The sequence below is a fragment of the Calypte anna genome, chromosome 23 (genome assembly GCF_003957555.1).
Source record: "Calypte anna isolate BGI_N300 chromosome 23, bCalAnn1_v1.p, whole genome shotgun sequence".
Lineage (NCBI taxonomy): Eukaryota > Metazoa > Chordata > Aves > Apodiformes > Trochilidae > Calypte > Calypte anna.
The window spans coordinates 2,713,571-2,780,743 of record NC_044268.1 but is presented as its reverse complement, the minus strand read 5'-3'; the positions used below and the strand labels follow the sequence as shown (position 1 = coordinate 2,780,743).

At 50.7% G+C, this 67,173-nt stretch overlaps 6 protein-coding genes across 10 annotated transcripts; 2 read left to right on the top strand and 4 right to left on the bottom strand.

Annotated features, from left to right (window-relative positions):
- The first annotated feature begins 12,822 nt into the window (after positions 1-12,822).
- Positions 12,823-21,295, top strand: ZC3H12A (zinc finger CCCH-type containing 12A). Its single transcript, XM_030464514.1, has 6 exons — positions 12,823-12,906; positions 13,088-13,612; positions 16,514-16,653; positions 17,418-17,652; positions 18,188-18,294; positions 18,400-21,295. Exons 2-6 carry the CDS (start codon positions 13,131-13,133, stop codon positions 19,398-19,400), a joined length of 1,965 nt encoding a protein of 654 aa, XP_030320374.1. The 5' UTR covers positions 12,823-12,906; positions 13,088-13,130; the 3' UTR covers positions 19,401-21,295.
- An 8,089-nt stretch (positions 21,296-29,384) lies between these two features.
- Positions 29,385-36,694, bottom strand: MEAF6 (MYST/Esa1 associated factor 6). 3 transcript variants are annotated; one of them, XR_003988509.1, is made up of 8 exons: positions 36,558-36,694; positions 36,317-36,432; positions 36,052-36,139; positions 35,396-35,441; positions 34,590-34,782; positions 31,342-31,399; positions 30,673-30,706; positions 30,156-30,192 (listed from the first exon to the last, which is right to left on the bottom strand). XR_003988509.1 is itself a non-coding variant. In XM_030464425.1 (7 exons), the coding sequence occupies exons 1-7, from the start codon at positions 36,651-36,653 to the stop codon at positions 30,184-30,186; spliced, it is 582 nt and encodes a 193-aa protein (XP_030320285.1). In that variant the 5' UTR covers positions 36,654-36,694; the 3' UTR covers positions 30,104-30,183. The 3 variants fall into 3 exon arrangements, 2 of the variants coding, with proteins under 2 accessions (XP_030320287.1, XP_030320285.1); XM_030464425.1 differs by lacking the exon at positions 31,342-31,399 and having other exon boundaries at positions 30,104-30,192; XM_030464427.1 differs by lacking the exons at positions 30,673-30,706; positions 31,342-31,399 and having other exon boundaries at positions 29,385-30,192.
- A 481-nt stretch (positions 36,695-37,175) lies between these two features.
- On the bottom strand, positions 37,176-40,541 carry SNIP1 (Smad nuclear interacting protein 1). Its single transcript, XM_030464540.1, has 4 exons — positions 40,381-40,541; positions 40,186-40,282; positions 39,165-39,754; positions 37,176-38,606 (listed from the first exon to the last, which is right to left on the bottom strand). The coding sequence occupies exons 1-4, from the start codon at positions 40,539-40,541 to the stop codon at positions 38,342-38,344; spliced, it is 1,113 nt and encodes a 370-aa protein (XP_030320400.1). The 3' UTR covers positions 37,176-38,341.
- Positions 40,542-40,669: 128 nt separating this feature from the next.
- DNALI1 (dynein axonemal light intermediate chain 1) lies at positions 40,670-44,432 on the top strand. The gene is given in 6 exon segments (XM_030464503.1): positions 40,670-40,755; positions 40,757-40,902; positions 40,982-41,151; positions 41,841-42,019; positions 42,791-42,955; positions 44,291-44,432. Coding segments are annotated over 6 exon segments (810 nt in total). The 5' UTR covers positions 40,670-40,671; the 3' UTR covers positions 44,357-44,432.
- A 594-nt stretch (positions 44,433-45,026) lies between these two features.
- GNL2 (G protein nucleolar 2) lies at positions 45,027-53,839 on the bottom strand. 2 transcript variants are annotated; one of them, XM_008492865.2, is made up of 16 exons: positions 53,621-53,839; positions 53,457-53,541; positions 53,234-53,328; positions 52,638-52,777; positions 51,529-51,713; positions 51,160-51,226; positions 49,751-49,909; positions 49,088-49,201; positions 48,454-48,582; positions 48,066-48,170; positions 47,796-47,954; positions 47,539-47,646; positions 46,961-47,394; positions 46,276-46,355; positions 45,513-45,607; positions 45,027-45,209 (listed from the first exon to the last, which is right to left on the bottom strand). In XM_008492865.2, the coding sequence occupies exons 1-16, from the start codon at positions 53,682-53,684 to the stop codon at positions 45,060-45,062; spliced, it is 2,169 nt and encodes a 722-aa protein (XP_008491087.1). In that variant the 5' UTR covers positions 53,685-53,839; the 3' UTR covers positions 45,027-45,059. The 2 variants fall into 2 exon arrangements, with proteins under 2 accessions (XP_008491087.1, XP_030320362.1); XM_030464502.1 differs by lacking the exon at positions 49,088-49,201.
- A 6,400-nt stretch (positions 53,840-60,239) lies between these two features.
- Positions 60,240-64,672, bottom strand: RSPO1 (R-spondin 1). Of its 2 annotated transcripts, XM_008492866.2 has the most exons (5): positions 64,579-64,672; positions 63,212-63,403; positions 62,082-62,231; positions 61,532-61,720; positions 60,240-60,802 (listed from the first exon to the last, which is right to left on the bottom strand). In XM_008492866.2, the coding sequence occupies exons 1-5, from the start codon at positions 64,670-64,672 to the stop codon at positions 60,651-60,653; spliced, it is 777 nt and encodes a 258-aa protein (XP_008491088.1). In that variant the 3' UTR covers positions 60,240-60,650. The 2 variants fall into 2 exon arrangements, with proteins under 2 accessions (XP_008491088.1, XP_030320324.1); XM_030464464.1 differs by lacking the exon at positions 61,532-61,720.
- Positions 64,673-67,173: the final 2,501 nt, after the last annotated feature.

Here is a 67,173-nt window from a genome sequence, read left to right as displayed (position 1 = left end):
TTAGCTCTCTGCAGCAACCCAACCAGACTCATTGCTCTCAGCCTGCAGGCAGTGCTGTCTCCCTGGATGGACACCTCTGCCTTCCTCTCCCAACCTTGTTCTCATCCATTTTTCATCACCCTGGGAGCACTGGGCTGCAGCTCTCCCAGGGGCATGGCTGGCACCGGGTTTTCCATCCTAGTTTTTGAGCAAACAGAAGTGGGAAGGGTTTGGAGCAGCCAGACTCTGAGCAGGGAGTATTCCCTGGAGGCTCCTGTTCTGTGCCTGGGGTGAGGGGACCCAGGAACAGGCTCAGTGGCTCCCAGGGCTCCCCCAGAGCTCACATCCACTGCAGTGGGGCCAAGGACATCTGTCCCCACAACAGTACAGTAACAGGCCATTAATTATATCATATAATTAGATACCAGATATTCCTATTTCAGTAATGACTCTGCTGCTCAGTCTGCATTTAGCTCCTGGTGCTGCAGTGATGCAGCCTTTACTCCTTTGCTCACTCCTAATGAACAACCACTTAGAATTTTAAAAAGTGGAGGATATCTTTCTGAGCTAATTAGCTGGAAATTAGCTTAATCGCAGCTCATTTAAACTTATCTAAACAACAGCACGAGGAATTCAAGGAAAACTTGGGCTCAGTCTTACTCAGCTTTCAAGCCAGCAATCCCAGCTGGTGCCAGGGTCCAGCCATGCTCTGGCACTGCTGCCTGCCCTGAGCTTTAAAAAAAAATTACTGTCATATTTAACACGTGTTTTTTTCCACTTTCTTTTGCCTTGGGACCCCTTCCTCATTGGAAAGGTTGACCCCATTGTGACTCAAACCTCCCAGCTCCCCACTGAGGTAGGTGACAGCTTTGGCTGCTGTCCTCCAGCAAGCACTTAGGGTATTGGGGAGGGGAAGAACATCATTCCCCTAGCACCAAACATTATTGTCTCTTCTAGAGCTAAAAATGAAGCTGCTTTTGAGATAAAAGTTGGGCTTATGCAGCAGGCTATGCCAAGGAAGCTCCACCTGCCTTATCCAGCAGTAGGGATGCCTTGTTGGCTTGGAGGGATGCACATGGACAGCATCTGCAGTTGGATGTCATCTCAGCCCTCAAGTCCTCCCAGTTCCTCCTGTGAGCTGTTTCCACCCTTTTCTGCCCTCAGCCCCCAGCAATGAGAAGCCTGTTGCTCCTTTCCCTGTCAGATTGATTTTAATATTAATTGCATGTAACCTGTTGACTCCAGCTCATGCAGAATCCACCCCGCAATTAGTTTACTTAAACTACTCTGTCTTCTGCAATAGCTGTCAAGAATAAGGAATTAACCCTGAATTTGATCCTGAGCAGAGAAACTTCACAGTGGAACGAGTTTATTATTTCATGTGCTTTTCAGAGTTCTTGAACCTGATGTTAAGATCTCATCAACTGCACATCTGGATTTCCTGGAGGCTAAGGCAGGATCATACAATATTTACTTCAATACTCTGAGATCAAAGATGGCTACAGGTCTTGGGGAAAAAAACCTCCATGCAGAGGCAGAAAATGGAGCAGAAGGAATCAGAGCTGAAATCCACATCCTGTCCAGGCAGAGCCTGGATGGGGCAGGACACCAAGAGGGATGGGTACCCCTGTGTTCATCCCTGTGCCCTAAAACCCCACATTTCCAATCTGCTCTGAGCTTCACCCTCGAAGGGGAAGAGAGACCCTTTAACACCTTTCACCCTTTTAACACCTAAACTTTTAACACAGTTTCAGCTTGCAGAGCAAGTCCCCCAGCACTGGGGTGGGGGGAGAGGCTGGTGGCAGAGCCAGCCTGGATGCTGTGACAAATACAGAGGAGAAAGGTGAGAGCAGAAACCCTCAGAGATCTCATTAGCAGGAAGCAACCTCCAGCTGGTGCTGTGGGGTTGTTGAACCCAGGTGTGCTCAAGCATTCAACCCAAAGCACAGAGCCCTGGACCCCAGCCCCAGAGGGGAGCACAGCAGCCAGGCAATTACCTCCAGCAGCTCTGGGCTGGAGTTTTTATTCAAGCTGAGCTTAGCTGGCAGCTTGCTGTCTGTCCAGCAGAGCAGGGGCTGGGGACCTCCCTGCCCTTCAGGGTCTCCAGCTCCTTCCTCTCCCCTCCTGAGCACCACCCAAAGGTGCTCTCCCAGGCTGGGACCTCTCCCCCTGTGGCTCTGCTGCCTGAAGGGATCGTTTCCACTCTACATAACAGAACCCTTCAGGGACACTCTTCTTCCCCATCTCATGAAAAATGTAAGTGCTATTTAGAACCTGGTTTGCCATGCTCGTGGTTGTGCAGCTCTCATTAGCAAGAGGAGGGAGCATTGTGCTGCACTTGGTGTGAAAGTGACTCCTGTGTTCTGACACAGCACAGAAATGTTTCGGGGTTCCATCAGAGGAGAAAGAAACTCCAACCACTGCAATGAGATACCCTGAGCCTCTGGCTCAGTGGTTTAGGCTGCAGTTAACAACAAGGTGAATTTTAATTCCAGCCTTTTTTTTTTTTTTTTTTTTCCAGTCGTGCTGCTCTTTGTGTGTGTGCTGCTTTTCTAATAACAATGCAAGCCATATGGTGCCTCCAGCTCTGGGACTGCAGCCATGGGGTAACAGATGCAAAATGGTCCAAGACAATAGATGTTAAAGTTTGCCTTCTCACTTTTGAGGAGTTAGAAGAGCTACCAAACACAACAACATGAAATATTCAGCAAATTAAACATGGCTGGAGTACAAAAAGGCCAGAACTTCTGGAAATTATTTCTTCTGGGGACCTTTTGTAGGACACTTTGGAGGCACAGCTCCAGAAGCCAAGGCTGCAGGATATTGAGCAGAAGGGGATGCCCAAAAGCAGCTTGGAAGGTGGGATCAGGGCCCCTCATAGCTTGCCTTTGAAATAATGCCCTGGCCCCCTGCCAGCAATTAGCTGTGACAAAGAATGAGATGCCAATAGAAGGAAATAAAAGGAGCAGTTTGCTCCCCTGCTGCTCTTCCACTCCTGCAGAGCAAATCCCTCTGCCACACCAGGGCTGGCACTGGGCTGCTGGTGGATTCAGTGTGGGCAGAGCCTGAGGCTGCCAAAACAGCCCCAGTAAGGAGGCAGTAGAGCTGTAAGTAGCTTAAAAAGGTAATTAAGGCTTTAGACAACTTTCTTGTTACAGGTGGGAACTAACATGGGTAGTGTTCTTCCTGGGCTGTTCTCAGGTGAAATGAATCACTACAGAAAAGCAGATGAGCAGAGTATTTAAAAAATGCATTCTCATCATCCCTTTCATATCCATCTCCCTTCCCGGGGCACTTCCTCTCCTTCCTTCACTGATCCAATAAACAAACAGTTTGGGTTTAATTAAACAGAACAAGCAGTAAAGTCAGGAGCTGTGAGCCCAGGGAGATGGATGGGTGGGATGTTCCTCTGCACCCTGGCCTTGTGTCCCACCACAGGGTGCAGGAACAGTCTGGGCTGATTTACTTTAGATTTGAGCTGGGAGTAAATTGCAAGACATGAATCATCTTGACGCAGATGCTGCTGAGATGTACTACCTGCCCTGGCAGCCTGGTCCTCTCTTCCCATAGCTTTCTTCCTTCTCTCCTTTCAATTAAAAGGCACTTTTGGCTCTTTCAAGCACAGTAAGTGACACTCACTGCTCCATGTTTCACTCACTCTCCAGCAAGGGCAGCACCCCTGAGATAAAATGCCTGACCCCCTCCCTTGTGGGATGCTGCAGGGCAGGAGTCCCAGCCCCTGCTCTGCCCAGCAGCACTACCTTGCTAGTTCAATACCTCCAGACACTTTGCCACCTTGAATTCAGTGCTTCACCCCTTAAATGACGTGCAGAACAAGCAAATAAGCCCCATCCATCCCCACTCATCAGTGATTGCAGCAATCAGAGGCAAACTCTCCCTTGCTCCCAGGGACTGGAACTCTGGAACTCTGCAGGCACAGCCCTCAGGTTGGTAGTGAGTGATTAGCCTTGATTCCACCTCTTCCCTCCTTTATAGGAAGGTTCATCCGGAGTGCCCCATGGTGACAGTAAACATGCTGCTAATCACAGCCCCCTGCAGCATCCAAGCTCTGACTCAGGACTTCCCCAGCTCTCCGCTGAAGCTGATGCTCCCAGACATTATCCTTCCCCTTCCCCCGTAGTTCTACACTGTGGAGCTCTGGTGCCTGGCTGAGGAACGTGGAGTAGGATGCAGACTTGTTTGCATTTAGTTTGTGAAGAGCTGGTGATTTTTCAAGAGCAGCCTTGCTTCCTCTCCTCCTCTCCATCCCTTTGTCTGGCTCCCTTTGAACAAATCATTCCTTTTGCAGAGTCTCATTGTTTAATTTTGCCAAGTGCTGAGTCTCAATCTCCTGTTAATTGGTTTTTCCCGTCTTTGTGCATTCCATTAAATGAGAAAATGCCACACATAAAATTTTAGTTTTGAAAGCTGCCTTGTTTGTTTTATATTGAAATTACCCACGCTGCTCCAGCCTGCCGAAACAGACGCTTTCTCATTTCATTAAAAACTCTTTGTGAAGATAAGAAGCAGCAGAAATGAGATAAAAAGTGGTGTTCCCTTAAAGGCACATGAAAGAGAGAGAGATAAATCCCATGTATTGTTGGGGATCAAATCCAAGGCAAGGCTGCAAAGTGCAGATACTGGGGGGGATGCTGGGCTGGCAGCCCCACGCAGCCACGGCCCCTTCTCCCTGGGCAGCCAGGGCTCTGCCTGGCCCGGCCTTGGCCATGTTTATTCTGCCCAACAGGACCTGGAAATCAGCCGAAATTAACAACAAACTTCCAGCTTCACACTTGATTGCTTCACTTCTTTCTTTCTCCCCCCATCCCTTAACATCAAAGTGAATTCTTTTCTTCTTGAGTTTTGATATTCTTTACCAGCTGCTGAGCTGCTCTCCAGCTTTACTGAATATTTCCACCCATTGCCATTTAAAGGTCATTTAATTATTATAACAAAGAGCTACAGAAAGATAGAGAATTGCCTAAAAGCCTCAAGCTGCAACAGGTTATTAACGTGAATTTTGTGTAGCTGTATAAACGGATCCGTGTTTGCAGCTTTGTGCTGAGCATCACCCAGGAGCCATCCCCTGCTGGGCTTGGACCTGCGGGATGTCCCGTTCCCGGCAGCATCTCCCCGCAGCATCTCCCCGCAGCATCCCGCGGCTCTGGGGACGCTCCGGGGCTGCAGCACCCTCCGCACACCTCTAGGTGGGAGGCTGGGAGCGCGGATCCCGCACTAGAGCCCTCCAGCCCGCCGGGAATACCGCAGCCAGTTCCCAGCATCTTAGTCCGGGACCGGGCTCTGCCCTCGGGGCCATCGCCCCGGAGCGGCTGGGCTGCCCAGGACAGGTTTGCCCCTTGCTCTTTGCGATCCTCTGGAGCTACCGTGTCCTTCTGGGAATGTCGGGGTGGCTGGGTGGGCTCAGGTTTTACCCTTCTTTTCCGCAGCACGCTGATGAGCAGTCACCACCCAAGGAAACCCAAACGGAAACCGAAAGTTTCCTTATTTTCATGAAAACACATTTTCGGCCTCAGTGCTGTTATCACTGTTCAACAGCCAGCGCTGTGCATGGATCAGGAAGGGAGAAAGTTGGGCTGTGCTCTCAAGTCTGCACACAGGCAGGACAGCAAACAGGGACCTGGGAGAGACACACCAGGTTTATCTGCTGCTTGAAGCAAGGGGAACTTGTTAGTGTTTGCTGGGCAGAGAACTCGGGATGATAAACCAAAGGAAATATTTCTTTGGGAAAGGGGAGGCAGACAAGCCCAGCAGTACAACAGACATCAGAGTGACTGGAAGCTGCTGGCATTAGCCTCTCAGTGACAAACTCTCTGTGTCATATCATCCTTTACGTCCCAAATGTTCATGCCACAAAGGTAAACTGTAAAACCTTGTTCAATCTCTGGGCGGAAGGCTGAGAAAACAAAGCTACTTATAGACAAGGGGTAGTTTTTCCCAGGGAGCAAAACTAAAACTGAGATCACTTCTTTGTGACTTGATGTCAGCCGTGAATCAGGCATGTGGGGTGGGAGGATGCTGTCAAAGGCTTGCAAGGTCTTACTGAAAGGGCCTGACAGAGCTCAGATCCCACACACTGCTCCTGAATCCTGTGTCTCCTCTGCTCCAGAGGCTGTTTTGCAATGCATGCATCACTCTGTTGTGTAAAAGTGGAAAGACAGGCTGGGCCCTGGCTCTGCTCTCCCCTGCTGTACCTCAGCAGGCCTGAGCAGACAGGGAGTGGGGCTGGGCAGGGGACCAAGCCACCGGCCACGGCATCCCGAGTGTGGGATGTGCCAGCGGAACTTCCCATCCCCTGGATGCTTCCAGAATCCTCCGCTCCCCAGGAGCCGGCACAGCCCAAGACTTTTCCAGCTCTGCACCAGCACAGTCCCCTCACACTGGGGAAATCCCCAGCCGAAGGTACCGAAGGAAGGGTCCGGGCTCACGGGGAGCAGCGGCTCCTACAGCAGCGTTAGGTGGGCGGAACCAGCCCTGGTCCAGGCAGGAGGAGTCAGCCCGGCCCGCACCTTTGCTCAGCCCTCAGGGTGCGGGACACGGAGCTTCCCCCCCCCAGCCCCGTCCAGGCTGGTGGCCACTGGCCAGATGTTGGCATGAGTTCTGTAACACCTTCCCCCCTCCCCTGATGGAGCAGGTAGGAAACCAACCCTGGGCCCGCTGCCCCGGGCTGAGTCCCAGCGGATCGGGACACGGAGCCTTCCCGGTGACACCGCGGGAGCCGTCTGTCTGTCTGTCTGTCCCGCTGACACATCCAGGCAGAGGAGGGCTCTAGGGGAATTCCTCAGGCAGCGGCACAGCCCCCACCAACCCCCGGATCTGGGTCTGTGCTGCCCGCCCCGAGGAGGAAAGGAGCTCCTGACCCGCACCGTCTGCGGGGTGGAAACGGGAATCCATCCCATTCCCCACAGGAACCCAGCTGTGTCCTGAGGGGCTCACGGGGAGCCCACTGAGCTCGAGTGGTCCCAAAGCTGCTGTGGAGGAGCTAATCGCTTGGGTTTGTCGACTTCAAAGAGGCTTGTAAGGGAAGGACTGTGGAGATGTCCTTCCCTGTCCTCCTGGGTGCCCAGCGCAGATGCTCCAGCCTGGGGACATCTGGAAGTTATTCCTGGGTGGATTTTTCTTCCCTGTAACACTTCCGTTGCACGGTGGCACCACCAGCTCAGGATTGGTGCCCTGGGCTGGGGGAGAGGACGGCCTGGGCTGGGTTGGTTGGTACCTCCTGCTGCAGGTACCGAGTGCTGCCAGGGGAGAGATCTGGGGGAAAAAGGGGAATGTTGCTGCTCTTCTAGCTAGAAATGCAAGGACAAACCACAGAGCAGACAGTACAGGAAAATGTGTCCCTTTGCTTAGCAATGGGCATAAATCCTTTCCTCTTCCCATTGCTCTGGGAAGGATAAAACACTCTGGGATGGTCTAAACATCTTAAAATGCTTGTTCAACAGACATTGCTCTTTTAGCTCTGAAACAGTGAATGCTCCCAGGCATGTCAGAGTACAGCAAACCCACGGGTACAGATGCTGCATCTAAACAAAACTTGGGCTGGGCAAGCAGAGATGTTTCTGGAGAAGGGGACAGCTGATATTTTCCATCAGAGTGGTTGTGACAGGGAAGAGTTTAGCAAACCAGTAAATAGCTGCTGTCACACAGTCACTTGCACAACTGCTTGGTTTTCCCCATCATTATTTATTAGTTGAATCTGTTGTTTCTCTGTGCTTTTGACGCTGTTGTGGTAAATCTGAGGTTACCCAGTGAGCCAGGAGTACTGCTTCAGAAAGGAGAGTGAGGTCCCTGAGTGCAAAGGCTCTGAGTACTTCTGTTAAAGACATCTGGGACAAGTTGGCTGCAGCAGGGAGGAATCATCCAGATGCTCAGTCACTGATGCATTCCAGGACCAATCCTCCCTGGCTGGAGCTGCATCTCCCTTGTTCCCTTCGTGGGACAGCCCAGGCAATGGGAAGGCTTCTGCTATCTGTCCCTTCAACCCTTATCAATAACAGATTTATTTATCTATAGTCAAAAAGACCTCAGAAGGATGTCTCTTTTCCTTGACAGATGTGCAAGAGAAAAATAGGGTGTGCCTGATCCATCTATCACTGGGAAAAGAAGCCTGTCCCATCCCTTAATGCCATCATTCACTAAGACCCAAGGTGGAGATCAAGGCTACTTACTCGGTAGCCTTACTCGGTACCTAAGGCTGTGTCTAGGCAGGCACAGAGGCAACCTAGGTGACAGCCACATAAATTACTCTGGCATGGTCCCTCAGGAGCTTGTCCTCTCCTCCAGAGTGAGTGATTGCCTCTGAAACACATCGACTCTGCAGGGAGCCCTTGGGCTACACAGGGAGTAAGTTACTCTGCAGAGTGCTTATGAGGATCTCCTTAAAAGCCAAGAAATAGGTACAAGGAAGAATGTTTCAGAGAAAAATCGGTTTACTTGTCTGCGGCTGCAAAGGAGTCCCATACTGGTGGGTATGTGACAGGTAGTGATGTGACAAGCACCATGGGAATGCAGGCCCAAAACACAAGTCAGTAAGTTCTGCAAATCCTTGTTTCCCTTCTGTAATTCTCTTGTGCTACATTTTCTTTTTTTTTTCTGAGAATACCCAAGGTGCTTTTCCTTCTCTTGAATCCCTGTGCACAGAGCAGAGGGTTGGGTGCCCAGGGGGGTGGCTGTGTCCTTCCCTCCTGCTGCTGCCTCCATGGGAACATTTCCAGGCTGGAATGACCTGTCAGCTGATGGGCAAGATGCTGCTATCAGAGATTCTATATTGAATCAAGCAAGAGAAGCAGATGGTCTCTCAGTCAGCATCTCCATAAACCTGAGTGGTTGCAGCTATAAAAGCAAAGTGCTCTGAAGGGAGGGTGCTCTGCTTTCCTCCAGCACCATTGCTTGACTTTCCTCAGGAGGCATGGTGACCCTCTGCCAAAGAAAGAGCATTAATCATCACTTGTTTTTTTTCCCTTTAACTCCTGGATGTGCTGAGTACTGTGTAATAAATTACACTGTTCACTGTAAAAGAAAATTCAGATGCAGCTCTGCCAGCCTTTTGAGTCCCTGCCCCGCAGGTGATGGGAGGATTCAGTTAATCTTTCTGGTATTGTTTCCATCCCCAGGGAACATGCTGGGAAGTGCACTGGGACAGTGGGACAGGCCTTTATGTCACTCCACAGGTGAACAGGGGATTTCAGATGCCAAAGCTCTTGGGAATGCCCAGATCAGCCAGGCAGCCCCAGCCCTGTCTCTTCCCAGAGAGGCTCAGGCTGTGACCATGTACAGGTACCTGCCCCTCATTGCTTGGGGCTTGTCTGCACAGGACTCTCAGCAAAGTTAAAATGCAGTAACTAAATCTGAAGTGGATTAAAGAGCATTAAAATTCTGCTCAAAGCTCTAATTCAGAATTAAAGTGGCCTTAATTCAGTTTAATTTGCTCCCAAACGTTATGTAAGTAAGGCCATCTAAATTGTCCTTAATTAGCATAAGTGGTCCCATATAGGCATTTGCAAATGAGGTTTAATTATCCTGGTTTTAAAAGCAAGTTAGCTGCCTTGAGCTTCTGGAGGTAGGCAAGCCAGGTCCATAGCCCCTTTGCTGACACAGCTCCTGATGGAGGCTGGTTAGCAATAGTTCTGGAGTGTTGGCATCTCTTCCCAAGGAAATGGCTCTGAGCCAGCTTCTTCCCTGCCAGCAGATAGATCCTTGAATTCCACCCATTCTGTGTTAAATGTACGAGTGGGAGATGAAAGTCCCTGCCAGGATGAGCTCTTCCTTTAAAGTCATGGGACATGGGAGTGGTAATCCCTAGAAAAATCCCTAGAAAAAAGTGATGTCAGGATTTTAGGAAAGAAACCAGACTGGAGGAAAACTGATGCTGAGTCAGCAGAGAACTGGAAGGAGGCAGAGGGCTGGGAGGAATTGAGCCCATCCCTGGTTCTCTGCTATCACTGCCTACCTTGCTGTCACTGCTGTCCCTGGATGCTTTTTTTCTCTTTTTTTTTCTTTTTATTTTTTGCTCACTAGAAGCCCCAGTTCCAAAAGATAACCCTTTGGCAGCACGAGGCATGCTGCTGGCAGCCCTTGATACCAGCCTGGCATGGTTGGGCTCATCCTGTGCTCCATCATCTGGCCTTGCCTGCCTGCTTCCCTCCTCATTGCTCTCACATGTTCCTCCCCAGGAAAGGCCCTGGGCATGCGTGCTCTGCAGAGGGGATTTCCACCTTCCTCCTGTGGGTTCAGGCACCTCACACTGGGACAGGAGCACAAACCCTGCTTGGCAGCCCCACGGTGCCACCCCACAGCCTGGACCAGGGGATGGTGCTGCCTCCTGCCCACCCTCACAGGTCACCAGCCAAGCCTCCCAGAAATGTCTCAGTGGGTATCTCATCCTCAGGACTGGGACTGTGTCCCCTTGCACACCATCCAGGCCAGCAGCCCAGCAGAAAGAAGGTCCCAGTGCTGGGAGATGAAGGGTTGACCTCTGCAAGATGCTTCTTCCCCAACCAAGTGGTGTTTGCTGGCATCTGGATGTGGAAGCAGAGGGCAAGTTAGAGAGCGTGGCTGCAAACACCACAGAGGGGCTTCTGAAATCCATGAAATGGTCATTGGTGTGTTTCTGGTAGAGCTGCTGCCATTTAGGCACCTCCAAATATTTCTCCTTTGCTTCAGTCAGCTGTGGGAGCCTCTTTCAGCAGGAGGCAGAGCTGGTGGCAGTGGGACAGCTTTGCTCCTCCAGCCCCTCTCCCTTTTCAGGGGACACTTCACGTGCCTCTGGGAGGAAACTGAGCCTCCTTCCTTCATGAGCACTCATGATCCTGGCGGGAGATTTGTTCTGGAAATCTCCATATCCTCAGAAGCTGCAGCTTACACAGCGGGCCTTGCAACGCCAAGCAACTGAAGCAAACTTTCTCTTCAAAGCAGTTTGCAAATGCAAATGGAAAAAAAATTTAAAATAAATAAAATGTAACCCCTGGGAGTTTTGGGGTGTGGCGAGCAATGACCCCTTTTGACTTCTGGGGCAGAGAAGCCAACAGACCCTGTCTCTATCCTGGCTTTTCCTTTTACCAGCTTGAAACGTGCAGGATAGAGATGCTGTCACTGCTTTGCATAAATTAGAAGATCCAGTTTTGTAGCTTTTACTTAGGGTATTTCCTATAAAAAGCACATCTGTGCCCATACTTTTTGGTGCAATATGCTTTAGCCTGGAAGCAAAAGCTCGCAAACAATGCTAAATTCATGCTGACTGGAGTAGATTCCAAGGGAAAGAAGAGTTGGGAAAGCACCTACTTAAGTACTGAGTAAGGATATTATCTCTGATCTGAATCTGGCCTCTGTGTGTGTGTTACTGTTGAGTACACAGTGCGGTTTCAGACATGGCCAGGGACAAGAAAAAAGGATTGTTTCAGGGTAACCACAAGGAAGATGAATGCAAATGTATTCCTGTAACTGGGAGAGTTCCCTTGCTCTTAAGTTGGGCTCTGGTACATGGCCTCAGGGAAGCAAATTTGCAGCTACCTTCATCAAATTGTTTAGGAATGATTAATCAGAAGTCAGAGACATAAAATCTTTGCACATCATGAAATGTTAATTCAGTTCCTGTGGTTACCTCCAGTCTGTAATAGTGGCTTTAGTGAACAGTCAAGGGACAGGTACTGGTGGCTGATAGATGCTTCCTCTCAGGTCTTATCTCCTCTGAAAGCCCGGGCTGATAAGCCTGCCCTGGCTGAATCCCAGCCATCCACATGTACCGGGATCAAACTGGTGCCAGCCGTGTGTCAGAGGCTACATCCTCATCCTCCCGTATGGTGCTCAGTGGGCACTCAGCTGTGTGGGCACCCTCGGGGCTGTTCAACCACGGCAGGAGAGGCTGCCAGCACCCCTCCCCATCCATCCATCCATCCATCCATCCATCCATCCATCAGGGGACTTTGGTGTCACCAAGCTCACACAGAACATAAAATTACACCAAGCACCTTTGCCGGTGTGCCCAAAGACTGTGGTTTCACACCTTCCTTCTGTCTGAAGCTTCCAGCAGCTCAGGCTGTGGGGCATTCCTGGTGACTACAGGGTTGTCCCGGTTCCCTTCCTTTCCATTTCCAACTGTCGGGGGTCTCCTCTGCTTCCCTTGAGGCTGATATCTGGGGCTGATGCCTCCTGTCAGCTCTTCGGCCCAAGTCTGGTCATTACCATGGTGGGGGGCAGCAGGTTGGTGTCACCTCACACCCCACACAGGGGACACGTTGGGTCTTAGGAAGCACCGAGGGTGGGGTTGGGAGCTCTGGGACTCATTTACCGTATGTGACATCCCCCTCCGATGTGGGGGGAAAGTAAGGACCGGGGATCGAGTTTTAAACCTCAGAGTAACAGCAGCCAAGGAGAAGCTGAGAGACCCTCTGAGGAACCGCATTATTTGTTGGTACCGGGGCTGCTCCGCACCGGCTGCGGGCCCGGCGGGGAGCCCGGGCTGGCCCGGGAGGAGACCGGGAAGAAGCGGGGAGCGTTTACCTAAGGCTCACACTTGTCGGGGCAAATCTGCCCGCGTTGCAACACGATTTGCATAAAGCCCAGGTGTGTGCAGCAGGGACCTGTCTGCATCTGCAGGGGTTACCGTGCAGGGAGGCACCGGGGCTGGGGGGGGGGAAGCAGAGGGAACCGCGGGGGGCGGCCGAGCGCCGGTCCCGCTCCGCACCGCACACCGGGACCGAACACCAAGGGCCGGACCGGACCCACTCCCCGCCCCGGGGCCGCGGCCAGGCAGTGCTGGGGGGGGCGGTCCGGGAAGCAGAGGCCGCTCCGCCTCCTCCCGCTCCGTCCTTCCGCGTTGGCGCTGCCCGGGCCCCGGTATAAAGCGGCAGCCGCCGCCCGGCCCGTTCCGGCCCCATGGAGACACAGCGGGGGTCCGTCGGCGGTAGCCCGGTAAGAGCGGGGGGTCGGCGGCTGTGGGGCGGGGGCTCCGGCCCGACACGATTCTCCGGGGCCCGGCCCGGCCTGGCCCTGGTGCGGCCCCGCGGAAGCCGCGCCGGGTGCGATGCGGGGGGAACCGGGGCCTGGCGGAGGCGTGCCGGGGTCCGCCGCTAACGCCCGTCTTGTCCCGCAGCTCCGGGGCGTGAGCCGAGGCCGGGAGTCCCCCGCGGGGAGCCATGAGCGCGGGCAGCGTTTTCGCCGTGCCGGGTTGGCCTGAGGTGTTCCCGGCCACCAGGCCGTCCCGGCTCGGAGAGAGGATGAGCGGCAGAGCCCCGTGCGAGAGCCGCTGTCCCGGCGGCCACTCCGGTCCGGACCCGCCCGCGGGATCGGGGAGCCCCGGGCAGGATCCCTGCGATAGCGCCGAGATGCAGCTGAAGGTGGATTTCTTCCGCAAGCTGGGCTACTCCTCCGAGGAGATCCACGTCGTGCTGCAGAAGCTGGGCCTGAACGCCGACACCAACACGGTGCTGGGGGAACTGGTGAAGCACGGCCCGGCCGAGCGGGAGAACACCGAGAACCCCCCCGAGGCCAAGGAGGCCCCGCTGGTTCCCCGGGGCGGGGCGGCCAACAAAACCCCCGCATCCTCACCGGCCCCGGAGGAGACGGAGAGCGAGAACCTGAAGCCCATCGTTATCGATGGCAGCAACGTGGCCATGAGGTATGTCGGGGGGTTCGGGGCACGGGAGGGTCTCTCCGGGACACCCGAGGAGGTGGTGGCTTTGTGGGACCTGTGGCTGTATGGGGGGTGCAGGGTGTGGGGGTTCCTTGCTGCCAACAGCACCCCAGGGTGCCCTGGTAGGGGCTGGCAGATTTTTCCAAGGTGCCCAAGCAGGACAGGAGGCTCTGCTGAGGATGAGTGTGACATCTGCAGACCGGGTCACCCTTGGTGGCTGCTCCTGCCCCTGGTCACAAGGCTGTGACAGCAGTGGGGCTACTCCCTGGGAAACAGGGACATTTCCTTCTCGTTTTCTAGATTGTGAGGAGGATAACTGAAGATACATTGTCCTCTTACCTAATGGCTTTATGTAAGTTTCTGTAGCAGGAAGTTGCTCAATAAGTAATTACAGGTTTAATTAGAGAAGGCTTTGTACTAGGGAGCTCTCTCCTGCACTGGAGATCAGTCTCTGCATTCTGACTCCTGCATGTTTGAATTTCTGCACGGTGCAGGGAACAGGGGGGATGGCACATGGGCACTCGGGTGCATTGTGTCACCAGGGCAGGGCTGCAAGTCCCCCCCAGCATCTCAGGTGTTTCTCTGGTACAGGTCCTGTCAGCCTGTTGTAACAGTGACTGGGGAGTGCAGAAGCACTCAGAGTCTCTGGGATGGGTGCTTATTGGCCTGGTGTCCCTATTTCCACCTTGGGTTGTGTTCCCTGTGATGGTGAGCACCCACCCCAGCTGCTGCTGCACCCTCACCTCTACCCCACAGGTCTGGGGTCCATGAATTTAATGCACCAGGATTCTTCATTGGGCTTTGTCGTGTCAATTCCAAATCAAGCCTCCTTCAGTGTCTTGTAGCTTCATGGATTTTATCCTGTGTGTTTGCAAACACAGACCTTTCACTGAAACAACCAACCCAAGAGCCAGCAGGGTGCAAGCAGAGCTGCTGCCTGCATGGCTCTAGGGCTTTGTCTGGGGTGAAAGTGCTGAGCAGAGATGTGTTGGCAGGTGTGGTTTATCTCTAAGCCCTGGGTGACAGCTCTGAGAAGAAGATTGGGAAAAGATGGGGTGCAGTCTGCTGCATGGCCAGGGCACAGGGGATGGCAGCTGAGCCAGGCTGGAGGGGAACAGAGCAGAGCTGGGTGTCTGCAGGAGAGCTGTGAGGAAAATGGGCCATTGTGAGCCCTGGGCTGATAAGTGTGACTCTTACAGAGAAGTTTACCTTAGATAAGTGCTCAAGCTTAAACAGGGTTTAGGTTTTCAGTGAGGAGCCTCTTGCCTGTGCAGGTTATCCCAGAAGCAGAGATCACAGCAAATGTGACTCAGGCTGTGCAGTAATGCGGCTGCCATAGGATAGAGTTTGACATGAGAAAAGCAGTCTGGCTTTTTTAAGCAATTTGTTAGAAGGGGAATTCCATTCTGAAACTTCCTGTATTGATGGTGTGATGTTCCCTGCTGATTCATTTGCAGTGTGTACAGCAGCCTCCCTGAGCAGCTCTTGACAAATGTATGCAAATCACAGTGGAAATTAGCTTTTACTTCCTTCTAAGGGAATTTTTTCTTGGCTGCTGCCAGATCAGATCAGCCCAATTAGCTGCCTTCTGTAGATTTGAGGTTGGTAGCAGGGACTCAAAAAGACAAAACAAAACAAAAAATTTCTCTGCTTTTCTTATTTATCTTCAAAAAGACTCCAGCAACCTGAGCCTGGCAATCTATAGCAAAACCAGTCTGAGACTGGAGGAAACTTTCAGACTACCTTTCTCCTGATTGTTAATGTCAGCCTTTCAGTGATTTGGGATTCTTGATGAAGAGGTGTTACGTGTCTCCTTAAGTGTTACTTTTGGTGTTAAATGTATAGTTCTTATAAAATAATTATTTTGGTCCCCCTCTTAAATTGTTTCAAACAAGGGTAATGACAGGAGCAGTTTCTTTTTGGTGCTGTACTGAAGTGATAGAATTTCTTAGCAGTGCCTCTGGGCTGTCAGCTTCTCACTAATTAGTTAATGAGGAGTTCTTTAGCATGTGGAGTGATAGTGGGAGTTGAAGTATCACTCAGATACAAGTGGGAAGCTTAAGACTTGGGGTAGGGGTGGTGGGTGCCCAGGTGGGGAAAATCTTGAAGTGTGAGACCAGTTTGTCTGCACATCCCAGCCCAGTGTCAGGCTGGAGTGCAGACTATCAGATTCCCAGAATGACAAACTGGGCTGTAGTACACCAATGCTGACAACATGCCAGGACCAGTGTCAACAGATCACTGATTACACTGTAAATACTGGGGATTGTAAAGCAGGAGTGGTAGTTTCCTCTTGGAACTTCTTGAATCTTATTGATATGAGCTAATGAATGATTAAGAAGCAGCTTTTTGCAGGGGTACATAGCTTCTGACACTGCTGTCAAACCTTTCTCATCCTGCCAATTGCTGTTTAGACATTCAGTGTTGATCCTTGAACAGGAGGTGTTGCTGTTTTGTGCAAATAGTGTGTATTTAACTGACAAACAAGGCAATCTGTCTCGTTTCCCTTAACTTTACAAGCAAAAAAACACTTACTGAGGGTGCAGTTTGTGGTGGCAGAGGTTGTGCTGGCAGAATAGGACAAAGGGTATTCAAGATCACGTTGTGCTTGGGGCTAAAAATAAAGATCTAGAGTCCAGAGTTGAAGCAAAGGCTCTGTTTCAGAGCAGCTGCAACAGCTGTTTTCTCCTTCCCACTGGGGATTTTGGGTATTTATTGGCATTCTGAGATGCTAAAAGTGATAACTGAAGATCTGAGTGCTGCTATTTACATGAGCAAATACTGATTTTGCTACTCTACTGCTTCCTCACTAAAGAGTTGGTCATTGCCTGACTGGTCTGTACACAACCTGAATATTGACATTCTTCATTTTCTCTTTTGTTGTAGCCATGGGAATAAAGAAGTGTTCTCCTGTCGAGGCATCCTTCTGGCTGTCCAGTGGTTCTGGGACAGGGGACACAAGGATATTACAGTCTTTGTGCCATCTTGGAGAAAGGAGCAGCCCCGGCCAGATGTGCTTATAACAGGTGGGGAAATATGAAAACCAAAAGTAACCTTTCAGGCTTGCTGCTTTGTCACTTAATGAGCTTGCAAAGTTCTGGCTGGTTAGTAATTAACTTCCCATTGGAAGATCTGAGTTAGCAGGAGATCCAGTAAGCTGGGCTGACTAGTGAGAATTAGTCATTAACTTTTTCCCTAAGCAAGTTCTTGTCTGGATCAGTTGGAATAATTCAGAGAACAAAGAATGTAATACTGAGCTGCTTCCTGGCTACTTGTCTTTCATCACTTGGATTTTTTTTCCTCTTTTGGGGACACATCATGGTATGTATGTGAAACTGTAGACTTTACAGAATTTCTACATGCTAAAAGCTAAAGCTCCCTGGGGGTTTAGTCAGAATTACTCAAATGGAGGGGAATTTGCTCTGAACTTGCAAACAGCTGAGATTTCCTAAGTAATTCTGCACAGAAACCCCTGCATGTCGTAGGGCACTACCGAAGATTTAAGACCAGGGCCTTCTGTTCCTAAATGCAAATTGCACTTTGCAAAAGGGCTGTGGATGGGGCTTGCTGTGCTACAGCAGCCACTCTGGTGTGCTCCAGGGGTCCTGGGCTGCCTTGCAGGCACCACAGCAGGAATCCACCTCTGACAGGCTGGGGGATGGGGTAGGAAAAGAGATGAGAGCAGAAATGACTTTAATTTTGTCATTGACTTATAATGTTACTTTATCTGTGTGAAGATGTGTGTTCACCGTTGTGGTTTTGTTGTTTTGTTTTTTTTTTTCTTTTCTAGACCAGTACATTCTTCGTGACCTTGAAAAGAAGAAAATTCTGGTCTTCACCCCTTCCAGGAGGGTTGGAGGCAAGCGTGTTGTCTGTTACGACGATCGCTTCATCGTGAAGCTGGCACACGAGTCTGATGGCATCGTGGTTTCCAATGATACCTACAGGGACCTGCAGAGTGAACGTCCTGAGTGGAAAAAGTTCATAGAGGAGAGGCTGCTGATGTATTCCTTTGTTAATGACAAGTATGTTCCCATTTGCTTTAAAAAAAGATCTGCGTGAGAGGGTGATGTGGTGTTCTGGTGAAGCAGTGGGAAGGTGTGTGTGGAAAGAGCAAAATGTTGGTAAAGATTGGGAGAAAAAAAGTTTCTGTAGAGGGAAGTGTGGTGGGAAGAACTGCCCAGCTGTGATGAGGTACAAAGGTGTAAGGAATTGAAAGCATCTTAATAGATGTTCATGATTTGGAGCTAAGGATTCTGCTGGGGTGGAGTTCCTAGCAGAGCTCCAGGGCTTGATTTCTTCCCAGGAAAATCATTAGCAGGCCCAGGGCAAGTACTAACTCTGTTCAACAGCAGAGCACAAAAGCTCTCCTGTGTCTGAGGTGAAGCACTTGCTGCCAGTCTTTAGTAGGTGACAGGAAGGTTGTCACTGCAGTGAAATGGGAAAGCTTTTTAGGGCTCAGGTAGCTTTTAACTTTTGAAATGGAAGATATTCTTCTAGAAAGAAGAAATTAAACCCTGATCCAAGAAGCTCTTCTCCTCAAGACCTATTTTTCTTTAGGTTTATGCCTCCAGATGATCCCTTAGGACGACATGGTCCCAGCCTGGATAACTTTCTCAGAAAGAAACCTGTGGTGCCAGAACACAAGAAGCAACAGTGCCCTTATGGTAAGACCTGCCTTCCAAACATAAAGACTGAGGTGTCTGTGCAAGTGCAGCTCATGCACCTAGGAAAGTTCAGCTGGTCATTCCATGCTCTGCCTTTCCTTGCAGGGAAGAAATGCACTTATGGAATTAAGTGTAAATTCTACCACCCTGAAAGGATCAACCAGCCCCAGCGCTCACTAGCGGATGAACTCCGAGCCAATGCAAGGTTGTCTCCCACCAGAAGTACCAGTGCTATGGAGGAGAAAAAGAGCAAAAGAGGTTCCCAGGCAGAGCTCTTATGCTCTGTGCCCTCAGAGAGTGATAAAAGCTCTTTGCAGAAGGTCTCTGCAGAGAGGAAAAGCTCTCACAAAGCAAAGCCCAGTGATGCTCCACTGCAGGCCAAAGGCTGTGTGCCAGGCAGTGTTCCTCCTAGCAGTGGGAGCCACAGGTCCTCTGACAGATACCAACAGCCTCACATGGACTCTCTGTCGTATCTCTCTCAGGAGCATCTTGACTCAGGCATTGGGTCTCTGGAGAACCAGCTGTCTGACATGTGGCCTTACAGATCCCCCAGTCACTGTGACCATTCCCATGCTGATCCAGTGGCAGTCTGCACCTGTGGCAGGCAGAGACCTCTCTACTCACATTCTCCCAGCTTAGACCAAAATGGTCTGGTCTCCTACAAGCATGGGTCCCATAAATCATCTTCCTCTGGTGCTAGCTTCTTGCAGTATAGCCCTGAGATGTCCCACTCAGGACCACCTCCCTCTTTCTCAGGCTATGGGGTACCTGTACACCCAGGCAGTGCTGGGCAGTACAGCCTGCCCAGTGAGTACAACACCCCTCCACACCCTTCTCCTGAATTCTGGTCTGAGCCCTACCCCATGCCCCCTCCTCAGGTCAGACCCCCCAGCAGTGTGCAGAGGCCCCCAGTGTTTGGGGACTCCTCCCCATGGGCTGTGTCTGAGCAGTTTGCAGAGGAGAGGGCCAGTGTGCATGTCAAGCTGTGTGGGATATTCCATCCCCATTTGGTTGATGCTGTGATGAGCCGTTTCCCACGGCTCCTGGATCCCCAGAGGCTTGCAGCAGAGATCCTGACCTACAAGTCCCAAAACCCAGGAGTGTGATACTGTGCCAGGCATCTGAGAAGTTCCTGGGCAGCATTTGCACTCTAAAGCTTCCATAGATGCCTTCTCCTCCTTATTCCTTGGAAGTCACAGGCTCCAGCTGGAGGCTGGGTACCAGATGTGGTGTGTTTGCAGCAAATTCTGGCCTAGAAATGCCTCTGCCTCTCTTGCAGAGGCAGCTGCAGGGTTCTGCCTGCCCAGAGGCTCTGGGTGCTGAACAGGAGAGGCTGCAGCTTCAGAGCAGGATTTTTCCTTTGGGGTTGGTTGAGTCCCTGAATTCCTGCAGTTGTACAGAACTGAATGTTGTCTTACTCCTCCCCTCAGCTTCAGTCAGTGGGATGGCTTAGTGTATTATCAGGTGTGGACTTGGGGGGGCTTGAGAAAAAGAAGGGGATCCCAGCATTAGAGTGGCATGAGGCTTCTTTGTGAAGATGGAAATGCATTGTCAGTGCTGCTGGCTCTTAACTAAACCTCTTGGCTAAAATCTGCCCTACAGATACATGGAAAATGTTGGATTATAAATCTGGTATGAAGCTAGGTTTAGCTGACTTTAATTTAGTTCATTGGTGCACTTCTTTAATGATGCTTTCCATACCCTTCCCACCTTCCTGAGACAAGGCAGTTCTGGAACAAGTCCCACAAGTGCTTAGCAAGCTGCTCAGCTCCTGTCCATGAGGAGCTCAGAGTGCAGTTTTTTTTCTCAGGATGCGAGGCATGACACTGTTCCAGAGCTCCACATGAGCTGTGTGATTGGCATTTGTTGAAAAATGCTGTTGTCAGAACACATGGATGGCCACACTTGATGCTGCTCAAAAACATTGGAGCTTGGCTGGTAACCTATCCCTCTGACCAGGAGGATTTGGGATCTTGTGCCTTTTGTCTTCAAACAGCAATAGTTCTGAGCATTCAGTAAAACAGCTGTGGTCATGCATGGCCTTCTGCCAGGGCTGTTCCTGAGGATTCCTTAATATTCTCTGTAAAGCTGTTGCTTCATCTTCCTTACTAATATTTTCCTGTCCCCTTCAGCTTTTTCCAACTGTAGCAGCATCCAAAAAATGTAGACAAAACCTTGGCGAGACTGTTCCCCTTTCATTCCCTCTTACTAAGATGGTTTTTTTACTGTAGATACTATAACAGATTTTAAATATGCAAAACCATTTGCTGTAGTAATTGGTTCTGGTCCTGGAATTTCACTGTGCTGAGAATGCAAAGATGTTTCTTGCACTTGCAGGCCAGAAGCAGTTGATTTGTTGATACACATTGTATCTGTGCCTTTTGTTATGTTTTTTAAATATGTCCATCTTGTGGTTAGACCAAGGTCATTGAGGGGCAAATTATGGAGGGAAGAGTGGGATGGAGCTGTTCCTGAGAACCCTCTTCAGGAGTAGCTTTGTCCATTACTTATCTTCCCTCTGACTGCCCAAACATGACCAACCTGACTGGCACCATGTGCCATAAAACCACAGGGACACAGAAACCTGTATACCTGTTTAATGATGATACATTACAAGTCAGTAATGTTTCATGTTAGTAAGCAAAATGCTTCTTAATTTTAAGTAACCTGATACTTTGCATATTTGTAAATGACAGGAAAAATGGTTTTTAATGTTATTGTCCAGCAACTTGCTGCTTGCTGCTGTTTTCCATTAGTCCTATTCTCAACTCAGCCATTCGGGCTTCTTGGCATGGTGTGTTTTGTCCTTCTGGTGGAATGCTGATCAGTGCTGCTTCTCTTGCAATCAGAAGATGAAGATGTTGTACTCACAAGCTGACATTTTGCTGAACTCCCTGTATCATTATGCAGTGTATAGTTGATGTGCTGAAAGGAGGCAGCCGGGTGAAAGCCGTGGCGACGTAAGAACTCGAGTTATCCAAATAAAAACTGCTGAGTTGAATTATTTGGTGTCTGGTGGCTTTTTGGAAAACCATTCAACGTTTTTGCTGGCTTTCCAGGGAAGTCAGAGCCATGATATTTCATCTCAGATTCCTCTGACACCTTTCATCTCCACACGTGGCTGGTGGCTGAGTACTGACAGGTTTGTTATCAATGCCCAGACAAATCCCATTGCTGTAGCAGATAATTCCATGTCCCATGCTCACTGGTCATTTGGCAAGACTTTGCTCTAAAGCTTTGTTATGATCTGGGGAGGAAATGCAGCAGGAATATCAATGCTCTCAGAGTCTCCCACCTGCTATACTGCAGTTCAGCACGTTCTTATCTGGCTTGTTATATAACTTTATGGTCTTGACTCAAATTTGTGTTCTGAATTTAATGCAAGCAATGGCTATTGCCAGTTAATCAAAACCAAGGAGAGCAGGTGCTCCTGGAGGTATCACTTGCTTCAAAAAAACCAAATCTGAAATCTGAACCTCAGGGTCTGAAAGGTCACTTCTTGGCAGTGGGAGAGGAACCCTCTGGGAGATGTCACCCCAAGTGACAGTAAACCTCTGAAGCTCTGTAAATGCATCCTGGCTTTTAGGGTCTGGGTGGGGAAGGGATTAAGTGTGTGTCACTGATTTGATAAGACCTTTTAACCAGGTGAAGACTCTTCTGCTCTTTGCAGTGGGGTCTGTAGTTGAAAAGTGCTGCAGGATCCTAAGGGTGGTCTTCCAGTAAAATACTTCAATTTTAGTTTTGCAGGATGTGTAGAGGTAGGGGAGGCTCTTCATTTCTTTCAAAGTTGGGCTGCGACAACTGTGGGCACAGCAGCACAGATGTTTATTACCATAACCAGGCAGGAAGGAGCTGGTGGTGACCTGGTTTGGTTATATCAACTTTTGTTTTGCAGTGACAGTCCTGGTGGTACAGAGAGCAATTTGGGGGAGGGTCAGAACCTAACAAATCTGGACAAAAAGGATTCCTACAAACTGCTGCAGGGGGGGCTGCCATGCTCCCCATAAGACCTGCTGGGAATCCAGCCACTCTTCCTCTGAAATCCCACACAAGGCTCCCATGGGGATGAGCCTGGAGCAGCCACTGTCCCGAGGTAAACACAGCTTCCCAAGCACCCTGCCCTGCTTGGGAAGTGTAGGGAATGCTGATCAGAACTATCACTGCAGCATACTTTTTTTTTTCCCCCCACCTGCACAGGCTCTCACTGCCCCTGTTATTGTGGAATTTTCAAGCCACATCCTGTGGCTTACCACTTCCTTGGGTGCCTCAGAGGGGGAGGACCTGTCATGATGGCTCTGTGTTTGTGTTGTGCTTCTTGTCCTTCTAAAATAGGTGAGATGCTCTTGTCAGCTCGCTGGGTTAAGGAGGTCACACTCAGTGTCCCTGCCCGCATCCTGCCAGCCTGAGCAGGGGCTGCACCCTGGTGCTGAGCCCTGCAGCATCCTGGCTGCTCTCTCAGCACCTCACTGGCAGGGTGAGGAGTTGTGGCAGCTCCCAGGCAGAGCTGGTGAAGGGGATGCTGGAAAAGTCTCAGGGTACAACCACGGGTGTGTGGCTCCAAAGAGCAAGCAAGCCAAGGAGGGTGGGTGGGGGCAGCAAAAACTTCTGGATGTGAAACTAAGGAAAGCTGAGGGGGCCCGCCAGTGTGTTTTGGGGGCAGAGGAGAACAGGCTCTGCTTTGCCTTCCCAGTTGTGCTAGAAATAGATGGATGAGGTAAGAGAGATCATCTACAGGACAACAAAAGGGTGAGCAGGGCAAGAGCCGTCCTTCAGAAGTCACTGCTGCGGGACTGAATTTCTTGGGTTTTGAAATCAATACTCAGAAGAGAGAAGGGAAAAAAGGGAAGCTGTGCTGTGGCAGAGGTCAGGGTAGAGACTGCTGGGTTCTGGCCTCTCCTTCTCCTTGTCCTGGGTGGTGGGTGCAGCCCCTGCTCTTATCCAGATGGGCTCAGGCACCTGATGCTGCTGCCTGGGGTTTGCTCCCCTCTCCCCTGCCCCAGATACCTTTGGTTCTTTTTGCTCACTGGACTTTCTTTTGAGCCCATCTGGCTTCCTCCTGTTTGGGGGATTTCCAGGATGTGACTAGATCAACTCTAACATTTTAAGGCGTTTCCAGAAAGAGGAATCTGACCCAAGGCTCCTGTGGGGCCGTGGGAAAGGAGCTGCTCTGAGATGGAGGCAGAGATGTGTGTGTGGAGTGGGGCTGTAGCCGTGGCACTGGGTATGGAAGCAGGGTCAGCATCAAACTCCTGTGTGCACCCAACCCCCAGCCTGCTGCTGCTCTCCCTGCAGACAGGAAGAGGTGTCCTGAGCACAGCAGCAGCTCTGTGCTGTTCAGAGGCACTTTGGGTACAGCCCTGCTCCAAGACAGAACTGGAGTTGGGGTTTGAGCAGAGTAAGTGCTGAAGCAAAGTGAACAGCAAGATGCAAGAGCCTGAGAGGCTCTGGTCCTGCCAGACTTGGGTACCCTCCAGTGCTCCACCTCCAGCCTCGCATTTTTCAGCTCTGTTGCCATCTCTGTGTTCCCGAGGGCCAGGGTTTGCCCCTGGAAAACTTTCCCACAAGGACTTGGCATGAGGGAAGCAGAAGTGCTCTCTTGATGCCAGAGTTTCCCCTGGGTCGAACTTCCCTGAGCAGAGCTGAGCTGAGCCCCTTGCTGTGGTCGGGGGTGACAGGGGCCAGCTCAGCCCTGGAGGCAAAGCCACCAACCAAGAGCAAGGAGAAGCCCTGAGCCTCCCCACATTCCTCCCCCCCCCCCCCAAAGACTGTGTTGCACAAAATGTTCTGGATTGAATGCACAGCCAGGTTGAGCAATAGGTCAGGAGGGTTTGCCTGGTGTGTTGGGCTGGGGGGGGTGCGTTTTGGCAGCAGTGGTGAATGCTGGGGCAGGGGCTGCTCCATCTCCCCCCCTGCCCCTGGCAGCATGGAGGGAGCTGGAGAGGGGGTTGTTGCCTGCCCAGAGCTGCCCTGGGGCTGTAGCAGCTCCAGGACCTTGTGGCACCACTGCTGGGATGTCTAGGGGGAAGGGGGGTGGGGGAGGGGGTGGGGGGAGGAGGATGCTGCGGGATAAGGGAAGGTCGGTTCGGGGCAGGGGTTTTGCTGCAGCAGGACTGGCTCATTCCCAGGACAGGTGAATGGATTTATTTGGGTATTTCGCAGCAGAGTGGGGCTGCTCCCCCCCACCCCTTCCCGCGGGGAGCAGGAGCCAGGTCGGTGCAGGATGAGTCAGGGTGATGTTATTCCCCTTGCATCAGTTCCCTGGCGCTGGGGGATGCTGCATGGGCACGTCGAGAGCCTGAGAGGACGGATCCCTGCTGGCTGTAGGAGCCTGTCCCCAGCCCCTGCGCACTGCCACCTCCCCCGGGTGGCACGGAGGCTGCGGGGTCAGTGTCCGTGAGCATCCCTGGGGATGGCAGAAGGTCTGGCTGCGTGTCTGCTCTGCCACGGCACCCCTGGGCGAGCTGCTCTGTGGGATCCAGGGCTCTCAGGCATCCCGGGACAGGCAGATCCCCCGAGGGCTGTCGCAAGGCGCTGGATGAGGGTTGCGACACGCGTGTGTGTGTGTGTGGCAGCTGATGGTGGGGACTTCTCCAGCCAAGGAGGAAGTGCCAAAGGGTGGCACTTGGATTTTGCAATCCAGCCGTGGCTTTGTGCAAGGGGAGCAGGGGAATGGCTGCGTCCTTACCCCTCACTCCTGGAAGCTCCCAACAAGTCACAATAGATCAGGAAGGTGAAGTTTGCTGGGCTACAACCAGACACAACCCACCCAGGGCACAATCAGCCCCAGGGGTGGCCCCAGGCACAGCACGGCTGTGACCTGCCCTAGGCTGAGGTTTTCCCCGAGCTGGCTCCTGGCTGCTTCCTTCAGGGAAAGGGCTGAGATTGTGCTGCAGGGGCAGGGCTGGGCAGGAAGGGACAGGGCCCGGCTGGCACATTCAGGGACACAAGAGCCCAACTGGGACTGTGCTGGCCTGGCCTGGGTGGGTGCTTGTGCAAGGAGGAGCATGTGGTTCCTTCCCCTCTTGCTAACACCCTGCTTACACCTTCACTTACATTTTTCCAGCCCTCATGGAGCTGGTGGCCCTAAAAGACTCCCTGGGCACAGGGCTGGCTGCCAAGGTGGATCTGTGCACTGTTGTCCTTTAAAACAGCAATAGAGCAAGAGGAGAAGGGATGGCTGGGGCTCTGCCCATGCAGGGGCACCCAGCCAGGCTCCTGGGGACTGCTGCAGGGGACAGGAGCCACACAGGGGCTGTCACCCAGCATGGGGAGGGCTCAGTGGCAGCAGCAGACCCTGCTCTGACAGCTGCCCTTGTACTGTTGCTTTTTTTCTATTGGTCCCAGCTGGGTTAAGGACCCCAACCCTTCCTCCCAGAGCAGCCCAGTGCCCACCAGTGCCACCCAGTGCATGGGGGGAGCTGGTGGGTGACCCGTGGTGCTCACTGGCATTGCTCAGCACCATGCTTCATCCCAGGTTTGGTTGCAGGGGGTGGGTCCCCCCACCCTGCCCATTGTCTCCCTGTGCCCCCCAGTGCCCAGCTGCTACCTGGGCTATCTTCCTCGCTCCCACTTTGCTCCTCTGTGTCCCCCAGCAGCTCGGGGCTGTTCCCTCTGTCCCATCGCCACGGGCGTTCCTGCAGCTGGGATGGAGCATCAGGGTCTGGGGTTCCAGAAGGGACCAAGGTGGCCTCAGGGGGGGACCAAGGTGGCTTTGGGGGGGACTCACCCTCTGGCGCAGGCTCTGCTGCTCCTGCAGGAGCTCCAGGAAGCGGCTGCTCCACAGCAGTTTCTCAGCTCCCAGCTCGGTGCAGAGGTATCGGACGTCGGCTTCCAGTGCCTCCAGTCTCCCCAGTACGGCCTGACCACAGCTCCTCTGCCCTGCCACCACGGCTCTGCTCCCACCAGTGTCCCCAGCACGGGGACACAGGGACACCACATTTCCCCGTGCCAGGGACCCACCTGCCTGCCCCGCATCCAGAGCATTCATGGAGTCCCTGTCCTCCTCCTCCTCCTCCTCTTCACTCCCCTCTCTGTCCCTTTCCAGCCTCACCCCCAGGTCTGTGCTGAGCTGAAAGCCACCACTGACACCCAGGACTGACACAGCCATGGCTGCCCCAGCCTGGGGAGTCCCTGGCAATGGTGTCCCTGGGCTGTGCCATGCCCTGGGGACACACAGCCCCTTTGGCACTGCAGGGCCATCCACCAAGACCCCTCCCTGGGCTCAGAGCTCTCCAGAGCCCCCAGGGAGTGCGGGGGACACAGTGGGGCCATTACCTCCTCGGTGGCCTGGAAGATGTGGTCCCAGCAGCTCTTGTAGCAGATCAGAAGGCACTGGGGGGGGATGCAGCCACACCGTGAGAGCTGTGGCCTTGAACCCAACCCAGGGAGGGGGTCCCCAAGTCCCCACATCCTCAGGGCTCTTGATGGGCACCAATTATAGAGTGCCTTAAGCCACCCCCCAAAGCTGAGGGTCCTGATCCCTCAGACGTGCTGCCCAAAGCCCCCTTCCCACCCCCCAACACCAAACCACAGCCCCCAGCCCCACCAGCACTGAGCTCCAGCACCACCCTCACCCTTTGGCACCAACCCACGTGTGATGGTCCGTGGGGAAGGGTACCCACCCACGCCAGCCTCCAGAGCCACCACAGCCCTCTGAGCACCATCCTGGAGAGGGACAGGAGCCACCAGCACCCAGCATGCAGGACCTGCCTCCAGAGGGACACCCTCTGCCCAAGCTGCTGTCCCATGGGGACCCTGCAGACAGAAGATGGGGACAGGGTGCACCCCCAGCCCCGGGAAGCACCAGAGGGACCTTGGGGACACCATCGTGTCCAGCCCACCCCACCCAGGCCAGAGAAGGGGAGGGGAAGCACATTCTGGGCCAGCTCCCCTGCCTGCACAAACTGGGGGTCCCCACGACCCCCTCCCCAGTGCTCCCCCCCTACCACAGGCTGCCCCCTTACCCGGTGATGCCCCACAGGGACCCTCCAGAAGGGGCTGGGGCAGTTGCTGCCCCCCCTGCCTGGTTCCAGCTCCTTGCTGCTGCTTGTTTGGGCTGGATAAATTCCTGCCTAATCCTCTTGGTGACAGACTGGGGGGGATTAGTGCCTGTCCTGCTCTACCTTTGGTGGCCAGGAGGAGGACTGCTGCTCTGCCACACACTTGCTCTGCTTGGGCTTCATCTGCTGCAAGCAAAGGACTTGATAATTAATTTTTAGCTACTAATTTTAGCTCTTACTGTCATTCAGTTAACAACCTGTGCAGCATGCTCTGCTTCCCAGGCACTGGCCTTCCTGGGGATCTTCAGTCACTCAGGCTCTTCAGGAAAAAAAATGAAGTCTTTGGAAAGAAAAAAAAAAAAAAAAAAAAAGACATTTTTATGCAAAGCTGCCAGAGTCAGGCTCCAGCTGTAATTTTATGACACTCTCCTAGGTAGGTGACAGTGCTTATGGTCCCAAAGTGATGGGAGAGCCCTCAGTGGCTGAACCCCCAGGGACACTGTGGCTGCCTCCACATCCCAACCCTCTCCATGGGTCACAGCCAGACCTGGGAGGAAAAAGCTGAGATGAGCAGCACCAGGTTCCTATTCCTGTGAACAGAGCATTTATTTGCCATTTCACTTTCTGCCCTGATCAAGGTGCTGCTGCCCCAGGGCTGCTGGCATCAGACACTGTCCTCTGTCCCCTTCCCTTAGTGACAAACCCTGCTGGAGGCTGGAAAGGTTGCCTGGTCCCCTTGTCCCCACAGCACCCCTAATGTGTATGACACAGAACATGAGCTGATTGACACTTTGCCACAAAAAAAAAAAAAAAAAAAAAAATGCCTGTACACACAGGACTCCAAGCTACACGAGCCCTTTGCTGCTCCTCTGCAGGTAATGTTCCTGCCAAAAAGGTACATGAGCTTTCCTAGAGGTCAAAAAGGTGATTTCTGCCCTCTGAATTCAGGCACCTTGCTTTGGAACAGCAACTGTAGTGGCAAAAAAGCTGCTTCTGTACCAAGTAATCAAAACCCATCAGCTAACTTTTTTTTTTTTCTTTTTTTTCCCCCCAGAACTATAGGAAAGCAAGGCTGTTAGGAACTTGCACTGCTTCCTAGATTTCCACCCCCCACCCCCTGCATTTAACCCCTGTAACTTATAAAAAAAAACCAGGGCATTTTAATTTTCAGTGAATCCTGTATCTCCATGTACTTAATAATTACCATTAAGGTTATTTGATGTGTCTATGTCTGTCCACATCCATTTTCCAGTATTGCCTGGAACCTAGTGAAATCTCTTTTCTTTCTTGTGATTCTGAGAATGCTTGCAATGGCTGTGGAGTTGTATGGTCCCAATTTGTTGAAAACTGGCTTAAAAGCTCTCATCTGATTGTGCAAAAACTGTTGCCAAATTACAGAGCCTGGATCCTAAAACAGTGCCTGCTGGTTTTGTTAGACACAAAGAATTACCTGCAGCTCTGCCATTGAGCTGTCACATCCCAACCCACTGGGGCCCAGTTCCTGACCCAGGCAGCAGAACCAGGGAGAACCAAGGCTGCTGGAGGGAGCTGAACAAGGGCCAAAACACCCAGAGAGCAGATGGCAAAGAAGACCTGGCTGTACCAAGGTGTTCCAAGCTGGTGGCATCTCCCCCCCAGCAGTGCAGGAGCAGGCAGAAGTGCAGCAGAGCCCTGGAAACAAAGGCAATTTGCAGCCTTAAGAAAATCAAAGCCTATTTCAACACCACCACTGAAATCTTGACCTGGCTGCTGTGAAAAGCACCCAACACTTGTCCCTCTGTGTACTCTCCCAGTGGCAATCCTGCCTGCTCATCCCTTATCTGTGGGCACCCTGCCAGTGTCAGCAGGAACTGCCCATCATCCAAGTCCTACCTTGAAGTAGGATTACTTGAACACAGCTGGAGATTAGTGCCTGGCAATCTCCTTTCAATGCCTTCCCAAGGAAAGCGAGCAGAAAGGAAACCTCCAGAGGGTCATGAGACAAGAAGACAGCTCCTAAGCAGTGGTGGAGGAATTCTAGCCAAGTCCTCAGAAAGCAGGTGGAGAATAAAAAGGACAACAAGCCAAATTCTGAACTCAACAAAACATGAGAAGAGGGACAAACATGGAACTTTTATTGTTTATGTACAAATGACAGAAGTTTGTATTAAAAAGATAATCCACCCCACCTCAAAGATAGCAAAGAGCAAGATTGCTTTGAGCTCCAGCCTTCCCTGCACCTAAAAGCACTGCCTACATTTTAGGGGATGGTGTTCAAAATGAAAGGGTTAACCACCTCCTTCTCCACTTGAGCAAAAGCAAAATGAGCTGTTCCACAAACCAAAGAAGGTGCCACTCTACATGGACTGAAACAGAGAAACCAACCAAAAGTCGTTTTGTTAACTATACACTTTGGTTTAAAAAACAAACAAAAAAAACAATGAAACCAAAAAACCCAAACAAAACAAAAGTGAAACTACAAAGCTAGGTATCAGCAACAAAAGTAATTTAAGTCTTACAACATGGATGGGACAGATTGAATCATAGCCCAGTTCCAGTGGCAAAAAGAAAGACTTCCCCATGAGTTTCCAGGTGACAGGGGTGGCAGCAGCAAAATCAGCCAATTTTAGGAAGTTCCTGACTGAGGTGGAAGCACAGAAGAGTCAGGACTTCAAGACTACTACTACTAATACTACACCACCTTAGTCTTCCTGCAACTCAGGTGATTTCAAAACGTTGCAAAGTACATGGTCCAAGATGTTGTCCCCCCATCTAAGTTCTTTAGAGTGAGCTACTCCCATCTGCAGCCTCTTGGGCAGAGAGCTGCTCTCCTGCTCACTCAGTCGACTCCCATTTGTCCCAGTGGGGATTCTTGCAGACCTAAATCCCAGAAGCATCAGCACTGATGAGTCTAGTAGTCCTGCAGAGAAAGGAAAGGCACATTAAGACCCTTCTGCATCCAGTTCCATTTGCAGATCTGGGATTCTCAGTCTTCTCCCATTTCTACATACCCTGAGTTGCAGGCAAAACAGAAAAGAGATTTTTTTTTTTTTTCTCGTACCTGAACACTCAAAAGAAAGGACCCTTCAGAACTTTAGTTCAAGAATGCATAAAATCAACCAGATGCTTTTAATGTTCCGGATCATGACAAGATAATAGGACACCAAACAGCTTTTTCCAGAGGAAATGCACAGGACTTAACTGTGACCTAGCTCCATAACAACCCTACCTGGGCTTATGTACTGTGAAATCCACAAGACAATGCTTATTTTGTACCATGATATTCCTAAACCATGAAAATATGATCTTAAATTACAGCAGAGGGAGGCTTTCTAAGGTTAGTCAGCCACTCAAGTCTACTGATGAGCAATGAAAACAAGGACAGAGCACTGATACTTACGGCTCTTGGCTTTTTGTTTAACTTGAGATCAATCCTGTGGTTGGAAAGATAAGAGAAATGTCTATTTCAATACATTAAACCAAGACTCCAGTCCAAAGAACCAGCTACTGCATATGGCACAGGCTACAACAAAGACTATTTGGTTAATTCAATCCACATTCTCAATTCGGCTGAGCCAAATCACTGTCCCAATATTACTGGGCAAGAGAGCAGCAAGGAGATGGGAGAGTGGACTCTATTATTTGACAAAATGCATATTCTGTCCACTCAAAAAAAAGAGTAAATAAAGGTTCATAATTCAAATCACAGGGAAGTTATGCAGCATAAAGAAATAAGGTTAAATAAGCATGCTCTATGTTAATTTGTTAGCTGTGTAACTATGCCACAGGTAATTATTCAGACATAGTGGTACTGGTTATTCACTTGGAATAGAGATAGGAGTTTAAGGTGACAGGGATTATATGAGTCAAAGGTACTGAGTTCATTACATTTTCCAAAAGGAAATATCCAAGTCTGTGCTAATCTCCTTAAGAAGCAAAGCCAGAAGAATCAGTTTTTAAACTATGGTTTTTTTAAGTTAAAAAGTTTATCTATTTAAAAAATGAAATAGAAAGGTAAAGAAGAGTGAAGTTAATTTAATTTTGCTGAAGTTATTAAATAAAATGTTACCTCCATCACGCTTTTCTGTTTTTAAAAAAAACTTCCCAGCCTAACCTAATATACATACCTACAATTAAACAGATAAACTATGGGTTAGAAAGGTCTCAAAAGGCACATTGGTGTCTACACACTAACAACACAGCACAAGTACTAATTCAAGTCAAACTTACTCAAAGTCATAATCAAACATGCCAGACGGGCTGAGGGGCAGCATTTGAAAGGAAGAAAGCAATAGAAATTAATATACTAATGAATTAAATCAATTAGTTGATTAGCCACCCTAGCGAGATTACTATAAAATAAAATAAAAAAAATAATAAAGCCAGTGGTCAAATGTCATCAAGTTCTTAAAGTATCTTAAAGAGAATTGGGCACAAAAAGCACTCCAGATTGGGCAATCCAGAGACCCCCTCCCCAATTGGATTTCTGGGAAAAAAAAAAGGTGTTAGAACAGAGGCAGAGTGGTTTTACAGAGGGTATTTTAGGTGCTGGAGAAGGAAGCATCAGACAGGTGAGATGCACACTCACAGGCAAACTGACTGGCTTGCAAAACCAAAGGGGTGAGTGGTCAGAGAGCAGCAGCTTTCTCTAGATGGGCACAGCAAAGCAAAACTCGTTCAGGCAGGGGTGAAGATGACACAGAACCAAGTGGCCAACGTGGTAACTGAATATTCTGACAAGGCAGACACAGACACACAGCCTCTCACACTCACTCCCTTCAGACAGCTAAAAAGAGAACACAGTCAGTGGGCACAGCTAAGGACAGGTTGGGGACATCCCACCCGTGGCCTCAGCACTCACACAGTGCAGACTGTCTGGAGAAACAGCTCTGCCCCAAAGCAACACCCTGAGCATCAAATCAGCTCTAACCCAGCAGCTTTTCAGCACTGGATTTCTATGAAGAAACAGAATTGTTTTCTCCTGGAATTGCTGGGCATAGAAAAATTCTCTCTTGGCCTTCCTGTGGTCTCACAGAGAACAGCAGATGAGCTTGGTACAGACTCTCCAAGTTTCCCTGCTTTTAACTGCTGGAAGTTTAGCTCCCTGCCCACCCCAGTTCTGCTCAGTCTGGATCCATCCTTCCCCACTGCTCCCAGTGGCACATGAAGCAGAAAATCCATTGGAGTCCCTGAGCCCTCAGGGTGCTTGTTCCCAACACCTCCCAGTTCTTCAGGAACAGGTAAGCAGAACTCAAACATATTCTGGCAAATGGAAGAGCTTCAGAGAAAACACCAGTGTTGGGGTTTATTTATCTCTTTTTCATTTTCTATTTTTATTTTTCTCTTTTTCATTCCATGAGACTCAAGAAACAGACACACAGGGCTCCTCCAAAAGCACTCTGGGCTGCAGAGCCTGTATCAGCACCTAGCTGTGCTTTCAGGTAGACTGGGGCTGGTTTGCTGTTGGCTTAACTTAAATATACTTGAAAATGGTTTGCTACTTTCTGCCAAAATTCAGGGGATAGTCAGCAATGACATTTGCATTGAAACTGTATTTTTATTCCAAACAAACTCTTCTTATTTGGATTATCTATCTGACCATGCTAAGCATCACAAAAAAAAAAAAAAAAGTCAGTTCCTAGCTGCAAAAGCCTTTCTGTAGATGTGTCTGAGGTATCTCTAAGGATGATAAGAATTGCCATACCAGATGAGACCAGGGCTCCTCATGTCCAACACTCTGTCCCCGGCAGTAGCCAGCACCAGCTGATCAGTGGAGGGAAAGCAGCAGAAACCCCCAAGCACACAGCCCGTGGTGGGGCAGTTTCTTCCTAACTCCTGTCGCTCAAGTGTGGGTTAGGCAATGGAGCAAAAGAATTTTACATTATTTACAGCATTTGTATTGCACCCCCCAGCAGCTGCAGGGCCCTGCTTTGCTGCCCCTGGAAATGCTTAGCAAAATATTTTATAGTTTGTACAAAACAGCAATTTTCTGAAGGTGCACTTCAGTTTTACAGATTGTTTCTCTGAACTTGTTGTTCACAGTCGTCGTTTCCTGTGTTACTCCTGAACCTCTTCCCAATTGTCTCTACAGGCAAAAGGAGGTTGGAACTGCTTTGGATTCCCAGCTCAGGAGGAACTAAAGTGACATCAGTCTGTCAGGACGCTTGCCCCATTAAGTAGGAAGAAAATTCTGATCTCAGAATTAAAGACACCCTAATGACTCGAAGCCTAACGAAGGAGAAAAAGCAATGACACGTTTCTCAAGCACTACCTACCTCCATCTCTCCCAAACCAACCTTCCCCCAGCAACCTTTGCAAATATTTACTGTTTTTCTTTAAAATGTTTCTCTTGCAATTGTATGGCCAGGTGCCTTCAAGAGGAACACCCATCCATACAAGGCCAGCACATTCAGAGACAGCACAAGGGCTTCCTTTCCAACAGCTCCTTTACTCCCAGTAATCTTTAGGCACCAGTTCTAGCAGCCACTTCCAGAGCAGAGCAGCTCTGCAGTGCCTCCTCTTTCTGAGCACTTGGATTTCCAAGTATTTTTTTCCCCCGAGGGTCCAACTTCCCAACACACTGTCCCACTCCTCCAAGACCCCTGGGATTGTGCTGAGGGACACAGGGAGACAGGAGCTGCACGACAGGAGGCTATTTCAGATCTCAGAGCCACCAGCCTACCATGCAGCATCACACCTGAGTGGGAGAACTGGTCACCTCCATTCAGCCATGAAGAGTTCAGGAGAGTTTTCACACTGATTTGCATCAATTTCATAGCAAACCCTTGGAGATGAACCTGACAAAGCAACTCTTCAATGCCACAATCAACAGAGTCAGTTTGGGGCATAATTGCTGAAAGGACTCAAATCTTGGTGTAGAGTGTCCACAACCCCCAAAACATTCCAGTTTGATTTTTCACCCTCCTCCTCTAAAGAAAGCACTGACACTCCTATCTTCACTGGTTCTGCAGAAACCAAGAAGCAGGCACAGGAGGCCAGGACTGCAATCTGGGAAGGAAGAGAGCTTCATCCTCTGGGGCAGACAGGAGAGGCTAAAGGCCAGGTGAAAAGTACAGCTGTACCCCAGCAGAGCCAGCCCCTGTTTCACTGTTCATGCCTCCCCCTCCTTGACACCACAGGGTCAATAGGGTCCCAGGGAACACTACAGGATGTGTGCAGCTAAAAAACAGAGAAATTACCACAACAAATGACCTGAGCTGCTCGTTATTCAAACAAGTCACTTGCACATCATAAAGGAAATCAAACAAGCACTTCATCACCCAGCAGGCAGGGCAGGAGGCTGCAGGCACCACTAACCTGTGTCGATTTTTGTTCTTTCTTTTTTTGTGGCTGCTGTGGTGGCTCCCAGAAGAAGTAGAGGAAGCAGCTTTTTGGGGTTTCACCCCCTGCACAGACCCATCCAGCTCCTCGGCATCCTCCTGGCTGGGCTCATTCTCCTGATTGTGGAAGTCTGGAGAAGTGTCACTTTCTGTGCCACTGCCTGGCTCCCCTACAGCATGACAAGGAGACAAGCACAGAGGTCACCTCAAGTCCCCAGGCTGTCCCTGTGTGGAAGACACAACCCCCAGCAGCAGCACAGCGGGCAGCAGGGACACGTTGAGCCTTGGGGCACCAGGAAGTAAACAAGAGAACCTGAGAAATAAGAACGACAAGCTACCTCCTCAGTGAGTGAATCACATCTGATTTGGTAACTGATCACAAAAACATTTTTAAGAATCCTGAATGTATGGTGGGTCCTCCCCATGTCACTTGCAGATGACTGCCAGACACAAACACAAACTTCAGCTCTTCTAGACTCTTTCTCCAAAGAGCACAAAATCAATTTAAATAGGTTTTAAACACAAAAAGCCCTTGCTGACCCCAGAAGTTGACTTGAGAAAGGAAGCTCAACTTTCCTTGATTCTCACAGTGCCACTCTGCAGCTTGAGGCTGTGCTGGAGTGTTCAGGACCCTGCCAAAAGGCAGCCCCAGGTCTCTGGACTGGGAGCACTGCTGAGGAGGAGAGAGCAGAGCAGGGATCCAGACAACACAGACAAAGCTGGATCATGGGGAGCAGTGCAGCTCTCTCCTTAAATTCAGAGAGAAATGAAGAAGTGACTTACGCTTCTCAATGAGCTGGTCCTGAACTCCAGCTAATGCACTGACTGCCTGGAAAACCAAAGGGAATGTTAATGAAGGCAGGAATTCACTTCCCACCATTCAAGTGGTCAAAATCCTAAAAGATCAGCCCAGAGAGACACATCAGGCCTTTGCCTGAAAGAGGCTGTGACCTAGGAGCAGCCTGGTGCAGCAGATGGGAGGTAGGAGCAAAATGATACAGACAAGGAGGGCAGTGACAAGCATGGCATGAGTGGCTGTGACTCCTTGTCACCTCTCTGGGCACTGGGAAAAGACGCCATGATGTGGGATGAAGATGGTTGGGTCAGGAGAGGTAGGGCAGGTATTGGAACCTAAACAGAAAACTGCTCCTACAGAAGCCTGGGCAACCACCATGGGACCTGCTGCACTGAGAGTGCCGGGGGACAGGGATGGAGAGAGGGTCAGGGAAAGGGATGGGGAGAGGTTCAAGGAAAGGGATGGGGAGAGGGTCAGGGAAAGGGATGGGGACAGGGTCAGGGAAAGGGATGGGGAGAGGCTCAAGGACAGGGATGAGGAGACTTTCAGGGACAGGGATGGTGGGAGGCTGAGGGACAGGGATGAGGGGAGGCTGAGGGACAGGAATGTCCACCAAGCCCCCAGGACCTGTCACAGCACTCACCGCTGCCGAGGTGACTGAGGACTTGCTGAAGAGTCTCTCAGCCTCCTTGAACTTGCGGTTCCTCCGATCGTTTTTGCTGTTGGAGTTCCTGAAACAGAGAGAAAGAAGATTGTAGGGCACGGGGCAGGGGGACGGGGCAGGGGACAGGATAAGGGATGGGGCAAGGGATGGGGCAGGGGATGGGATAAGAGATAGGAAAAGGATTGGGAAAGGTACTGGGGCAGGGACTGGGGAAGGGACTGGGGCAGGGGTGGGCGGGACTCACTTCTGGTTGGTGAGGTAGCGGTCCCAGCCGCGGATGATGTTCCCGTACATCTGGGTGTCCTCCAGGTAGCTGCCCTCGAAGGCGTAGATCTGCCGCTCCAGGTTGGCCAAAGTCTCCTGCGGGCACAGCGCATGGAGCAGAGCGGCCCGGCCCGGCCCCGCGCCCTCCCCAAGGCCCCGGCCCCCTCCACCCGCCCGGCCCCAACCGCAGTCCCAGTCCCGGTCCCGGTCCCGTCGCTCACCGCCAGTTCCTGCTTGCGTTTCACCAGCTCGGCGAGCTCCCGGCGGGTGTCGGGGATCTGCGGGGGACCCCCCGCCTTGGCGTGCAGCGCGGCCATGGCGCCGGGGCCTGCGCGGGGCCTGCGCGGCGAGCGGAGCCAGGACCGCGGCTGCGCTGCCAGGAGGCGCCGGAGGGGGCAGCGCCGGGACCGGGACCGCCCATCCCGGAACCGTCCGTCCGAGAACCGCCTATCCTAGAACCGCCCATCCCGAACCGCGCATCTCGGAACCGCCCGCCCTGCCCGCTCCCGCTGCACCGGCACCAGACCCCGCGGTCTCGGTTCGGCTGTGCGGGTCCCCACCGGTGCTTCCCCGGTACCAGGTGGGACATCGCACCGGACCGGGCCAGACCCGCCGGGGTGCTGCGGGGCCTCTCCCGCTCCTCTGACTCCGGTCCCGGGGGGGTCTCAGGGAGTCCGGTCCCGGGTCCCGCATCCCCCCCCAGGTGCTCCCGTCCTGCACCTTTATATCTTTTAATTTATTCCGTGTCCTTGGTAGGGAAACACCCTGAAAGTTCATCCATTTAGAGGAACATAAAGGGAAAAAAAAAAGAGACACTCGAAAAATAGAACTAAAAGGAATTAGGGCTAAATTTACAAATTCTTTATTTAAAAACCCCTAGAGTATATATAAAGGAGAACCTCCCAGCCAAAACTCATTCTGCCTCTCTGAAAACCTCCAGCTGTGCCCTGTATTTACATCACAGATGTTCTGTCCCGTGTATACAACACCCAACACCTGGATACACAGTGTATGTGCACAGCAGGGATTGTCACCAGAGGACAAACATCCCCAGGTAGAAAACAGGGTGGAAAATACACATTTCTTACACCAGAAAACAAACAATGGGGAGAAAACACCAAAAAATACACAAGATGAGAGTACTTTCAGCGAGGGGAATTGCTTTTTCTCTTGCTAAAGCATTGTTTTCTTTTATAGGGGAGATGACTATTTTAAACAAAAGGACTTGTTTTAACTTTTTATAAAAAACCCCAACAACTTAAATAGTGCAAAGTCTGGTTAACACATGTCAAGACATAAAAAGTACTCAGGTAATACAAAGAAAATCAAGCAGGAGTTATTCAGTAAACAGGGCTGGGAACAGGAAACTCAGCAGTTCCAGCATCGTCACCTCAAACCCCAGGGAGAGCTTTACTTCCATTTCAAATTACTTTTAATTTTCAGGTCGTGTGTTCCAGCAAAATGCCTGTCCCTGGAAGTCAGCACGAGGCAAAGGACCTTCCCAAACCCTCCTGGTACCAAGGGGTCTGGGCAGCACTCCTGCCTGTCAAACCTCCAGCTCAGAACCCCCACCACACAAAGGAATGTGAAACCCTGCCAAACCAGAGGTGTTGCCAAATGCATCAGGTCACTTTCTGACTAGTATTTCAGTTATGTAGCATTTTCAAAGGGCCACGACAAAACAGTTAATAAAAATAATTATAGATATGCCAGTCTTCCAGCACCGAGTAGTTCTATCATCAGAGCTTTCACATCCTTTACTTGCTGGGGGAAAAAAGTGTGTGTCAGGGAAACAGCTGCATTGCCTGGTACATATCAAAGATGAGTAATCCATGAAGTACCCCAACATAAACTATGAGAACAGATCAGCAACAGAAAAAGGACTTTAAGGCAGTAAGAGGCATCAGTGCTGTGACACTCCCACGTTTTACACCCCAACTCCTGGTCAACTGCACGGAATTTCTCTCCTCCCCCCCCCATCCCTCCTCGACTTCCTCCTCATCCGTTAACTGTCAGACTCTTCCTCCTTCTCCTCCTCATCGTCATCGTCCTTTGTGTTGGCCTCAGATTTATCTGAGGATTCGTGGAGAAGGACATACTCCCTGCTGCTGAACCCAAACTTCAGCACATCCTTCTCCTTCAGTTCGTAGTAGCGCTGGGGCTCGATGCGCTGGTTGTTGAGGAAGGTTCCGTTCCCGGAGCCCAGGTCGATGATGTAGGGTCTCACCCTTCGGCCAACCGTCCCATCTGCACGGGTGTACTCCACCAGCCTGCAAGAACAAACACCAGCCCTTCAACCACAGAACAGGGAGACACAAAACCTGCCCCAGAGGAGGCAGCCTGGGGGGCCCATCAGCACCCCTGCAAAAATCAGAACGGGAGTGAGGAGAAGCAGAGAAACAGCATCAAGCGGGGCAGACTGACAGGCTGCATGCCCTCCCCATGATCCAATACTGTCATTCCCACAGCACAACAGGTGGCTGCTCCCCCAAAAAAGCACCTTCCTCTCCATCAGCAGCAACCCCACTGCCCCAGGGAATCAGTGGGAAACCAGCTGAGTGACACCTCTACCCAAAACACTTTTCCTGCGGGTTACACCCGCTGGTTCATCCCCTCTCAGCCACACAAGGTTCTGTGCTCAGAACAGCTGCATATGGTTAAATGTGAGGAATTACTACTGGGACAACAGCAGACAAACATAAATTTCACCTCTCTCTCTCTCTACCACGCTGAAAACAAGCCCGTACCTCCGCGTGTTTGGGTTTTTTTGTCCGGTTTATTTCTTCCGGAGCTGCGGGAACAGCCCGGCTCCCCCAGCAGGCACTCACCGGTACTGGAAGACAGCGTGCTGCTTGGAGCAGGAGGGGTGATCGATAGGGATGTCAGCGATGCGGCGGTGCCGCCCCAGGAGGTAAGCACTCTGCCTGTGGATGTACATCACCGGCAGGAACTCGTCGTTCTTGAAGGGGTAGAGGCGCCAGCGCTTCTTGGGGATCCGCGCCTCGGGGGGCTCGCTGTACTTAATCACAACCCCCCTGAAGGTGTTGGTGTCCTCCAGCAGCGCACCTGACAGTTCAAAGCTCGGCTTCTCTTTGTTGGCAGCAGCTTTATCTTTAGGTTTGTTATCGGCTTGCCTGAGTTCTGGGTTCTGCTCGGCACCGCTGCTCTCGGCGTTCTGGCGATGCTCTCGTCTTCTCTCGTTATAAAACTCCCTCTCTGCTTGCTGCTCACGGAGGTTCTGAGCTTCCCTCTCCCGCTCGTGGCCCCGGGCTCCAGCCCTGTCACTGGGATTCTTCCTCCTGTCCGAGTGGTCTCTGTGTCTGTCTCTGTCACCGCTTCTCTCCCTCCTGTGCTCTTGTTCTGATGGATGTCTCTGCTTTCGCTCCTCGTTTCCTCTACGACAGTGATCCTCTCGTTCCTGGAACAAGGAACAGCTTTGGGTGATGTGTGTAGAACGAGACCAAACCAGCAACAAATCTGCCTCAGCTTTTAAGGAAAATCCAACAGACAAAAAACACACACGTGGAAGTGTTGCGTGCAGGCCAGACATGAAGTGAGAGAAACTTAACTTTTTATGTCCCTACAATTTGCAGTGATTAAAACAACATCAAGACCCTGCTCTGGACACCGGACATTCCCAGGGACAGCCCGGTGAAGGCCGGGGTCACACACGGGGGTGACAAAACCCGGGGGGGACACGACAGCACGGGCCGTTTCGCCACCCAGGTCCCTTCTCCCACCAGGGCACAGGACCAGCCCCAGCATAAGTGTCCGCCGGTGAGGAGCCATCGCCCGGTAACCCCTGTGCGGGCGGTCCCGGTCCCGGCTGCCGCCACAGGCTCCGTTTACCTGCTTCACCTTCACCCCGGCGTGGTGGGGGCTGCGGCTCCTCCGGCCCCGCGGGGAGCGGCTCCTCCGCCCGGCCTTGCTCTTCCTCTTGGGCGATCTTGAAAACAAGGAGGGGAAAAAGAGAAGAAGGGGAAGAGGGGGGTGAGCGGCGGGGCCCGGTCGGGCGGTGCAGTGCGGGCCCGCGCCCGCCTTTACCTGCTGCTCCGGCCGCGGCTGCCCGGGCCCCGCCGCTCCTCGGGGGCCGGCGGTGATTGACTGCCCCGCGCCGAGCGAGATGCGGAGCGGCGGGGGCTGCCCCGCTCGGCCTTCACCGCCGCCTCCCGCCGCCGCCTCCGCCGCTCCCCCGCCGCCTCCATGGCGCCGCCGCCACGGGAAGTGCCCGCACGACGCTTCCGTCCCGGGCCCCCCCTTCCCCTCCACCCGGAAGCGCTTCCGCCGGACGCTGCGGCCGGCTCGGTCGCCATAGCAACCAAGGACGCGGCCGCCATGATCCCGCCGGCCGACACGCTGCTGCGGTACAACCCGCCGGTGCTCGTCAGCCGCCGCCAGGAGGAGCCCCCCCCGGGGGTGAGCCGGGGGGGAACGGGCCGAGGGGGGGGTCTGGGGTCCGCGGGGCGCTCCCACCGAGCCCGCTCTGCTCTCTCCGCAGGCCCGCCCGCTGAAGGACACCCCGCCGGCCCAGCCCCAGGAGCTGCTCAACGCCATCCTGCCGCCGCGGTGAGCGGAGCCGGACCCCCCCGGTGCCGGGCAGCGTTCGGTCCGGCCCGGCCGGTAACCCCCGTGCTTGTCGTGGCAGGGAGTGGGAGGAGGAGAACTTGCGATGGGTGCAGGAGGTGTCGAGCGTGCCCAGCACCCGGCAGGACGTGGTGCACCTGCAGGAGGAGCTGGACCTGCGGCTGCAGCGGCGGCAGGCACGGGAGACCGGCCTCTGCCCGGTGCGCCGGGAGCTGTACACACAGTGCTTCGGTCAGTGCCTACAGACGGCCCTTCCCTGGTCCCTCGCCTCCTCCTTCCCCCGGCCCATAGCACCCATCGGGCCAGGGAACAGCCCAGGGGACCCAAACGCCTGCCGGAGCCACCAGGTCCAACCCCTGGTACCGGTGACCCTGACACCCAGTCCTGTGCAGTGCCCACTGGGCACAAAGCTGGCACTGCAAAGACAAACCATACAGACACGTGTACACTGCTATCTACAGACTAGGAGATGCAAAGAAGCTTCAAAATCCCTCAGCTGTACCTCACCTCAACAATTAATTGTCACCTAAAGCACCATGTCACTGCTGAGCACTCAGCCACACTCTGGTGGGATGGGGTTGGTGTCCCAGATGCTGGGCATGGCCCCTGGTTTGAGCACAACCCTCATGGGGGCTCCTGGTAACAGCAAAAGAACATCCCAGATATTTAGGTGTTTGCTGTCACATCTTGAGTGGATGTTGTCAGTGTTGTCACCACCTTCTGTACCACCACTCCACTTCTATTTGCTCACACCTGGTACAACAGGTGTAAAGTAACAAAAAATCATAAATATGACTCTAAGTAAATCTGTGTTGCAGCAGCTGGGTGAGACACGAGCAGCTCTGCACCCTGTGTGTTCCCAGCCCCAGACCAAGCTTCAGCAGCTGCTCTGATGAGGTTTCTGTACCCTCCCTCCCCAGATGAACTGATCCGTGAGGTTACAATTAACTGTGCAGAGCGGGGACTGCTGCTGCTCCGGGTCAGGGATGAGATCCAGCTGACAATTGCAGCTTACCAGACCCTCTATGAGAGCAGCATCGCGTTCGGCATGAGGAAGGCACTGCAAGCTGAGCAAGGCAAATCTGACTTGGAAAAAAGGGTGAGTTGGGCTATTAACACCCTAGGGTAGCTTTCTGCCCTTTAGATAGAACAAGCACACCTCGAGTCCTGTGTCCAGTTCTGGGCTCCTCAGCTCAGGAAGGAGATTGAGGTGCTGGAGCAGGTCCAAAGGAGGCAACTGGGCTGGTGAAGGGACTGGAGCACAGATCCTGTGAGGAGAGGCTGAGGGAGCTGGGGGTGTTGAGGCTGGAGAAGAGGAGGCTCAGGGGAGACCTCATCACTCTCTCCAACTCCCTGAAAGGAGGTTGGAGCCAGGGGGGGGTTGGGCTCTTTTCCCAGGCAACTCTCAGCAAGACAAGAGGGCAGGGTCTCAAGTTGTGCCAGGGGAGGTTTAGGTTGGAGATGAGAAAGAATTTCTTTCTGGAGAGGGTGATCAGGCATTGGAATGGGCTGCCCAGGGAAGTAGTGGATTCTCCGTGTCTGGAGATATTTCAAAAGAGCCTGGATGTGGCACTGAGTGCCATGGGCTGGGAACCACGGGGGGAGTGGATCAAGGGTTGGACTTGATGATCTCTGAGGTCCCTTCCAACCCAGCCCATTCTATGATTCTAAGGACACTGTGTACAAAACTTTATGTGCTATCAGTTACCTCTGTTGCCACTGGATGGCAGCAGAAGTCATTAAAATACACGAGCACTTGATTGTGCTTCATGAGTAACATTGTATCTGGAACACTTTATGGCTTTGTCCCATCTTAACTGGGAATTGGTTATTAACAAGCAAAACTTGAGAGATCCGAATTCCTTCCAAGATTGCAGAGCTAGAAGAGGAAAAGCAGGAGCTGGAGAGACAAGTGAGTGAAGAGAAAGCTAGGTGTGAGGATATTGAAAAACGTGAAAATGAGAGACGACAGGTAGAAGAGAAGAAACACGATGAAGAGGTTCAGTTCCTGAGACAAATGAATCATCAGCTGAAGGTTAGTAAAAAAAGAAAAAAAGTTTTAAAAGTTATTTCAAAGAGTGGTGGTAAATCTCATTTTGTAGTTACAAAGATATAAAGCACCTTTCTCCTGGTAAAGGCAACTCAAGATGTTTTGTTTCTTTGCTGTTGGCCAGAGAAGTTGTCTCTCTAGTCACAAGGCACACTATTTACCCTTGTGTCACTAATTAAGAACAATTGTGAACTTCTGCAGCAGGGACTACACAATTACAGGAGGAATTTTGTGCATGCTGCTTTAGTGAAAACAGAGCTCCTGCTCATTACTTTGATTTTGGAAGGAAAAAAAAAACCAAACAACAAAACCAAACCAAAACACCAAACACTTCTCAGTAAATAAAAAATGTTACCATAAACATCAAATGTGTCTGACTAGAGCAAAAACCATTTCCTTTACACCGAGCTGCACTCCTCATCTTCCCTGATGCTCCAGTTCCTGCTTTCTAAACCATTTCTTTCTTTCAGGCCATCTTGAAATGTTTTAGGGCACAAAATGGAGTAACTGTCAGAGTAAATGTGTCTTGCCACCGAATCCATGTTTCTTGTGTAAGGCAGAGCTCTCAGACAGCTGTGCACACATTGCAGATGCAGTTTATTTTGACAGCAGCTCTAGGAAGAGGCTGAGAGTGCTGGAAGCTCTGTGCACTACAAGCTCCCTGATCAATCTGCTAATTGGGCATCAAGCTGTCTCAGTAACTGAGAAACTTGCTGTTCCCAGCTCTTCTTGTCCCAGAGTCAGAGTTTGTGTTCCAAACGTTAAAGAGCCAAATATTTAATTTTACTAACATAGTCCAGCCTGAAATCAGAGAATTCAGACCACTGTTTCAACAGCTTTTATTTAATTTCCTCCTCAGTGCTTTACATTACAAGCCTTTCATTGTATGGAGCCAAGGCCAGCTCTTCTCAGAATCCAACAACTGTGTAAGCCAAGAATGAAAAGATAATTTATAAAACATGTAGGAAGGAATGGGATAGCTAGGGAAAAAAAGCTCCAGCTCTTGAAGTATTGCAGCATCTCTCTGCTCTTTGCTTTGAATATCTAGCAGACAATTTATCACTTTGCAGCAATGTGGGCTGATTTCTTCGCTTGAATCTAATTTGACTTACTCATTTGTTTTTCAGGATCAACTTGAAAGCATCACTGCACAAAATAAGTAGATTTATTTTTTGTTGGCCTCCAGACGGTGCTCAGAAGAGCTGTCAGAGCAAGAAGCAATTAGTGACAAAGATTTGTCTACATAAAACAATCTTGAATTTTCCCTTACCGGTAACTACAGGCAGTGTAATTGTATTATTTCTGTCTTGTTCTCTTGAGGAGCTGAAACTCAACAGCTTCATTAATTTCTGCATGCTCTTTCAATGCATTCAGCTCCTTGAATAGTGAACCTGTCTGGGACTTGCCTCTTGGTAACATGCTAGATGACCTTCAAAGCAATAAACTAATAAACATTTTTACACGGAAGCATCTCTGTAATTAATACTACTTTAAAAATGTAGAAAATTCAAACAATGCATTAAGGAGCAAACTGCAGATAATTCATGGACAGGAGGTTGGGGGGGTGAAAAGTGGTGGTGTGTACCCCAAAATCCCTGGTGAGAACCTGGAGCAGTAACTGATGTGCCAGTGGTGATTGCTCATGGAACAAAGGGGTACAATACCATCCCCAGCACTTCTCAGTGGGAGCAAATGTAATCTTGACTTGTGAGGGACATGTGGCATTGGTGGGTTATAGATAGCAAGCAGACATGGGGAAATCAATTCACTGAAGTCCTATGAAAATCTCCATTGAGCTGGTTTCCAGAAAAAAAAAACCAAAAACCAACGCAAGTGCCAACGCCAAGTAGCACTTCAGGATATGCTTTGCCAGTGCAGTGTTTGAGGGCCTTAGATGGGGATGTGGAAATACCATCATCTCCAGTTGCATAAAGAACTTTCAGATGATGCAGAAACAAAGAGTGAGATGCTACTCCTGGGAACAACACAGAGCAGTCAAAATGGGCTTTGAATGGGATCTGCAAGTTTTATATTAAAAAAGCCACTGCATACTAGAGCTGTTTTATGTAAAATTTAATAGAATAAAAACTTATTGCTTATGTTTGTATTTTTTATGCTTTGATCTTTGTCCCTCCAAGCCAGTTTTTTTCTTGTTCTTATTCTTATTTTTCACGTTGTGAGTTTCATAATACCGGACTCCAACTTTCTTGGAGCGCTGCTGCCTCTCTGCTCGTCTTCTCTGCAAAGAAACACAAAGCACATTAGCAAATCCATAGTGTCCAGAGCCTCAATTTGTTTGCATTCTTTCAGATGTCCTCCACTTGGCATTCCATATCTTTAGTAAAATAAATAGTTTCAAACAAACCATTGGTGATGTGAATCTATGGACATTGTCATGGAATCCTGTTGACCCCGTCTTCACGTTCCCTCTGCCCCAGCACCACTCCCTGGGCTCTCTTCTTCCCACCAAAGCTCTTAAGTGAGAGTGTGTGATCTGTGTCTAAAAAACCCATGCTCATTCATGACAAGAAACCACACTTACTTCTTTGGATGTAAGTTTCTTGCCAGGCTGTTCACCCATTTGGTCATCATCATCTTCCTCTTCTGCTTTCCTTTTTCTTTTCTTCTCTGTGCTGCCTGCAAACAAGAGACCACACCCTTGGGCACCTCCCTGAGCACCCATCTGTTTGCAGAACTTCAGACTGGGGTCACCATTCCATTTACCTCAGCAAAGCATTCTTTTGCTCATTATTTTCATTGCTTCTACCAAAACAACATGCACGTTCCTCACTCAGTTACCCTAAGTGCTGCCCTGGAGAAGCTGATTGCTTAAAGCCCCACAAAAATCCAGGAAAATGTCAAGTCTTGTCAGAATAGGGCTCTCCCACATGATCTGGCTTTTAATGGAAGCTGAAGTCTCAGGCTCTGGAAGCCACCACAGTAAAAGCAATCTCCTGTGCTTTTATAATGGCACAAACCCCTTCAAACCCCTTCTGCCACATGGAGAGGAAGCTGCTCAGGCTGAAATCTGCCCAGAGCACCAATCTTTTGGAAACAGAACATTTGTCTTCACTTTTACTGGCTAGTGGAGGGACAGATCTTACCCTGCAGATAGGTGCTGTACATGGGGGCTGCAGCAAGGCCACCAAGCAGCCCTCACATTAGCCAGGGAAAGATTTAAGTAACTTTAGGGGGAAAAAAATTAAAAAAAACTTTCAACCAGGAGCTAATGAATGCTTCTAACCCTAACTGCCTCTCTTCTCCAGCTTATAGAATTTCCAAACAGGTTAAGAAAGTTGTTTTACCTTCATTATCAGTTTCTTTGGGTTCTTCAGCCTTCTGCATGGATTTTGCAAACACTTTTTCAGTTAGCTGCTTAGGGATTCTACAAAAGACCAAACAGAAAAAGAATGTCATAACCTAAACCCAACCATCTGAGATAAGGCTCCAGGAGATCACAGTAGCCCAGCAGCAGCAGAGCCACAGCCTTTGCACCTAAAAACCATACTGCAGTGATCTTGTCTGCAGTGCTGAGCTTGTGCACTGTGCAAAGGGACAAAATAGAACAATCTTGAAATCCTGGTCCTCACAAAGCTGGAACCTGGAGCTGGGCCTGCTCTATGAGCTAGGACACTCCCATACACACAAGACCCAGCTGGCACATCCAGGTAAGGCATTAGCACTTGTACTGCTCAAGAAAGAAAACTGCATCAAGGAGGTGTTGGGTTCAACAGATTTCTCACTGGTAAGTGAACAGGCAGCTTTCAGAAAGGTAGAACATTTTAAACTATGATGGCAAACAGGACTTCTTGGAATAATCTTTGCAAAACAAACTGCTGCTTAGCCAAGATTCAAATATTTATGGCTGAACTAGTGGCAACTTGTGTGTGGCACAAGTCAGGCAAGTCATGAATGGAGTGCCACTACAGCAGAACCACATTAACCTTTTTCCCCTGCCAAGTATCTGGCTCACTGAACAGACCCAGGTACCTTATTGCTGAGAATCTCTTGGCTCTGGCTTTATCCAGAAATTTCTTGTATTTTGCAATCTTGTCCTCCAAAGCTTTAAGAACTGCCTTAGAGCTTTCCTTGGCACCTGGTGCTACCACCTGCGACTCCTCCTCCCCTGCATCTTGTTGTTGCCTGCATTCCTCCTCTCCCTCCTCTTCCTGCTCCTCCTCTCCAGAGGAATCTTCATCTGTCTCAAAGCCTGGCACATCCACAGGAACCAGATCTTCTTCTGAGAACTCAGGTGCCACATTAATCCTCCCAAAGTTCTGGCGAACGTGTGACATGAGTTGCTTAATTTCAGTGTCTGCATTATTCTCCTCTCCTGCTGGCTCCACACTTGCTGCTACTGACTCAGAGATTTTCTCCTCATTAGCATCTTGGCTTGATGTCATAGGTACTTCAGACACAGGAGGCTATAAAAAAAATAGAGATATTATCCATAAAGTCAATCCCACCATCTCTGAGAGTAATTTCCATTTTTATCTCTTAAAACCAACACTGAATATCAGTAGGAAATGTGAATAATAAGTCAGGAGGCACAGGGATCATATTCTTACCTGGGGACCTGGCTCTGCATTTGGTGGCTTCACAAAGAATGGAATTCTGCCTCTCTGCCAGTCATTGAGAACCATCTTGCTCACAGTTTGTGTATCAGGCTCACCACCCTGAAAGAGCCCAGGCACAGCTCATGCCCATGTCTGCAGGGCACACCACCTTCCTGCTACTACTTGTAAGCAACAGAAACATCCCTATTTCCCATGCTCAGTAAGAGCCATGTGCTCTTCCAGCCTAGAAACACAGAAAGTGGTCACACCTTTAGCAGTTTCCCAGTCCTAGCAGCAAGTTTCTCCAGAAAGTCTTCTGTATCATTCCAGGCATCAATCTTGTACGTCTTTCTGATGTACTCTGGTTTGGCTCTTTCCAGCACAGCACCAATATGATCCTCAGGGCTCTTTATCTTCTCAACTTGAACCTGAAAACAACCAGTAGAACACCAACCCTTTGGAATGTGTGCACTTATTTCTTGGAGCCCATCACTGCCACAACAGCCAAGGCTCTCCAGCACAAGGTGCAGATACATTACCACTCCCTTCAGCACAATGTCTGTTTCTGTGTCTCCAGATGGATAAACAACACCTGGGCAGTCAATGAGGAAAATCCTCCTCATCAGGGTGATGTACTGCCACACCTGCAAGAGACCCACAGCCCCACGTCACCTCCTGACACACAGCTGCTGCTCTGCTTGTAAATCCATGGTTCCACACACAGGAATCACCTCAGGGATTTGGTATCAACACACAGGAGCAGAATACAACTTGTCAGGTTTGCAGGAGCATCCTTGCTCCTTCTGTACCCACAGACACCCTCCCTACAGCCTCACACCAAGCTGCTGATGTGATGAAGGTGAGGAAACTACAACCAGGAGAAACTACAGCCCAAATGACACCCATAATGTAGGGATCTCCTCCTACCTTTGTTTCACCTGCAATAGGTGCCACGCTGCAGACCTTCTTAGACCGTAAAGTATTGATGATGGAGCTTTTGCCAACGTTGGGGTAGCCAATGAAACCCACACTGATCTGTTTCTTGTCAGAATGTAACTGTTGAGAGACAGCACATTGTTTGAGCACCCCAGAGAAAGACAGAATTTTGGCTCCTTCCTATCAGGAGAAAGGTAGAAGGGTACAAACAACTTGCCACCCAAAAACTCAAACCACTGGAGGAAATATTTGCTACCCCAAAAGCAAGATGGGAACCTCTTGCATTCCTGGCTGCTCTCCCATCACTTGTGAATGTCCCATTTAGAAACCATTTAAGTCAAGAACTCAAGCAACTACAAAGAAGTGCCAATGGGATACACACTCTACAAAAAACCCTGGCCAGAGGCTGATGGTCAAACCCACTCTTTCTGGATCTCCTCAGCCTGACATATCTAAGACAGTATTTTTCCATTTTCCCTACAAAGAAGGGAGCTTTATTGCTGGAGTTATTTGCTGACAACAGCCACAGGGAACTGCACTGAACCCCAAATGCTGACAAAATCAAGACCCCACACTGAACATCCCCAACCCCCAAACTCCATGAATGGCCCGAATTGTTCTGTACCTTTCCAAACTGCCTTAAAAGCTGGATGAAAGCACCTTTGCCAAAAGGGTTGGTGAGGCTGGCATGGAAAGCAAGTGTTGGATACTCCTGAGAGAGGACAGCAACCCAGCGCTTCTGAAGAGGGAAACATGAGAAGGTTGGGGGGCATCCTGAGCCACAGAGGTGGGGAAACCATCTGCTTGTGAGCACAAGTACACAGTATCTCCACTGGGGTCACAAACGCCTCCAAAAACTGCTATGGAAGAACCTTTGAAGCATTTCACTACCCCAATAGCTGAAAGCAATGAGTATTGTTTTTATAAAAGACAAACAATTTCCCAAAAACGCCTTCACTGCTAGCTACAGCTAATTAGTTTAGCAATATAAAGCAAACCAGCTGTGGTGGATACGGATCTTAAGCGGGCTAACATTTAGCACACCCTGGAGACATCAGCTGAACTGTTAAATCCAGACAGAGGAAGTAGAGAATTTGTGGCTGGCGAGTGTTGCTCAACCCGGGCAATCTTGGAGAGATTTACGTTGTAATTGTTACTTTTATAGCAGGCAAGCAGAGAGCTCCCATTGACCCAGTTCCATTACGCCCTTTGAGGCCAGCAAGAGAAATAAAGGCTACAAAAGGAACAAAGGAAACCTAAGAAATAGCAGGCAGGGCTGTGTGCTCACCGTAGCCCAGGTAGGAACAAGATCACATTTGTTCAGGACAAAAATGAGATGTTTCCAGTGCTTCTCCTTTTTCAGGTAAGATTCCACATGAGGGGAGCGAGTGCCCATGGGATCCCTGGCATCAAGAACTTGCACAACAACATCTGAGGAGTCTATCACCTGAAAAAACAAGACAGAAAGAAAAGATTTTACTATAGAAGCAAGACATCTATCTATAGCTCCAAAATGAAAACTGGTGATTTGCTAAGCTGCATAACTTAAAAACCTTGTAGCCTTCATGAACAACCTCTCCAGACCAGTGAAGCTCAAACCCCCTGACCCTCCCCTCCCTCTTCCCCCAAATCCCCTGCTGAAGAGCTGATACCTGTTCCTAGGCACCAGGAAGATGCTTGTAGCACTTGGGAAAGAAAATACTGCTCCCAAAAATGGAAAATAATTGTTTCAGTAGACAAAAATAATGTTCACCATCCATTCTGCAGCAATTCAATTCTGCCATTTCATAAGGGATCAGGATATAAAGCATGTTTACTGGATCAATATGAAACACACAACCAAGCAGGAACCTGCTGTTAGTCCACTAGGCATCTACAGCAGGGAGCTGTCATTTATGGCTTACTTCAAGCCAAGTGAATTTGTTTCACAGCTATTTCCTGCATTTTTGGCAGTGTCCTACTGAAATCTGTTTTGCTCTATGGTTCCCAGTGCTTTTAGATCTAAATGGGAAGGTTTTAAGCCACACTTGGAAATTTAGAGCAAAAAGTCAAGCAATTTCACACCTAACAGTCCCCAAGAGCACACAAACTGCTCTTACAGCCCTAATTCATTCTCAGTCTCTGTCCCTCTAGCAGTCAAGGTCAGAGCCCTCCAAAGATGATGCTGTCAACATGCCAGATGGTTTTAGCCTCAAGAAACTCAGAGGCCTCCAACAGTTTTATTTGTGGTGAAGCCCCAGGAATCTAGGAGGAGCTGATACCCTCCTTCTGCCAAGCCCTCTCTGCATCCTTTAAGGATGCTTAATTCCAGTGGGAAAAGAGCTCAGGAATCCAGCTCAGTCAGGCAGAGATTTGGAAATCAATCCCTGCTCTCCTCTACAGCTGGTTTCTCCTGTGCCCATCCATCTGCTGTGTCTGTCCCAGGAAAAGGCTTCAAGTCAGCCAGCTCCACCAGGCTGCCAGGACAGCAGGCAAGGGAATGACAAACTCTGGACATCTCTGCATGAGCAAAGTCACTGCCTTAACCTTTCTAAGAAACTTTACAGCATATTCAATCGCATCAAAATTTCCCTAACAAACAACACATGGCTTCTGGAGCTTTTCAAGTGCTGTATAGGATTCCCAGTGCTGTGCTGAAGCAATGGACTCTGTCATGGCCAGCAGAGATGACTGCTGCAAATCAAAAGCACTTCTTACCTTGTAGAGCTCACCCCAGATCCTTTTGGACTGTCCTTTCTTATAGATATCCTCCCGTGCTTCATCCCTGGAAGAGATAAGAGACATCAGCAACCACAACAAGAGGGTCTCAGTGTTGTGTCCTCTAAAGCCATCAAGCCATTTACAGGCAACACAGAGAAGGCCCAAGAGACAGACAGGATTCAGCCCCCTCCCCACCCTCCACCTTCTACCAACCAGTTTGCAAAAAAAAAACAACCCACAGACACGCTCAGAGATTCCCATCTGCCCACCAGTCAGAAACAAAGCTTCTGAGCAGGCAGATTCCCTTCTGCCCATTTTAGCTACAAAGCAAAACGCAACCCATGAGCAACCTCCCCTTTCTCTCACCTGACCCCAGTGTCCTCTGTCACCAGGTCTCGGTCCTTGCCCTGGTCATAAGCTCCTGAGGAGGCCTCAGCATTCTCCACCAGAGCCTGCACGTCACTGGCAGACAGATTGGGTCTTTTCCTCTGTGATTTGGGGCCAAACGTTGTTTCAAATGTTTCCGTGTCAAGAATGTGAACTCTGGAGGTCTGAGGAAAAAAGAGGTTGGTAAAACACTGGTTTTTTTCCACTCTGGTGACACGCAGAATGACGAGACCTTGGATCAGCACAACCCTGAGCGACTGGGGCACTTCCCTGACCATGTCTGAGGTCCCCACCTTCATCTTTGAGAAACTTGAGTGGATATTTAATAAGCACCGAAGTACACTGCACTTGCCAAAGAACTCTGTTTCGGTTCTCTCACCATAGGTGATGTCAAATGTAATTAAAGCTCCAATGATGAAAATTCAGCTGCTATCTTTGATCATTTCTTATTTTTCTAACAAGTGCATAAATCTCGCCAAATTCGCAGAGTTCTGTCAAGGATAATTACAATCAAAACTATAGGTTTTTCAAGCCTGTAATGAATGCCAACTTTTCCTGGAATGGCAAACAACTCACTGCTGAAAGAAACAATTTGTTTTTGTAGCAGACATTTTAGTTTCTTGTAACTTTTTCCTTAATTTAAGCTACATTTTTATGACATGAACCTGGAAAGCTTCCATGTGAAGAAATTCCTAGCGAGGGGCCAAAACAATAGTTCAGATGTCATGGAAGAAAAAATGTTAATAAGTAAAACTTGATGTACTGGAAATGAAGGCTGCACGCACAACAACTTCCGACTCAAGACAAAAAGGACAGATTTGGGTTCACATTCATCACACAGAGTGTCTGCAGACTCCCCAGAAAAGATCCCTCTGTCACACAAGCTGTCAGAAGGTGGCAAGTGGCCACGGTCACCCTGAGCTGGCACGCAGACCCTGGGGGGGGTTTGAGGGATTTTTTAATAAGTAAAAACTCTGCTAACGAGGGCACAGCTATTCCACCCCCACTCCAAACAGCATAGGTCAGGGAGGGGGGAGAAAGGGAAGGGGGATCTCCCACCCCCCACACCCCCCCGGGAGGGCACTGACGTGGGGTTTGATCCGATCATGGAAGAGGGACATGGGCAACTTCCTCTGCTTCATCACCACCCGGTACGGATCCTTCATCACCGTTTCCATCTCTTCCTGGAATTTCTGCAGGGATGATTGCTTGATCACACGGGTATTGCCTACGTGTCAAAAGTAAGTGCTGCAGCTGAGCATTCCTCATCTGACCTGCCCCAGAGAGCCTGGCTACAGATCCAGCAGCAGGGCTACAGCTGAGATAAAGTTTCAGAGATGAAAACCAGAGGGTTTTACTTCAGACAACCCCCAAGTGAGCACAAATGAGCCAATCCCTTTCTTCCCCTCCACTTAAAGAAAATGTTAAAAGTATCCCTAGGGCATCCCACACACATGGGCTACAACATCAGTCCAGAAGGGCCAAACCCAGCAGCAGCCACAACCACCCCAAGCAGAGGAGCACCCAGAGGGTTCCCCCCATGTCTGCAGTGTCTGTGTCCCTCCCCCCAGCACTGGGGCCACACTCGTGACAGACACAATCACCACCAGGGCACACAGCACCCCCCAAGGATTTAATCTTTCCGAGTCTCAAAGTCAAAAAAACCCCCCAAAAAACCCCTCACCAAACCACTTAATATTGGGTTCCACTCTCGCAACTGTCCCCGGTGCCACCGTGGATTGATACTGCAGGGGCTTTATCACTTTGCCGTGTTTGTTTCTGCGTGGAAAATTAAAAATGACAGCAGGAGACTGCATGAGGGCAGTCGGGACCCCCGGGGTGTGTGTGGGGGTGTCACACATCCCCCCGCAGCTGCAACCGCAGTCCCGGGGCTGTGTCCCGCTCACCTCCGCTCCTTCTGCCGGTACATGTTGAGGCGGCGGATGGTGGCTCGGTCCCGCATGTTGTTACCTCCCGCGCCCCCGACGCGATCTGTGGAGACAAAACAAGGTCAGGGCAAGGCATTCCCGGGTCGGTTCGGCCCGGTTCGGTCCATCCCCCCCCCCCGTACCGGGGTTGGTGCTGGCGCGGGAGGGATTGATGGTGCTACGGCCCTTGTAGCGCGGCTTCACCATGGCGACGACGGGATGGGACGGGATGGGATGGGACGGGATGGGATGGGACGGGGGAAGGACTCGGGGCTGCTCCGCGAGGAACGGGACCGCTGGAACCGGGAGGGCCGCACGGAGACGCGCGGTACCGGGCAGGAAACAGTGGCAGAAGTTATTCCGGGTGCTGGAGGTCAGAATATGACGTGTTTTTAGGCGACTCAGCCCTCCGCCCGCGCAAGCGCATCGGGATGCCGGCCGACGGTCGCCATGGCAACGCGTGTATTATTTTTATTTTATTTTATTTTATTTTATTTTATTTTGTTTTAAATTTTATTTTTATTTTATTTATTTTTTAGTTTTATTTTTATTATTTTATTTTTTATTTTATTTTATTATTTTATTTTACTATATTTTATTTTATTATGTATAGATATAAATTTTTTAATGTATATATTTTTCTTTTTTTTTTTTTTTTTTTTTTCTCCCCCCTCCCGGGCCCTTCCCGCTCCCCGGGGCCGTTCCGCAGCCGCCACCCCCCGCCGTGTCCCGGTCCCCGAGCTGCGGGGACCCTTGTGGTGTGAGCGGCGTTGTTTGTGTGTTGTTTGAGCCCCCTCCCCTTCCCCTCCGGGAACCCGCGGTTCCGCTGATGCCTCCAGGGGCTGGAAGCCCCCGGTGTCCCGCGGCACACGGCGCTGGGCTCCCTGCCGGACTAGCGAGGATTTTTGGAAATTAGAAATTAAAACAGTGGTGGTTTTATCTGCACGTAAACAACCGCACGGGCAGTGCAGGGACTTCAATCAAATTACAAAGTACCTCCAAGAACTGAGCCTACAGGGTGTTCCTGCCAGATTTTAATAGAAACTGGAAAGATCCTCACCTACGGGGAATTAACAAAGCTCCACTGAAACGGTGTTAATTTAGACCAGAACCTGACCCGGGGCCAAACTGCTTGGCACGGTGAGGAATCGTTCCCCAAAAGAAGCTCTGGCCCATCCTTTCTAAACACTGAGCAGCTTCACGGCTGCTTCAATTTCCTTCTGGTTCTGCTAATGCTCTGCTCAATCCAGAACAATAACAGAGCTTCTGAGACCTTGTTCTTTAATGATTTTCAGCGATTTGCTGTCAGGTACAGCCCAGTCCCTGCTGCTCGGTCCTGCCCCGCTGTGGCAGGGCTGGGGAGATGATCTATCAGATGGTAGCCTTGGATGATCAGCCTATTTGGGGTCAGCTGAAGATTTATGTTGTTTTTTTTTTTTTTCTCTTGATAGATTTATCTGTGCCTTGGGCGTTTTAAAAAACACACATTGATGTGGGCATAAAAAATTAATTCCAAATTGTAGATAATTGTTTAAGCTATCACACTTGAGGCTCATGTAGAAGAGTTTTCCCAGGACAAACGTGTTTTCTATTAGAGTCGATATCAATCTGTCAGAAGAGCCTTTTGATTTGCAAATTTTTAGACTAAATAGTTGAGTAATACTCGCTCTGTTCTCCCCCACTCTTTCTTCCCTTTCCTTAAGAAAACACACTTTTTATTGTTAGCAACATATCTTGGAGTGCATCCAGAAAATTGCTGTCTCTTTCTGTGGAATAATAGGAATAGCTTCAGACATGAAGGAACTCTTGTTGGTAAAGCCTTGGAGTCAATAGTTGGGTTCCCAGGCTCAGAGCTTTAACACAGGGGGCTCAGTATCCCCCTCCCCAGTCTTGCTCAGGGTGAGCCCTGACACCCAACCAGAGTGGGCCACAACTCTGTATTTTCTGTTAAAAGAAGAGATGATAACTGGTAACACAAGGGAATTGCATTCAGACTGGAATGGATCCCTCCTTTTGGCTTCTTCTGCTCTCTCTTGTTTTTCCTAACCCAAATTGCACTGCTGGGGCTCACAGTCAGTGTTTAACTCGCAGCATCTCTGTAGCTGTGGTTGTTTACTTGTGTCTCTGATAACACACGAGGCAGATATTTTGCTCTGCCACACTGATTTTCTGTTGCTGTCTGACTGACAAACTTCTCCCTTGCTGCAGATGCATCCTCTCGTATTGAATATTTCATTTTTTTCCTTCAGAACCTTGTCCCCTCTGCACAGCCCCTGGTGACAGCTGCCAGGTCCCCTGCACTGCCACAGCTTGCCTGCCCAGTGCTGGGATGAAATAATTCTGAATTTTCTGTGGCCTCTTCCTTGTCAAGCCCTGGTGAACGGGGTTGTGTGATGCCATGGGGATGACTCACTGCCATAATTACATATGTTCTGAGGGGTTATTCCCCTTGTATTATTACAAACCAGGGATGTTTGGGGTTTGGCAGGGACTGCCTTCCTTGTATGATCTACAGATTTTGTCAATTAAACGAGGGGAAAAGAGATTTCCAAGAGTTCAGAACAAGAGTGGACTTGTACTCGGAGCACATTTTCTGTGGGGCATTGAGCTGCTTTGTTTTATTGAACAGGACAAAGGCAACAGCCAGGTGGCTGCAGGGGTGAGGGGCAGACAAGGTTCTAACCATGAGGTTTCACCTGGGCTGTAAATAAAAATCTGTCATCTACCTGGGTGCCTCTCTCTTTCCCACTAAGATCCTTCAAAAATCATGGACATTCTGGCAAGCAGCTTGGCAGCCAGTCAGTTATAATATCATAGAACCATAGAATCATAGAATCGGCTGGGTTGGAAGGGACCTCAGAGATCATCAAGTCCAACCCTTGATCCACTCCCCCCGTGGTTCCCAGCCCATGGCACTCAGTGCCACATCCAGGCTCTTTTGAAATATCTCCAGACACGGAGAATCCACTACTTCCCTGGGCAGCCCATTCCAATGCCTGATCACCCTCTCCAGAAAGAAATTCTTTCTCATCTCCAACCTAAACCTCCCCTGGCACAACTTGAGACCCTGCCCTCTTGTCTTGCTGAGAGTTGCCTGGGAAAAGAGCCCAACCCCCCCCTGGCTCCAACCTCCTTTCAGGGAGTTGGAGAGAGTGATGAGGTCTCCCCTGAGCCTCCTCTTCTCCAGCCTCAACACCCCCAGCTCCCTCAGCCTCTCCTCACAGGACTTTTGCTGGATCCCTTCACCAGCCCAGTTGCCTCCTTTGGACCTGCTCCAGCACCTCAATCTCCTTCCTGAGCTGAGGGGCCCAGAACTGGACACAGGACTCAAGCTGTGGCCTCCTCAGTGCTGAGCACAGGGGCAGAATCCCTTCCCTGGACCTGCTGGCCACGCTGTTCCTGAGCCAGCCCAGGATGCCATTGGCCTTCTTGGCCACCTGAGCACACTGCTGGCTCCTGTTCAGCTTCCTGGCAATCCAGACTCCCAGGTCCCTTTCTGCCACTCTGTGCCCAGCCTGGAGCTCCCCATGGGGTTGTTGTGGCCAAAGTGCAGGACCCGGCACTTGGAATGTTGAACCTCATCCCCTTGGGATCATCCCAACTCTCCAGTCTGTCCAGGTCCCTCTGCAGAGCCCTCCTGCCTTCCAGCTGATCCACACTCCCCCCCAGCTTAGTGTCGTCTGCGAATTTGCTGATGATGGACTCAATCCCCTCATCTAAATCATCTATAAAGATACTGAACAGAACTGGGCCCAACACTGATCCTTGGGGGATCATATGAACATGGCTATAAATCCCATCCCCATGATTTACTCATGGTGACTTCTATGGTATTTCTGTAATTTTAATAGAGGTGTGGGTTGTTTTTTTTTTTTAAATGTTATGCCTGACATCCCTGTGAAGACAGTTGACTTAATAAAACCTGTAAACATATATAAAATATCCCTTCTAATGTTCTCAGACAGTGTAATCCAAATAACAGCATTAGGGATAAGGTGTTTCACTTCCCTGCTCTATTTCCTTTAATCAAAGCTAGGATTTCTCCTGAGTGAGAAATCATTTTAACATAAACATTAACTACAAGGAGTATACATTGCCTCCATCTCCCTGGGGGTAGGGAGCCAGTAAATTATTGTGTAAGGAGTCTGTGTTCACATTCAACTTGACTGTAGCTGATGAAAAATACAGATTTATATTACACAGAGAGGATAAGAACATGATACAACCAACCTGCATTTGGTGACATTTGTCTCCTTTAGGTCCTAAATCTCAGCAAATGGGATGATAGAAATGAAACAGCCCCAAAGCCACAAATGGAAGCTGATAATACATTATTCCTTGTCCTTTGTTCCCCATTACATGGGGTGAATTACCCAAACAGTGAAGTCTAGAAACTTCAGATTTTGAGTCCAAGTCTGCCAGTGAATAAACACCAGTGTTCAGCAGTAAAAATAAAGAGGTTTTCTATGTATCAGGGTTGTCTGTCTGGGATCTGTCTGTCTGTGCTTCTCCAGTTCCTGAACTGGAGGTGACTGGGCACAGAGGATGTGTCTGGGTCAGGCAGGAGGTACTTGGGAGAGGTTTGCTCTTTCTAGACATTTTTAATTAGTTGGATTAGTTGACTCCAGTTTTGGTGAAGAAAGCAAACAGAACTTGCTCAGCAAACCCACGTGTTTATTTATTTGTTTCAAGAAGCATATTTTACAGGGATGCCATGGGAAGAACACCACAACAGGTTGCATTCTGTGGGCTGAAAAAGAGTGTGCATGGGAGCTGAGGTGGCATCAACTCCTCTAAGGAAATCCCTGGCTTGGGCTGTTGTGCAAATTGTGTTGGTCAAAGGCAAAATTATTCTAAATTCATAAATGAACCGTCTTTCTGGGAGTGGGAAGGAGCATAATGCTTGAGATGATTAAAAATGAGAAATTTGTTTTGTTTTTTATGTTGTCCTCCTAATTTTCCCTAACATAATTTTATTTTAAAAACACCCCGTTTCAAAAGATACAGAAAAATCTTTGACTTCCTTAACACATATTTTAAACTTCCTTTGCCTTTCTCCCTTTTTCTTCCCCTTTTGCTAGGAAAAAGAAAGAAGGGAAAAGGCAACCATGGAAAGAAGTTGGTCCATTTTTCTAGAAAACTTTAGAGAGTTTGATAGAACAGGTTGTGTTTAGTTAGATGAAGTTTAATTTTGAAATAGTTGTGCATTGCCATGAGCTGCTGCAGGGAATGCAGTCTGGCAGCAGAGCCCAGAGTGCAGAAACCTCCCCCGTGCATCCTCACTCCTGGCTGGGAACTGGACAGAGACACAGCAGCCGGGCAGGAGGAAGGACTGGGTTATCAGTCAGCAAGCTGAGGAATTACTGATTATTGCTGCTAAAAAGCAGAAGGGAAAAAAACCAAACATTTTTCCTACATTCAGTGCCATGGCACCAACAAAATGCCCCTCTCAGAGGTTGGCTGGAGCTGGAAAGGAAAGGGAGATCTGATCCGGAGCCATCTGAACGTGATCCATAAACAACTCAAAGGATGACTTTGAAGAACCTATTTCTCTGCCTGGTATGCTGCTCATTTATCATTGTGCTGAAATGGAATCCCCTTGAAAAGATAGAGGGTCTCCTTGTTTACTTAAACACAAAGTGGATGATAGGTTGAAAGGTTTTGCTGCCAGCAGAGCAGTCATGGAGAGCTTGGGACAGCTCCCACGTCCTGTGCTGAGCTGACCCAGCCCCAGAGCAGAGGGGGCAAAAGGCAGGGAAGCAAAGCACAGCAGTTTTCTCCTGGTTTTGGGCTTTGGGGTCACCTTGCCCCTGCCCATCACCTTCCCAGGGCTGCCAGGAGCTCCAGCAGCACCTCACTGAGCCACCCCAGGCACATCTCAGGGCCATGACACCTCCCAGAGGGCTCCTCCTGAGCTCTGGAGGAATTAAATGTCTGCACATATTTGTACTGAGAAAGCATATCTTAAAGTATAAGGGAAGCAAGCAGTGTGCTGCCTCGTGAGACCACAAAGGGTGAGGCTCCTGCAGCAGTCATGGTGTGTCTGTCCCCCACACTCCTCATCCCCATTCCTCTGCCCAGATGTTGGCTTGTGCTGAGCTGAATTCAGGGAATTCCAGTCCATGGCATGCAGACCACTGGTTTCTATCAAACCTGAGAGTTTGCTTTCCTTCTGCAGAGCCTGAACTGATCCTTCCCCCTCCCACCCATCTCCCCTCCTGCCTCGTGCTCGGGTGGTGTTGGGGCAGAGGGCTCAGCCTGTCCCCAGACCTGCAGCTCTGACTCTACAGAGTCACCATGGTTCCTCAACCTGCACTTTGTCAGAACCTCTCATTTCCTCAGTCTGCTGCAGATTAACTGGATCCTTCCGTGGGGTGTCCCTCGGGGGCACAGCTGGGGTCCTGTGGGCTGATTTGTGGCTGCAGAGCAGCTGGCAACATTTTCTGGGATTTTCTTAAAGCTTTGCTGAGATTCCCTTCCACAAGTGAGTCTCTGTCCTGGGGGACACCAGCCTCCATAGGGGCCAAGGCATGAACCACACACTCAGGAAGCTGGTTGTCATTTTGGCTTTTTTTGTTTTGTTTTGTTTTTTCTTTAATTTGAAATAACTCTTTGAAGAAGATTCAGGGCAGATACCACTGACCTCTTACCACAAACGTTTAACATGGATTTGCAATGATAAAGTCATACAGCTTAAAACACAAAATAAAGGGAGGGGGAGAGAAGGAGGCCACTGCCTTTCGTGAGGCCAAGTCCCAATTTGGGAGAGGGGCCATGAGGGTCCCCTCCCTCTGGTGCAGCCATGCTGTTCTGGGCCACATCGCCGGGCTCAAGTCGAGGTCTTTGGTCACAAAGTCTCATGTCTAGGTCCTTGGCTGACTCCTGCTGCACTTCTCCTCCCTCCAGCATCCCCCACAGAGCCCAGGGCAGGTGGGCTTCTCCCCCATCTGTGCTCCCACTCCTGGGCAGCATCCATCTGCAGTCCCGGGGTGTGTGTGTGCAGCCTCCTTAAGGATTGTGTATGTGGTTTCTGCTGGGTCTGTGGGTCTGTCTGGGATATATGTCTGTCTTTCTGGACATGTGTACGTGTGGTCTAGCAGTGCTCTGGTTCAATAAAGCTTTCATATACATAGCAGCAATGAAGTCTTGCCATCAGGTGACATAAAGGGGCAGCTACTGGGCAGGGCTGGTGGACGTGGCAGGGGCCACGGACCCCCTCTGTTTGCTCTTCCTCTTCTTGGTGCCAGACTTTGTGTCTTTGGTGTCTTTCCGATTTCTGTTCCCATTATCTTGCTTTCCTTGCTCTTCCTTTTTCTTCCTTTTACCTGCAGTGAAGCAAAGGGGCACGGTGAGGCTCTTGGGCAGGGTGACCTGGGGGACCCCTCTGCTCCCTGATTCCCTCCCCTGCCTGCCAGCCTGGGCTTCCCATTGCCAGATGCTACCTCAGTGGAAAGAGGGAAGAGGGATCAAGTGGGGATTTAGCTTTGTGACTGCCAGTCTCCAGCAGAAGTGTTAACACTTGCATTTCTCAGCCTATGCATACCAAGCCCCTTAGGTAAGGCTGCCTGTGCTCCAGGGGAGCAGCCCTGCCTGCCTGCCTCCCCCTGCCCCCTGCTTCATCCCTGCCAGGTTACTCACTGCTCAGAACCAGTTTCCCTCAAAACACTCAGATCCGTGTCCATCCCATAAAATCCCATCCCACCATTCATCCCAAAGACACTCTGATTCCTGAGAAAAACACAGACCTGAGCTCTCTGAAAGAGGAGCAGACTCCTCTCACTGCCACACACCAGTGGGTGCCTTCAGTCCCTGCCTGGCTGCTCCCTGGCCAGGGAAGAAGCTGGAATATCTGGGAGCCCATGGGACACACAGCAATCCATGCCCAGCATCACCCACCCAGGGACCTGTGCCAACTCCCACCTCCTGTCACATGTGTCCCCCGAGGCAGTCAGAGGCTCAACACATCTCGGATGCCAGACAAGTGTCTGGACACTTGTGGCTGACAAATAAAGGCTTTTTGGGGAGGGCCAGGAGGATGATCCCTCTCTGCTCACCTTCGGGGCACTGGTTCTTCTGCACGGTGCATCTCCGCACCTCTGTGGTGGCAGGACAGAGGGAGACATCTCCAGAGGGAGCCTGCAGAATCCTTCTCGTTCGGTCTTCATTGCCCTTCTTGAAGCCACAGAGCTTCCTCTTCTTGGAGCAGGGCCCCCAGGGTCCCCACTCACTCATTTCACATTGTGCTGCCAGAGAACAGGAGAGCCCAGTGGTAACCCTCGTTTCTCCACTGCTGCCCCAGGACTTCCCTCACACACCCTCTCACCTCTCCCCCATCACAGGGTACATCCATTTCCCCAGCAGCTGCCCAGGTTTTCATGGCAGCAGCTCTGGGGGGCTGCTTCCCTCTAGGATGCTTTCCAGAGAGCTCTGGAAAACCCAGATGAGCAGGGTCTGACCTGCACCATCACCCCCTCCAGACGGGTACAATGAGCCAAGGTTTCTGAGGGGTTTGTTTGATCATTTAACCCAAACCACAGCACTACACACGAATGGGCCTGGCAGGTGCACAGAAAGCTCAGAGAAAGGGTCCCAAATGTCACCTACCAGGACTGCTGCACTCCATGGTGCCGTTGGCAGCAGAGTAGCCTTCAGGGCATGTGACGTAGCATCTTCCCTTGTGCAAATACAAACCTTCCTTACATTTTGTGCAAAAGTTTCGACTGAAACAGGACTCACAGTTCTCAATTTTGCATTCTGGGGAGGGGAAAAAAATGACACAAAGACATCATGTAGTCTGAGGTAAGCAAAGCTGGAGTTAGCAGTCCCACCTCCTGGATCCAAGAGGTTTGCCAAAGCCAGAACAAGCCTCTGGATGTCCTGCCAGGCCTGGCTGTGCTACTCAGAGAGAAATCAGTTTTCTTTCTACCATCCCCTGGTACAGGACAGAGCCACTGTGCTGCAGCTCCTGCTGCCAGCTCGAAATGAGGCAGGGTGGAAAAGGTTTGGGCTGGTGTTCAGCTAGAGCATCAGTCAGCCAAAGTAGGACAGGGTAAAGAATAAAGTCCCAACTTCACCAACAATATCAACTGCTGCAACTGCAGCTCCAGTACAGGCTGCAAAGAAACAGAGTTGGATGAAAATCTGACCATGAGGGTGGTTTGAGTGAAACTGCCAGGGAAGTGATCACATTTTTTCCACATCCAGCTTCTTTCTGGTGCTCTGGCTGAAAGAGGCAGCCCCTGGCCAAGGATCTTGCTCAGAGAGCTTCTTGGCTCTGGTGCATGGGCAGAGAAGGAAAGGTACTTGTGTGAGCAGTACCTTCAAAGATGAAAGGTACTCCCCCTCCTTTTTAGTCCTCCCAAAAGGCCAAAACTGGATTCAACACTTGCACAGAAGGGTTGGGGGGGGGGCAGTGATGTTGCCCAGGTTCTGAGGGCAGTGTTTGGGCAGTACCTGTGGCTGGTCCCTGGGAAGGAGCAGCTCAGCCTGGCTGCAGCATCTGCACCCTGTGGCATTGGGGAAGCTCCTGGGCACACCAAGTGTCAGCCAAGACGAGCACAAACCAGGGGTTTATCCCCTAGGCAGATCACTGCCTGGCTCAGAGCTGCTTTCTCCCCTTCAACACACCCACAGCATCTCCTCTGACCTGAGCAGGGGCAGCAGGATGCCTGCAAAGCTCGGCCCAGCACCACCCCGCCCATGCATCACCCTTTCCCTCCCCTCCCCAGACTCACTGATGCACTTGTTCATGTCTGTATTGCGAAGGCCAAAGTATCCCAGTGGACAAGATGGCAGGCAGATCCCAATCTGCCGGATGTCATTCCTCTCCAGAAGGATGAAGAGCTTGGGAGAACATCTCAGGCACCCGTTGAACTCAGAGCAGAGGTCGCAGCCCCTGGCACAGCCCTGGCTCAGCTCGGTGCTAACTAAAAGAGAGGAGAGGCAGTGGTTAGTGCCTGCTGGCACAGCACAGCCCCACAAAACCCTCTGCCTAACTGGGTTTCAGGCAAGGCTGCGTCCCAAGCTATGACCCTGCTTGTATCTGGCACTGTGGGAGACTCCACTGCCCCCAAAATAGAGATGTGTTCTCAGCTCCTAAGTTCAGTCCAAGAAAAATACTCAGTCCCTTGTCTTCAGAGTTTTCTGCTTTTAATTATGATATAAAATGCTGCTTGTTTTGAAACCAATAGCATTCTTTGCAGGGTAGAATGCAGGTTATTTTTATTAGCTTCTTATGCAAGCCGTGTCCTTGTTTATAGAGAAGCTGTGTATTTAAAAATGTATTCTTTTAAATACTGTGTTTACTACACTTAAAAAGAAAGCACAGAGAGACACAGAGTTCACACGCCAGACTGAGAGGTAAGAAAACTTTCCTCTCCCCCTGCAGTGACCTGAGAACCTGGCAGCTCCCCTGCTCCTGTCCTGGGCACAGAGGCTGCTGCAGCCTCGGGAAATGAAACAGAAAACAGAGGGAGGTCCCAGTCCCATGACCCCCCATGCCAGGAGGGTTTGCTGGGTCTGGACTGGGACCCCCCAGGCATCCAGCCCCATCTTTTTCTGGGCCATGGTACCAAGCTCTGCCCCTGTGGCAAAGGTACAGACTGGGCCCTGGCTGGGAGCTGCCCTTTGCAGCCTTAGCCATGCCATCAGGTTTTCCTTGTTCTCACAGGGCTTAGCAGTCACAGTTTTAATAGAAAATAATTTTTATATAATTGAATTTAAGACAGTTTTAATGTAAAACAGTTCTAAAGCTAGCTTACATAAATGAGGGCAAAGCCATTGGCTGCTCGTGTGACAATTCATCCGGGATGCCCTGCCTGAGCCCTTCCCTCTGCTCTTCGCTTTTCCCGGGAAGCTGATGGGAGGGAGACCCGCAGGCAGCTCCTCCCATCCCTGCCCACAGGGTACCAGAGCTTTGCCCCAGCTCGGGGCTGTGGCAGGTCCTGCGGGACAGGGCAGTGCAGGTCCCTGTGCAGGAGCAGGATACAGGGAGCCCCGAGGCTCTGCCCAGCCCTCTGTCTGTGCTGGGAAACACCCCCAGCCTCTGCACAAACTCCGCAGTGATCACAAGAAGTAGAGAAGAAAACCATTGCATACATACTTCGCCTTTGCCTCTTGCCTTTCACCACTTTGCTGCTGCCTGTTAGATCCATGGAGCTCAGAAAAACCACCACCACAACCAGTCCAAGCTGCATAGTAACTCTCCAGTGCTGCAGCCCCTCTGTCGCAGGGTGGTCGGAGGAGCCCTCTCTATAGCTGGGGATCTCACTGCTGCTGCTGCTGCTGCTGCTGCTGCTGCTAAAATGTCTCAGGCAGGATCAGAGCTGAGAGTCTGTGCATGAAGCCAGGTACGGGACCATATCCACAAACTCCATCGGCAACAGCGAGCTTAGGTAGTGGGTAACATGGCTCTACCTTCATCCCGGGAAGGAGCTTGGCTCTAGTCCCATCCGGGGGCTCTGGCAGCGAGCGTTAGCTGCTTGCAGCTCCCAAGTGCACTTGCAGCAGCTGCAAACAAAGAGGAGAACAGATCAACCCGAGGCTCAGCATCCCTCCAGCAGTGCCAGGACCCCGGCGTTGGCGTGGCCGAGCGTGGAAGCCGTGAGGTGAGCCGGGAGTGCCAGCAGATGGGGGCACCCGGTGGCACCTCGAGTGGTGGGGGCTAATTCACCCTCCAGCTCCATCCACCAGTCACTCTGTTGCTCAACAGCAGTCAGCACACATAGAAATGCCTGATGCATCTTTGCCATCTGCCGAGGCTGCACACGTTTAGAGCTGTAACTTGTTTAAAATAGTGCCAGTCCCCCTGGGCCACCCCTCCTGGAGCAGCAGATGGCCTCTGTGGGCTGCCAAAGACACAAGATGTTTCCCATCAAGTGGGCACCTCTGGGGCTGGTGGAGAAGCCGAGCAGAAAGCGAGCTGCAGCCCCAAGCTGGAGTCTGGGCTGTCTGGGGACGGGGCGGGATCATCCCACAGGCTGCCTGAAATGCTGTGTCTCTGCTCAGAGGGAATTTCCAAACCTCCCGGCTCCCATTGCCCTGGAATGCGGGGAAGGGTCAGCCCAGGCCCTGCCAGTGGAGGAAGCCTGGCACTGGGCTCCAGGAACGGCTTTAAGAGTTCTTAAAACTCTTAAATGTGTGCCCTTGGATTGGCACGCGGGATGGGAAACATCCAGGCTGCACCGAGAGCTCCGGCAATGCCAGGCAGGACCAAGCTCTTCTGTCTGCAGCTGGCAGAGCAGAGCCCCACCAAAGGCTGCCATGAGGTGGGATAAAAAGCAACAACATTCACCCTGGGAAGCCAACGAAACAGAAAATGGTTTTAATCCTTTTAGAATAAATGTACAATTGCTGATGCCCCAAATGGGAGGTGGGAATGGTGATAGAGCCAAGCCTGGCCGCAGGCTGTGTGCTGCCTGGGGGATGGATGGGGGCCCCTGGGGTGCTGGACCCCTCCCACACACAGGGTGGGTTGAGGGACCTGCCAAGGGCCATGGGGCAGAGCAGCCCTCCTGCCCCAGCCCAGGTGTAGTGTGGTTATGGCTACAGCAGCAAAAAACCCAACCAGAGAGGGCTGTGCACCAGCAGTGACAGCCCCAGCAGCATCAGGAGGCAGCTACTGCAGGAAGAGGGGACCCGTGTGCTGCCAGGACTGGTGGCACCTGGTGACAGCTCTGGCTGACGTCTGCCAGGGAGGCCCAGGGGTCAGTGGGCACTGCAGAGTGCTGCCATCACCCTCCTGCCCCAAGGCTTGGCTCTGCTCACCCTGCCCCTGCTGCCAGCACTGCTGGGGCAGGAGCACCACGCTCCCCACGTGCTGGTTTCTTGCAGCCCACAGCTCATCCGCAGGATTTTTAAATAAATAATAAGTCACTTGTGTAAACACCAACTTGTTCTGCACTTCCAAGCCTGTTTGCTGCAAGCTGCTCTATAAACACTGGCAAGTGCTTCAGCTGGGCTGTTGGGAGGGGACAGCTGTGCAGAGAGGGGGTCACACCCCAGCCCCAGCCACCCCCCACATCCTGCTCCTGTGCCAGGGACCTGGGAATGGTGAAGTGAGGATGAGGAGGGACCCTCTGGACTGGCAGCACGGCACAGTATGGTGACACAGCATGGTGACACAGCATGGTGGCACAGTATGGTGACACAGTATGGTGATGCATGGCACGGTGATGCACAGCACAGCATGGTGACACAGCACGGTGACACGTGGCACAGCACAGAAAGGCGCAGGCAAGGGACCCCAGGGATGCTGGCTGGTGTGACCAGGGCACAGCACTGTTCCAACCCTCCCCAAACGAGTGCTAAGCAGCTGTGCTGGAGGGAGCAGGGCCTGGCTGCCCCCTGTTTTTAATTGCAGAGGGTTTGGAGGTGAGGCAGAGGCTGAACCCCCTTGGTGTTGTGTTTACACAACACTCCCAGTTCAGGCAAAGTCCCCTTTGTGCAGGAATGGCACCAGGGGTATTCTGAGGGAGCAAACATGTGCCAAGAGCCAGTGTGAAGCTTCTGCCCTCCCACATACCCCATCTCTCAGGGCTTGCTCAGTAACAAGGTAGGGAAGTGCCATGGGAAACCTTGAGGCCCTAATATGAAGCAGGATGCAGACACTTTTTCCTCCAGGACCTTTGGGAACCAGGACCTTTGGCCACAGCTGCTTCCTCAGCACAGCAAACCACTGGCATCCTGGATGCTGGAA

Excerpts from the sequence above, each read along its gene's own strand:
- ZC3H12A (XM_030464514.1), top strand. The coding sequence starts at position 13,131 with ATGAGCGCGGGCAGCGTTTTCGCCGTGCCGGGTTGGCCTGAGGTGTTC. Across the intron at positions 13,613-16,513 it reads GGCAGCAACGTGGCCATGAG|CCATGGGAATAAAGAAGTGT; the intron begins GTATGTCGGGGG and ends CTTTTGTTGTAG. Across the intron at positions 16,654-17,417 it reads GCCAGATGTGCTTATAACAG|ACCAGTACATTCTTCGTGAC; the intron begins GTGGGGAAATAT and ends TTTCTTTTCTAG.
- MEAF6 (XM_030464425.1), bottom strand. The coding sequence starts at position 36,653 with ATGGCCGCGCTGCACGCCAAGGCGGGGGGTCCCCCGCAGATCCCCGAC. Across the intron at positions 36,433-36,557 it reads AACGCAAGCAGGAACTGGCG|GAGACTTTGGCCAACCTGGA; the intron begins GTGAGCGACGGG and ends CTGTGCCCGCAG. Across the intron at positions 30,707-34,589 it reads AAGAACAAAAATCGACACAG|GATTGATCTCAAGTTAAACA; the intron begins GTTAGTGGTGCC and ends TTCCAACCACAG.
- RSPO1 (XM_008492866.2), bottom strand. The coding sequence starts at position 64,672 with ATGCAGCTTGGACTGGTTGTGGTGGTGGTTTTTCTGAGCTCCATGGAT. Across the intron at positions 62,232-63,211 it reads AGACATGAACAAGTGCATCA|AATGCAAAATTGAGAACTGT; the intron begins GTGAGTCTGGGG and ends TCCCCTCCCCAG. Across the intron at positions 60,803-61,531 it reads GAAGAACCAGTGCCCCGAAG|GTAAAAGGAAGAAAAAGGAA; the intron begins GTGAGCAGAGAG and ends GCTTCACTGCAG.
- GNL2 (XM_008492865.2), bottom strand. The coding sequence starts at position 53,684 with ATGGTGAAGCCGCGCTACAAGGGCCGTAGCACCATCAATCCCTCCCGC. Across the intron at positions 51,714-52,637 it reads ATGATCGGATCAAACCCCAC|ACCTCCAGAGTTCACATTCT; the intron begins GTCAGTGCCCTC and ends TTTTTTCCTCAG. Across the intron at positions 45,210-45,512 it reads AGAAACTTACATCCAAAGAA|AGAAGACGAGCAGAGAGGCA; the intron begins GTAAGTGTGGTT and ends GTTTCTTTGCAG.
- SNIP1 (XM_030464540.1), bottom strand. The coding sequence starts at position 40,541 with ATGGAGGCGGCGGGGGAGCGGCGGAGGCGGCGGCGGGAGGCGGCGGTG. Across the intron at positions 40,283-40,380 it reads AGCCGCGGCCGGAGCAGCAG|ATCGCCCAAGAGGAAGAGCA; the intron begins GTAAAGGCGGGC and ends CTTGTTTTCAAG. Across the intron at positions 38,607-39,164 it reads CACGCTGTCTTCCAGTACCG|GCTGGTGGAGTACACCCGTG; the intron begins GTGAGTGCCTGC and ends TTGTTCTTGCAG.